Genomic DNA, 72089 nt, shown 5'->3' with positions numbered 1-72089 from the left:
CCATGATCGTAGCCACGCTGAGACCACAATTCTAACAGCAACCGCTCTCCAGCTGTAACCTTCAACCGGATTAGCGTTGCCAGGCCCTTAAAATAAAATTATTGTACCATGGAAAAAAATTATCGATTTCAGTAAACAATTATCGTAAGCCTGAAAATTTGTAGTAACTTTTAATTTCGTGGAAATACTAACTAGATCGAATTATGGTTATGATAAATGTCAAGTTTTGAAAAACCTATTGAACCAATCTTGACCAAAACAAATAAAATTAAATTAAAAAGTTGCAGTTTTAACCGGTTTTCTGCCAAATTTAAAAATTATCGTACATTATCGTACACTCACGCTAAATTATCGAAAATAGCGCACTATATAATACGCCATTGAAACTATCGTACGACCTAAAAATTACCTCATTATTATCGACATATACCGGACAGAACAACTCCCGTTTTCGTCCACTCGCTATCGACAGGGCTGCCAACCTTAACTTCAGTGCCGCACTAAGGGCCAGACATGGCTACAAAAGGTTTATTAATTTAATTTAAGTCTATAAACTGGACTAATGAAATTTATACTTAATAGTTAGCGTTATCTTCTGGAATGACCAAAAAGGCGTGTCCAAATCAAAATATTTTTTAAATTATATCCAACATGGAATAGCTATTAAAAATATGTAAGGCGAAGCAAATTCGGTTAGGAATGGAAACGTCATTGGAATATTTTTGATGTTCTCGGTGTGGGAATTCCGTATTTGGTAACAGCTAGAATTTCAATCAGAAACGGACCCGACAACAAAGTATTGTTCTTCGCTAATGATGTCCGAAGGTCCGTATTGCGCCTGAAGGATATTGTTCTCAACCGGACGATTCGCTCTTCTCTAATGGTTCTCTTTTTGGCGTCGGACCCGTTATGGATGATGAATTGCGACCACGGGCCAAAGGTCATCCTAATATCGCCGTGTCTGAAGCCCGCCACTGCCTGAAGGATCGCGCCTAAGCGGTTATCGCCTAATTATATTTAATTAAGACCGGACAAACGCCAAAAAGATAATTTTCAAACTTACTCCTTTTATTTCTGTTAATGAGCTAACATGACGGTTATATTACGTTCGAAATTACGCGCAAATTTAGCGAAAGGATTTTAAATAATATTAATAACGCGCAATTTAAACATTATCTTGACTGCAAACGTTGTTAAAAGTTTAATTGTTCATCTCTTTATTTTAAGTCAATTGGTTAAACCTAGGAGCAACAAACACAGCACCCCACACAAGAAGAACGCAACCCGTCAAAAGTCGTGCATTTTCTTGTGTACATTTTTCATCGGAAGGGGAAAATTCGGAAATTGTCTTCCCTCTTTCCGTAAAACATTCAGCGCAAAGGTTCAAAACACTGCGTTATCGTGTTTAAAGGCTAGCTGCGTTCTCCTTGTATTTGTTGCTCCTAGGTTAAACAAACCTAATCGCTTTAAGTTTTATATCGTATGCATCTATTAACATTGACCTACAGATGACTTAATTGTTAGGTAACTATAGCAAACACCACAATTTTGAACCAGTGAACTGATTCATGGTTGTTCCTTAGTAGGTAGAATATTTACTTTTCACCTATTTAATGCAAGGAAAATAAAAAAATAATTACTTTGGTTTGGTGTTTTCCAAATTTCCAGACAGTTGATAATTTTTGTTATGTGCATATAGTTAAGGTAGGCTAAGTATATTTCAAAAATAGTATTAATATTAATGGAATCAAGAACTGATATAAGCAACTAAGAACAATCACAGATATACCGCGTTCCCATGGCGCACTTTTATTCGAATTTTGTGGGCAGAGCTAAATTGAACACTATATAGTAGACGCTATCAATAATACTTCTGTATTTACAAATAGTCAAAATAATTATATATTTATAAAATTAAATTACTGCCAATTAATAAAGTATTTTATTTTTAATAATATTTAGTTTTACTATATAATTTAAATTTATAAGATTAATATAATTCAAACTTATCATTTTTAAATAGATAGTATGTGAATAATAAATAAACTTTCAGAGCGGCCATCCAACCAGCCTTTCTTGTTCGTACTAAAAAGTAAATTCTTCAAACAAATGGATTGCACAGAAATGAAATATTTACGTTTGTTTTATCTGATGAAGTAAAACAGCTCGTTCAGATAAAATATGGACATAAATAAAATAAAACAAATATAAATTTTAATTTTCCATAAAATATTAAAGGTCTACAATGCGTTTTATTACGAATGGGAATAGTTTCGGCGATAACATAAACAAGCTTCAGATCAAATGCAGTTTAGATTAATGCTAATTTAAAATTAAATTGAATTTATTTACAACAAGTTTCAGTAAATTATTATTATTATTATTATTATTATTATTATTATTATTATTATTATTATTATTATTATTATTAAGATTTGTTTACATTAAAATTGTCATCTCGAACTTCAGAATGTTTAGTTATAATAAAAAAAAGGTAATCTAAGCATTACGATTTCGACATTCAAAATGAACATCTTTTAAATTGGAAATTTGAGCACCCCTGACAAATACCACTTTTGTGGGTCAATATATTTGGCTACAGTGTGGAAATGAAAGGTTGGCCAACTTTTATGGCCGCGACACAAATATTCGTTTTCATAGTATGCACTTGCAAGTAGACTACCCCAGGGGAATTTTTCCGATTTGGTTCAAATTCGGGGGGAGGGTTAGGTTATCAGACCTCGGTGTAACTTCAAACTGGCTAAAGAGAAAAGCTACAATGGGTTTTTGCTTTGCCACAGCAACCGAAAATGTTTCCCAATGTTGATTAAAAAATAAATATTAAACGTGAATAAACACAAAGTATATGAGTTTACCCAATTTTCACAATCTTGGATGTATTTTACTCACCTTTCCTTAATTTTACCCAAAATGCTTGAAATATTTCCAATTTATTGGAATTTATAAACCCAAAATTCAAATGATTATCCAATTTCATCCATTTTTCATGTACTTAAGAAAATATATACTTTTTTTAATTACATTGACGACTCACACGAGCTATAGACAATCTGGGATAAGACATTTATAGGACAAGATAACATTTTTAATAACCATAATTAATATAATTGGCATAATAAAATAAATATTGGGCAAATTCATCATCATCCATTTAACGTTCAATTTCTAACGGAGTAAAAAACAGAAAAATGGGACATAATCAATCATTTAGCAAGACGCGTTGAAATAGGCCAAAAATATTTTCTTCTTATTTCGAGGGTTTAAAACAAAACCGTTCAGAATGAAGTTACTTTTCAAACGGCACTAACTTCACTCTATCCACGCCTTCGGCAAAATTGCCAGCTAATGCGCATTTCAAAATAAAAGCATACCATTAATTTCCCGTCTGAAAGCGGGATTCTAATAAAAGCCTATCAAGGTATCATCACTCATCAGGTTAATTTCTTTATCATTTTTGGGAAAACAAACTTTTACTAAAAGTGCTCAAAAGGGAATTTATATACAACCATAAGACTATATTTATAATTCTGTTCTATTAATTCTAAGTGTCGTAATTTGGGTTATATTAGTTCTTAATGTGTTAATTTGCGTTCTATTAGTTCTTAATCTGATAATTTGCGTTCTATTATTTCTTAATGTGTTAATTTGTGTTATGTTAATTCTAAGTGTCGTAATTTGGGTTATATTAGTTCTTTATGTGTTAATTGGCGTTCTATTAGTTCTTAATGTGATAATTTGCGTTCTATTATTTCTTAATGTGTTAGTTTGTGTTCTATTATTTCTAAGTGTGTTAATTTGTGTTATATTAATTTCAAGTGTGTTAATTTGTGTTCTATTAATTCTTAGTGTGTAATTTTGTGTTCCATTAATTCTAAGTGTATTAATTTATGTTCCATTTATTCTAAGTGTGTTAAATTGTGTTTCTTTTAATTCTAAGTGTGTTAATTTGTGATCTATTAATTTTTAATGTGTTAATTTGTGTTAGAGCTATTATTTCTTAATGTGTTAAATTGTGTTATATTATTTCTTAATGTGTTAAATTGTGTTATATTAATTCTAAATTTGTTAATTTGTGTTCTATTATTTCTAAGTGTGTTAATTATTTGTGTTATATTTATTTTAAGTGTTAATTTGTGATTCTATTAATTTTAAGTGTGTTAATTTGTGTTCTATTAATTTTAAGTGTGTTAATTTGTGTTCTATTAATTCTAAGTGTGTTAATTCTTTATCTCACGCGTGTTAAATTTTTCTGAGCCATTTCTTAAATGACCACATAATTTTGGTGAGCTTCAGACGAAGTCATTAGGGCAAATTCGTTCGCTTTGCCTAGTCGTGGTAACAAAAGCATGCAGTGATCCGTGCCTAGAAGTTGGGAAGCGCCGTCTGATAATATGTTTTCAAGTTGCGAATTTTTCTCACTAGAGGCGCATATGACATCAGTTCTACGTCACTTCACACCCTGCAAATAAGAATTTGATTTTAAGTAGCGTATTTTTCTCACTAGAGGCGCTTATGACATCAGTTCTACGTCCCTTCACACCCTGCAAGTAAGATTTTGATTTTAACTAGCTTATTTTTTCTCAAGAGGCGCTTATGACATCAGTTCTACGTCCCTTCACACCCTGCAAGTAAGATTTTGATTTTAACTAGCTTATTTTTTCTCAAGAGGCGTTTATGATGTTAATTATACGTCAGTAAGTAACTAGCTGGTACACTTATAGATTTTGGATATAGACTTATGATCTAACGCATCGAGCTTTATGAGCGTGCGTTTCCTTCCCCCAGTTTTATCCCTAAATGACTGCCATAGCGAAGAGGGAAATCGAAATTTATAACTTCAAAAAAAGAGTGAATATATTTTTCAAATGTTAATAATAACAATATAAGTGCATCCTCAATGACGAAAACTTCAGATAAAAAATATGAAATTTGCCGGGCATAAATTTACTCTCGTAATTTTAGCGAACATTATAAAGAGCTCAAAAGTTACGGCGTTCGGAATCCAGAGGGAGCTAGCTAGCCAGCATCTCAAATTGCGGCGATATCTTCCTTCGCATTGGGTTGAGTTATGGAGTTCTGGTAGCGAGAGATCATTTGGCTCCCCCATTGGCTTTAATTGAGTCCCCGAGGATCCCAGAAACCCCATACTTCTTAATCATTCCTTTTTACTTCTTCCCGGGAGATTTGGGCCCCTGTTTTTTATGGTTGGTCGGGGGGAGAGCAAAAAGCCTCGTTATACGACAATGAAGTTAGCTCTTATTTTTGGAGAAATTTTAAACATATTTCCAATAATGAAAGTAAAAGGCCAAAGGAGAAAATACGTCATTGGAATGGCAGGAATTACGAAATTTTGCGTTTTCATATCGTAGAGAGAGGATCTAGAGATATGGGGTTCAGAGTAAAGGACGAAAGACAATACAACGAAAATGAGAAATCATTTCCAGGGAGAAAACTAATCCGGCGTGTCCTCTAATTGACCATTAAGGTATTAGGTATCTCCGTAATGCAAAGACGGTAATCATCTAGTTCTAATGATTTTGCTCCTCAAAGAGCGAGATATCGGATAGAAGCTCTCGAGTTTTGCGTCGATTAGTGGATACCCAGAACTAAGAGCCACTTCGCGTTATTAGACCTATTTATAAATTAGGTATCGAGTACTTTCGACGTAACAAAATAGCTGTCACTTATTAAAGTATTATGTGCAGTAATCAGAGTCGTTCTTTATACGCTGTACATCGAAAATCAAGAATTTTACAGAAAATTAGCTTTGATTAGAACGCGGTATATTTAGAGTAAGAGCTTGTGGCACTGGGTGAAAACTTAGAACAAATCCATCAGCGTAGGGTTTTAAATTCCCCACTAAATCTTCTGTTTCCCCTTTCCATAAAATCTTGGGGAGGTTAACAGTAATAGTTTATGTAGGAAGCTGTTGGCTCGCGTGGTATCTAGGAGAAACAAACACAAGGAGAACGCAGCTAGCCTGTAAACACGCTAACGCAGTGTTGTGTACAAATTTCAATGGACGAGCCTTTACGCTGACCGTTTTACGGAAAGGGGGAAGACAATTTCCGAATTTTGCCCTTCCGACGGCAGCAGACGCTAAAGCGTCTAACCAATGAAAAATGTACACAAGAAAATGCACGACTTTTGGCGGGTTGCGTTTTCCTTGTGTGTGGTGCTGTGTTTGTTGCTCCTAGGTGGCTTGAAAGGCTTGCCACCACCCTCCTACGCATTGTAACGCGGCCACTTGAAGTCAAAGACGTTAAAGGTCACTAGATGACTTTTGCTTAGGGGGTGCCTAGCTGATTATTATTATTAACGTCGAAACGCAGATTTTAATTAAACATTAGTTAATCAGAACATTTAGTAACTTATTTTATTTCCAGTAATATTTTCACTTATTTATCAATCATAATTTCGGAAGGTTTAGATTTAGAGAATCATTTTATGATGTGTTTATCCTCACACAATTTTTTCTTTGGAAACGTACTTCAAAACAAGCGGTGACTTAAGTACCTGGATGGTACGATAGATGTCGTTTTAAGCAGCTCGTTCAATCTAGTATATTAAATCCGATTTGTTGAGATTTCCAAAGCTTACGAACTGGGACTTAAATAACTGCCGTATATTTGCAACGAAGCGCGTGGAGTCGCTATTCGTGAACTAGTCTCTCGAATTTGACACGTTCACCATCTTATGGCCGAGGCTAATCGTCAACGTTTGATCGTAAATTATAATAACCATCTTTTCGATTGAACAAAAATAAGTTAAAATATTAAAAGGTACCAGAGTTGTTAATTTTCCGGAAAAATTAAATGATAAAGTTTTGCGAAAATCGGAAAAATTAAAAATTTGTTACATATTACTTTTAAAGAGTTTTTATTCTAGACTAGACCTTTTTGCTACATATTTAAATTTGCCAACAATATTAGTCTAATCCTTTTTTCGGTAAAATACGGAAAATTATCCGACTTACAACTTTAAAAGGTACACACCTACATCATGTTTATCAACAGAGATTGTAGATAATTTTTAAAGAGTTACAAACAATTTTCTTAGTTAAATTGAGAAATCGCTGGATTTTCTAGTGATAAATTAAAAAAAAATCAGCGATGGGTCTCGAATAGGGGCGTTACTTTACAGGATAGTTTCGGTGTTATACGTCCAAGGGTTTTTTTTGTATGCCGACCATTATCTGACTTAAAATAGACCTTACATTTAATTATTGGATTCAACATTAACTTTATGAAACAGACCATATTTATTTAGGAGAAGGGTATATTTTAATTATTTTCTGACTATTTGATGATATTCTGAGATAATTTTTTATTCACTTTTATTTTTTCTTCAAACTTATCTGTATTCGAAAAACGCGGCATCTAATAATTAGATCAGTTTTATGTCAGAAATAAGCATTAATATAAAGTCGGCCCGACGTCGTTTCGGAGTCGGTTCTTAGGTCTATTAAAAGGCGGTAAAGAGTCGACGTATTGTAGTCGACCGACCTTTTTACCCCTAGGACATTTCGACCCTCAATCCAAAGGTCGGCCGACCGTCGGCCAACTTTAGTGTTTAGTACCTTTTGCCGAAGTCGGCCCGACTCTAATTTGCTACAGGGGTAGGCTAATGTGGGGTGGCTGAGTGGTTAGCGCTTTCACCTTACAGCAAGAGGAGTCGGGTTCGATCACAACTTGTGGCACTGGGTGAACACTCGGAACTTCTCCTTCTGCGTTGAGTTTGCAAGTTCTTTCCCCACTAATTAAAGGGGTTTTTCCTTTAGTTCTTCGGTTTCCCCTTTCCATAAAAACTTGTAAAGGTTAACTGAAATAGTTAGTGTAGGGAGCTGTTGGCTAGCGTGGCTTGAAAGGCTTGCCACCGCCCTACTACTCATTGTAACCCGGCCACCTGTTTAATGGAATTATAAGTCACTAGATGACTTGGGCCTAAGGGGTTGCCTTGGGTATTAGGCCAACTTGTTAATTTCACGCCTAGAAAACAAGATGTTGCTTATAGGAAAAGTGTTAACAAGTTTCGCTGATAGCCTTCCACTCAATGTGAGTGGGTTACTCACCTTACTTAAAAATTAGGTATGTCTTTGGTGGCTCATAGAGCTAGGCATATGTGACACCACAAGTAACATAATACCCATAAGTATGACACTTCCTATTGTTGTAATGCTAATTTCCTGACATAACCTTTTTTCGACACTGACAATCTCAACAAGCTTCGACTTAAACTTACACTCAAACTGAAGAGCGTGTTATCGTCCTTGGTATATTTCGCCTTAGGTATATTTAGACACTAGGGGGCTCTGTGATTAAAACTAAATCTAGATTGCGTAATAGCTCTGAAAACCATTGGTTAATAAAAAATCGAATTGACACACTAGCCACGTTCACACGTACCATCGGAAACGTTTTGCCTCGTTTCGATCTCGCTGCGGTTCTTAGCGTTTGGAAATCTATTTGTTCGCACGTTAGATTTCCAGTGAGTTTTGAAGAAAATTGGGCATGCGTAGTATAGAAATATAATTAGAAGTTCGTCTGCTCACGCATTTGAGTGAAGTTTCAAAACATTCTAATTAAAGATGAATGCACCCAGAAGAAATTTGTTGTATTTTTTAAACAAATAAACGAAAAGTTGCGAGACATTTTCTTCTAAAAAAGGCATAAATATTTTATTAGGTGCCAAAAAATTCACGATTTTTGTTAAAAAAAAATAGGCTCGATGACGTCACGAATCGCTGCCAAAATGGTCAACGAATCGGTTAAGCCGAAGCGATCTGAAACGCTGGGACGCGCAACGGTAACTGTTCACACGACGGGATACAAACGTTGCGGCAATACTCGCAACGTTGCAGAGGGTATGTGTTAACGCGCCTACTTATATTTATTATGTTACTTATGGTGACACGTGTATCATTTTTTTTAAAGATTGATACGAGGGTCTTTTGAATACAGAAAAGGAAAATATTACGTATACATAGTTTGCACCTAAAGGAGGGGCCTTTGGTCTCCATGGAAACCGGGAGGGGGAGTAAAAAATTCGAACCATTTTGCGTGCAGCTTCTAAATAGGTAGCCATTTTGTTGGTCATCTCATCGAAACGACAAAACGTACGAAAATTAGATTTTGCTTTCAAATTTTTAAATTAATATCATGAAAGGCCCTAATCAAAATAAGATAAGATTTTAAACCCGGGTTATTTAAATAAAATAGCAAATTACGACAGGAATATCTACGAAAAGAAGTTGGCAAAGTTTATCAATAGGCCTTTGACAATTACCTTCTGTACCGAATAAAATGACAATTTTCGGTCTCCCTTTTTAATTGAACTACTCAAACAATTTTTAACATTGCAGTTAACCAATTTTAACGTGTAACTAAATTTTTAATCATTTTAGAAATATAAAAATCCGCAAAACGACGATTGAATCTGTTAAACCACTAGTTTTACTAAGAAATCTACACCAGCAAAATGGCGGCATTGTACGGTTCATTCCTGCTTAAATTACATATTTATTCTTAGTGCATATATCTATACATGGAGCTGCGTCATCTATCGCGTAGGGATGCAAAATATGTATTGGTAAAGAAATTTGCGCCACGAAACGAATTTTGGGAAAATTTTCTAATTAAAGGGTCCCCTAATTAACGTCAAAAACCTGAGTCAATCTCTCCTGCGATAACAAAAAGGGGACGCATTAAAATGCGAAAGAGTGAGACACCGAGAAAAGAATAAACGTCAAACGTGCGTAAAAGACAATTTAGTCCCCGATGTGATCCAGGGCCTGTATTCAGGGTCCCTGTTAGGGAAACCCAACGAGTGAAAGTCCCCAAATCCCTCGACGCGTTTTTGCATCACGCGCGTTCAACTCTCTCCCTTCGACCGATATGGCTTATGATTTCCTGCCGTATGTCCGAGGCCTTTAGCGCCTATGAATTTTCTGGTGTTGAATGCGAGGGCTAACCAACTAACGGGGTTCACACGACCCAGGCGTAAGGCGCCGTTTTCTAACGTACAAATTCCACGATTTCAACGTACCGGCAACAGTCTCTCCATTAAGGTCGAAGGAAAGTGGTTTGGAGTTGCGATTGCACGTAGCAAAACTGAGCGCTGAAGATATGTTTACCGATGATATAGCGCGTAACGCAAAGCTGTTGAAAATGATTTCCCACGAGAAATTCTTTAATTACATTAAGTCAGCTTGGAAGTGTTCGAACTTGTCACTGTAATCATTACCAACAGGCCGAAAATTATCCCAGGACATTTTAATTGAGAGTAATACATATTTAATAACGTGTTTCGCGTATGTAAATTTTAATAACTTTTTTACCAACAGTTTTCCCCCGAGATAACGATATTCGTGAGATTCGGATAGTCGTTTTATTTGAAAACGTTAATGTCAGTTATATAATTCCAATAACAAGCCATAAATATTAGACACCATTATCGTGACGTTGACACCATAAATATACTAGGTTATGGGTTATGTAGAGAACTAAGGGCATGGTTTTTACCAGAGATGACTTTCACAGAAGTCTAGTGGCAAATCTGGTCTGTGAAAACTCGGAGTTCTCCGGTTTCCGCTTGCCATAGAAGCTTGTAGAGGTTAACGTTTATAGTTAGTGTAGGTAGCGGTTGGCTCGCGTGGCATGAAGGGCTTGCCATCCCCTACCTACGCAGTGTATTCTGGCCACCTGTTTCAAAGGCATTAAACGTCGCTAGATGACTTGGATATTAGCGTAGCTGATTAGTAAGTTAGTTAGTAGTTTTTTTTAAATAAACTCTTTATTGAGACTCATTGTAAAATACATGGAAAAAGGTACTAAAATACATTGGTAATTCGGTAGAACAGACAACAATTTGTTTCGAGAGATTGATGCGGTATGAGAAAGGCGTATAAAAATGTACAATGAAAAGGAAAATGAAAGTGAAAATACAAATGGCGAATGAGGTAATGAAAATAATTAGTAGTACTTGGTCGGGCACACTCACTATCAATAATACTGATCACATATCTAGATTTTTAGTGGATATACAATGAAATACCTACAACTTCGTAGCTAACGGAATCAGCCATTTGAAATGACTAGTAACCAACTAGCCAGAGTAGGTATAGACCGAGTACTGACCTACGAGATTGTAACGCCGCTGTCTTCAAAAATAAAAAGTGTATTTTTAATTTTGGTATATTTACGCGATGAGGAAATGAACTTAATTTATTGTACGCCTTTCAATTAGATTAATGTTATCAGTTATTACAGAAATAGACCGTTATGTTACGGTATTGCTATTGAGCCGTTATTTAAAATCAACTTTACGCTACTTTCATTCTTTTTGTTTAAATTCCCAAGTTAAATTGAGGAGAAGACCCTGGTTAGTGCATATTCGTCTTCGTTTTAAATCTTGAAAATGAAAACAACATTAAGTGGTGAATGTCACGAAGAGAGAAATTTTTAAGATTAATACAGGGTGTTAACTAAAAAACGATACAGAGCCAATTACTCAAAATGTGTTTAATATAAGAATTTGAAATTTGCTTACTTATTATTTAGTTTATTTTGTGTTTAAAACATTTAAACTAAAAAAAAGGTTAGTAAAATACTTGGTACATCTTAACTCAATTAATTAACGTTTATTTTGGATAAATCTCCAAAATAAACGTTAATTCGACTTAAAAAAACTTGGCGGGCATTTTTCTAATTGTAACCATTCTCCTAATCCTAATGGTTTTCGAGATAAATTTTGAATGACCATGAACTAATGTTTCAAGGTCATCCTAAGTTACAAATTTCGAACTCTCCCACTCAGTTTAGAGTGTCACGACAATTTTGATCCATTAGATCTGGTAGTTTTAGATTTATAAGCCCTTAAATGTCATGTTTTGATTATAATACCACACACGACTTTATGGTTTTTGGTCTAACATTTCTCGGCTTCCCATTGGTCAAATTAGATCGGGTCCAAGCTGTTTAGACTTAAAATTAAACGTCGAACACATTTCTAATTGAAACCTTTCTTCTAATCCTAATGAATCTCGAGATAAAATTTGAATGACCTTGAAGGCTTGAAATTTTGATTGTCTTTTGTCCCCCTGCACCCTCTATGTAACCTGAAAATTTCAAATTCTTACATAAAATAAATTTTGAGTAATTGGCTCTGTATCGTTTTTAGTTAACACCCTGTATTATAAAGATTTATGCGCTCTTTCAAAATATTTTGGCAACCAAAAGATATTATGTTTGCCAAAAGAGATGTAGTTCAACATATTCAAAGGTAATCCCAATTAAGTGAAATAATTTACATTGAAAAAAGAGTGCCATAAAATATTTAAATAACAGGGTCTTTTCTCAAGTGGTATTAGTGTTTCAAAGGCAAACTTTGATCCTGTTAGGTCTCAAGGGTTAGGGTCTAAAAGATTAGGTCTTATAGAGTATAGGACAAAAAGGATACTCTTAGATGTTGTTTATGCGATGAAAAATACAATATGGTCCCTAATCTTATGCTAAATATTTTGGGTTTTCAAAACATTTGGTTCCATAAAAAGTTTCATAACAAAACTGCACAGAAATATTTAAATAGTCAGACTAAATTATCTGCCAGTTACATCGCTACTCACCATTTAACACGTACCCATGAATGCCGTTGATGGCTTGGTTTGTACTGCGCATTTCAAATGACGTGGTGTTGCTTAGAAACCCAACGGCCTCAACTCACACGCAAAAACCCGTAAAATTCGACAAGCCCAGAGCAAACCAGTTCGTCAACGACCAAAACACCGAAATATGGCGAGAAAAGACCCCCCAAAAAATGAATCCCAGACGAAAAAGGATCCAAGAGTGGAGGGGTAAAAAGAAGCGTGTTAGGGAACGGGATTACATAGTTTTCCCAATGGCCACATAGAAATATGTTTCTTCCTCGTAAATAAAGCGTGTTCGAGGGATTCCGAAAGCCACTGTCCGGGTGCCACAGCCACTGCGAAACAGTCTGAATAGGTCGAAGAACGTATTTGAAAGAGAGGACATGGGCATTTTTTTCCATTCTCCGAGAGCTTTCAGCTTGTTTCTTATTTTTTACCACGAAAAATGTTTATAGGTCCCGCGGCACTTTTTATTGCCCATCCGGGGGTGCCGTACCAAAGTACCAACAGTGCCAACAAAGCCAAAAAAAGGAACTAGACACTTATTGGAATGGGTTTAAAAAAATTGGGCTTGAAAAAGAATGTTGCAGCGGATGCGGACGAATAATGGCTTATTGCTGTAAGGAAACGATAAAGTCCCTAAAAGTCGTAATTTTCTAAGAACTACAAATATCAATTTTACGAGAATGGTTGGCCGGGCTTTTGATCTCGCCACTAGTTCTCTCGACGACTTCGGTTCCGTTGCCCCTCCGAAATTCTATTTGCTACTAGAGCCTAATTAAGTTTCCGATGATCCCATTCCTCGCTTCCGCTATTCCTCATTTGGCCTGTGATTTGAACACGTTTTATGTACCTTACAATGAAAATGATCGAATTTATAACGACATTTAATTGTTTAAACTCAATTGTTTGACAGTAAAATAGGTATAAACATTTAAAGCAATCAAGCGTGCGAGTGTTAAAACCAAGCAAGGCTTCCACATTTGATGTCTAAAATTTCCCTCTGGCGATAATTTCATTTAACAAAAAATCCCTTTTGTCCCATTTTTGGATTGGAAATACCCATTTTTATCCCTCGCTATATGTTGGAGCTTTTAGTACTAATTTATATAAATATTCAGTTTCATTCTGAAACGAATTCCAAATATAAGGTTTTATTTTGTACAAAATTACTTACATTTGAATAATTTTACAAAATATATCCTCAAAAGTCGCTAATGGGTACGTAGATCATGACTTTCATTATTATCTAACCTATTGGAAATATTTTTTACACCTGTGACTCATAACATATCCATGGACTAAATATACATTTAGAGTACGACTACAACAGGCTATGTTATCAGAAAAGCTAAAAAATCCCTTTCTTCCCGTGCTAAGAACATTTCTCCCACGCAAAAGCCGTTTTCCCTAACTTTTCCCGTATTCCCTCTTAAATTGCATTATTCCCTTTTAGCATTTTGGAAGGTTGAAAAATCCAGGAAAAGGGAAAAAATCCCCGCATGTGGAAGCACTGAAACCAAGGTCTCTAATCTCTTGTCTCTACCAAAAGAAAAGATTTAGGAAATATTGAAATCAATTCGAAAATGAAAATAAACCGGAGGAAAACCAGTTTTACAATTTCAAAATCAGCACCAGTCATAATTTTAAATCTGAAAATCATTTTCCGACTATCAATATCAAATTGAAATTCAAAACCTCTTTATAAAGATCCTATTTGACCCTGAGAATTATTTATATTCGGCGTACTGAAATATAACTATAGTTTATTGAACACGGAATCAGGTGTTTATAGCAGAAATCGAATAGGTGTTTCTATAAAATACGGGAGGTCATGTGACAATGTTTTGGTTACGTCAGCTAGCTGTAGCTCTTGAAGGTAGAGAGCACGCTCTGCAGTCGCGAAACCCTTCGGAATCTGAAACCCGAGTGCAAAACTCGCGTGCAAGTAAAGCACTTATATGCCTTGCACTCGTGACGCGGATAAAACATTTTATACTTCTAATTTATATTGTTTTATTTTATAGAAACACCAATAGGAGATTCTATAAAATACGGGAGGTCACGTGTTTATGTTAGTTTTATTGTACTGTTAATGATAAGAGCGCGTGATATTTTTTTAATTTAAGAGGCCCACTTGTTAAATGGCGCGAGGCAATTTACATTAAAGAATCAGACAGCGCGTGCCAACAAAAATTACACTTTTATAATGTATGTTTTGACTAGAATATATTATAGAAAGAGCTATTGCGATCAACTCTCCTAACAAATATTCGTTGTTACCATGATTGTATTCATTTGAACCATGAATTTCGCGCGCTTAGCCTTGGCAATGAAAATGGCGAAGTTTCAAAATGTTACCCATCAAAACAATTTTTGGCCGTCGCACGTGACCGAAACCCCTCCCATTCTAGCAACTGAGGGAAAACTTCCTAATGCATTTTGATATTCATGACTGAAATGAATAGATTAATTCTGGTATGAATTTTTGCTTCATACGAACTTCTAGTGTATTCTTCTTCGATGATAATAATAATAATAATCAGCTAGGCTTATACCCAAGGTACCACATTACGCTTAAGTCATCAAGCGACTTTTAAAGCCCTTAATTTAAGTCGCTGGGTTACAATGCGTAGGAGGGTGGTGGCAAGCCATTCATGCCACACGATCCAACAGCTCCCTACACTAACTATTACCGTTAACAAGTTTTTAGGGATAACATTATTCTTAATGCATCAGTGTAAATCGCAAAGGTACACACAAACAAAATAGACCAAAATCTATGAAAATATTAAATGGTGGCAAAATGAAATTATACATCTCAATCATTATTAAATAGTCGTGGACAATGGAGTCTTGAAATAATAATTAATTATTAATATTTATTATTATGATTGACTTTTTTAAGTAAAATATAATACTTAGGTCGTTAAATTTAAATGGAATTTAAATCTTCAATAAGAGTGGAACAAATAAACCCCAGATGGCGCTACATAAATACTTTTCGGGCGTTTCTGAAAAGTATTAGATCATGGTAGCTCCTATCGATTTAATCGTACATTATCACTATTTACATCAACACGTTCTTGGTCGAACCAACACAGGTATTGGATCAAGCCTGACCAAAATGTTGAACCGCCCATTAAATTTTTTTTAAGGTTTCATCTAAAGTTGTATATCAAATAGCGCATTTGATTTAATGAATACGCAAAAAGTAGAGAAACGCAATCTAATAGAATGCAGCCGCATCTTCCAAACACAGTCGGAGGCAAGCCCACCTAAATCCTGGCCGCTTTTCAAAACGAACAATTCTCGCTGATTTATGACTATTAATTTATTTTCAGGAAAAGAATATCATTTCTATCCTCTCTGACGAAAGAAAGAAATAAAGTAAATGGCGGTTGAGGCTACATCGGCCCGAAAAAGTATTCCAAGAAAACGCGGGGCACCGTCTCAAGGGACTTAAAAAAGCCATTTTTTATTGGAAATTTTTTCTTCGTCAGAAACGTTGCGTCACCTTTCGTTGCCTTAATTATTCTAATATTCTTTCGGTGAATTTATCTCCTTTTTATAAAAACATTTCTCGGCGTAGTTTTAGGACCATTCAGACTAAGTGATTTTCCCATACTCTTCCCATTTACAATTTACAGCGCCCTCTGCTTTTTTTTTAATGAAACCGTGTTTTATTTTTGAAGCAAGCCAGGGTCTTCGTTGATGGTGCTTTGTGGTCTAATAACTCAACTAATCTTTGTTTCCGATGTTGTAACAGTAAGCCGAGGAGCCGAGAAGCCGAGGCTAAGTTTAGGCGAACGCGAACCGCTTACCGAGGTCTAACCGAAGAGGACGGTGTACGTTTAACGGAAGCGGACTACACCCGTCGCCGGTGAGTGAAATTAAACGTCACCTAAGATTCGCGCCTCGTAGAAAAGGGTGCTTTCGAGCAAATTGGCTTGATCCCTTTTTTGGGCCTGATGGGAACGGACGGTAATTTGTAAAATTCAAAACTGGGGGCTTTTCCTCGCCTGATATTAACTCGTTTAGATTAGCGCGCGATTAGCCGTACTCGCCTTCACCTCAAATAATTTAGGTTAAGCCTCGGCTCGCTGCTTGGAAGGCGTGTGCCGTTGCCTGCCCTCTTTTTATGCCGAGGTGGAAAATTATCCACCCTTGTTTCCTGAATGCATCGTTGCCTCGAGGCAGAACGCTTTTTTCCCGCTCTAATTGAAAATTAAAGAGATAATTCAAAGGTAAAATAACCTACTTTCTATGAATTCGTAGATGAAAAATAACTACGCAATTTGTAATCGATTTAACTACATTTTAAATTAACTTAAAATTTAAGGCGAAAGTAGGCTTAAGCGTTAACCGTTATTCGCGGTTTGGGCGTGAGCCATGAGATACCCTAATGGCCTAATTGGCTATTTTTAGAATAGCACCTTTTTTTTTGGTTTTTGTTTATTTTTTTAGGTGTATTATTTGTCAAGGATTACTGTAACAGTAATGCCAAAAGTTTTAACCGCAATTTATTATTTAGTAAGATATGATAAAAATAAAATTGTTACTACCCACCAATATTTACCTCGGAAAATACATAATATTTCGAGATCTTCTCGGGAAATACGACATATTTCGAGATCTTCTCGGGAAATACGACATATTTCGAGCATTTTGTACGTGTTGAATGAGGTAGGACTGATGACGAATTAGATTTAACGGCAAGATATTACTAAATTCGACCACAAGAGTCTATACTAGGTACTGTCCTTTAGGTCGCGTTATAGATAGCACAGCTTGATTAGCAAGAATGGGGCTGGGATGGCGCCGCGCGCCCCCAGCGCTCGAGTGCCCTATCCGCTGTACGAGAATACAAGAGATATTTTTATAAACTAAATTAAATACAGTCATCTAGGATAATATTATAAAATGTTATTCTTAATATCACCTAGGAGCAACAAACAGCGTGTGATCAAAGTTGGCCGTGCTATAAGCAACAAACACACATTGTGTGGGGTGGTGTTTGTTGCTAATAGCACGGCCAACTTTGATCACACGCTGTTCACGCTACGGCGGCGAACCCATTCGTTGAATTTTCTATGTTAACCTATGAGGAAAAGATATCTGTATGGTTTTAGCGCCCCTAGCGGAATATTATTTTTAGAATAGTTTTTGCATTGAAGCCAATATTAAAACGAGCGTGGCGCTGAACTCCTACAGTTTATCGGGGGCAAAAACCTTGGCTCACGGAATTTCGACGAATGGGTTGGCCGTGCTCCTAGATATCACGAAACAGAGAGCTCTTTTTAATTAATAGGTGGTTTACTTTCGCCTGTTCCAAGATTTCGGCGTAGGGTAAGACGTAATTTTATTCCGATTAGTATAGCTTGAGTCGGAGTAAAAAAATGGCTGCCTGTCGCCTTTTCAGTAGATTTACCTCTTTACACCCCTTTTTCAGAAAGAGTAAAAAGAGTGTGCCCTAATACTCTGGAACAAGCGAATAGTTTATGGGGCGGAGTAATTATCATCAACGGAACAGGCGAATAAAACGTTTTAGGTGAAAAAGAGTACACTTTTAGTCCAAGAGCAAGGGCACGTCAAAATTCTAAGAATTCTTCCCTTGATAGTGAGAATTATCACTTCTCAAAATTTTGACGGTCCTTCTCACCGGAGATGACGTAGTCTCTTCTCACGAGTTCTCTTGAGAAGAGTGAGAATGCCTCCGAGCATTCTCACTCGGTCAAATTACAAATAAAAATGGCAGCTAATATTCTAATATGTTTACTTGATGCTGAAGAAAATAAACATTATGATATTTTTGTGGACGAAAATTAATTTCAGAGAATATAGAATGGTTAGTTAATTTCCTATGAAACCTTTCCTTTTAAATTATTAATAAAATCTTTCCTTCCTTCATATATTGTCGTGAAATCATGTAAAAATAATATTTATTGTCAAAGGCTTAGTATACTAAGTTCGTGGGATTATCGTAACTTCGTAAGCCGCCATCTTTAGAAGAGTCTTTTTACATTTGACGCATTTTAGCGAGTTCTTACAGGGAGAAAAATTCTCACGAAGAACTCTTCTCAAGAGAAGAATTCATTCTCAGAATTTTGACGCGGCCCCGGCGAATAGAAACTACCTAATATTTTCTTTACGCGCAATTTGCACGTGCCCGAGGAACTCTGACGTTGCTCGTGACATTAGCTCGGGCTCATAAACTTGTTGAAGGGAAGCTATGACGTATAGGGCAACATTTTATCGCTAAGCTCCTCTCCATTTTTAAAATCAACTATTGAGATAACTGATATTAAACTCATTTAAACACGTTCTAATCATAGACGAATGATATGGACAACCAACTCTGAATATTTCTTGAAAAGCTTTTGTTAACAATACTAACACTATTTTATTCACAATATAACGAGATGGCGCTGTATATTTTTCGTCTGTTCATTCAATTTTATAAATTTTTACTAATAGCAGTCATCACTATAAATTCTAAAATATATTAAGTTTATATGCAAGATTGCACTTACTTTGCTTTTCAAAACTCTCTTTGATTTGTCTTGATATGTTCGGGATTCTTCTCGCTACTGCAGTAGGTCCTGTCATGGATGGATTTATTGACTTTAACTTTATCATATTACTCTCTTCCTCTATTGTATAATTCATTCAATGCATTTTAATAGGTATATCAATATATTTTGAAATAGCCTCGACTCGCCACTTGCAGCCATTTCCTCATTCACTTTATCTCTTAATCAGATTTTTTATTGTACTGGTTTACGTTCATTTGCAATTTTCTTTCTAAAAGTAATATAGTAATTGGTTTTTACTTTGTAATATTTCGACGTCTATAAAGTAAATGTTTGAAACAAAAGTTTTACAGAAATATGATTATAACGTGGTTAAGAGTAGTGGAATTTAATTTTTTTATATCAAATTTAATGAATAAAAAACCTACTTTTGTGTAAAGTTCTAAATTAATTAAAAATAACGTTTAATAGATTAACAACAATGAACATTTTGTTTATTTTATTTTTCATCCACAGCTTAAAAGCCGACTACATAAATCTTCGGTTTACTCTGTCTTTCACTGGAAGTAGGCTGACTGCATGGCACACGTGTATTGCAGTGAGCCTACTTCTACTGAAAGACAGAGTAAACCGAAGATTTATGTAGTCGGCCTTTAATAGTTTATTTTATCCCTGAATTATTCCTTTAAATTGCTGTTAATAATTTTTCGTGGGTTTTCCTTACAATCTCAACTCTTTCGAGACTGTCCTTAGCAATATACATAAATTCTTTTATAAAATACTTGTTTATACCATTATGATAGTTTATCGGTATTTCAATAACTTGTTATTGAAGCAATGTTCCACCCAAAGCGAGAGTTGTTTTGGGCTGGAGAGAACACGTTCTCTGAATACTGATTATGGACCACGAATAATTATAACGATCGAGAATGGTCCTCTCTTCTTTAATGACACGACTACGACCAGAGATACTGACAATATAGAGATATGAAACTCCGCCTGAAAAGCGACCCCCGGAATTTTAAAAAAATCCTGAGCGGAGCGACGCCTAACGGCCGGGAGAAAGCGTATTTTACGAAATCCCAAACAGCGGATTTCAGACGCAAAAATTTATATACGCGTTTTGTCTTAGAAATTATCATCTTGAGGGTTTGTATCAATTAAGATTCCACGATAGTGGAATCTTAATGGAATCTTAATAAGGGGCCAACATGCTTCTCCATAGACTTTGAAAGCACTATTAATGCTATCAAAAACGTAAGCTTTTTTGTTCACTTTTAAATTTTAAGCGATTTTCATGCCCTAGATTCAGTATTAGGGAGGCTAGCGATAGCTTAACGAGTTTGTTATTACTGTCCACTTAAAATATAAAACACTTCATAATCGCAATACATTGCATGGTTTACTCGACAGTAGGTAAAATCCTACCGAAGGCTTTGCTTTATTGAAACATTTTTGACATGACGGCTTTACTTATCGGTTGGGAAGTTCATGAGCAACCCTGTTCCAAAGTTTGAGAATAAAATTTTTGGTCGGTACCGCCTTAAAAGTTTTAAATCTTCTCAGTGTTAATAAACGTATTATTTGTAAATAAATTTGGTTGTGGTGCATTAAATTATACATAAAGAATTATTTAAAAAAATAAAATAACCATAATCTTGTGTAAATTAATTGTAATCAACATTTAAAAACTTAAGACTTTGCACCCCTGTACGTATACGGTAAGAGCTAAATTACACAACTTCCTTATATAATAATTAACCATTCTGGATCGATTAGTTTTTACATATTTAATGTTAGCTATCACATAGTACTAACTATTATTACTAAACATATTTATTTTTATTTGGTTGAGCTGCGTTGAAAGGAACGGATGATTCGCTGTTTTCAAAGTACATTTTGGCCAATAACTTTTTATTATTTAGCTTTTAGGTTGTATTATTGTTCAATCTCATTCAAGGGTTCACTTAAAGATCTAATTTATAAAGCAGTAGTTTATTTAGTGAAATTGTAACTCCAAAAGTAAGTTTTGCGGTGGTCTCCTTGAAAAGTAGCGGAACATTCACTGTTTTCAAAGTAAATTTGGGCAATAACTTTTTATTATTTTGCTTTTAGGTTATATTATTGTTCAATCTCATTCATGGGTTTACATTAAGTCCTAATTCATAAAGCAGTAGTTTATTTAGTCAAATTGTAACTCCAAAAGTAAGTTTTGGGGTGGTTCACTTTGGCCCATTACATTTTATTATTTTTCACTCTCAGTCAAGGGTTCACTTAAAGCTCAAATTTATAAAGCTCAAATTTATTGAAATGCATTAATGAATATATAGCTTTCAAAGTTAAAATAGCAGAAAATATGTATGGTTTGCAATATTTTTTTGTAATTCACAATTGTATGTATTTCCTATTTTAAATTATTAAATAAAGTTTCACTGAAAATTTTAAATTTACTGTGAATAAAATATTTTTAACATTAAATAGTAATTAACGTCCCTAAGACGTCGTTGCTGGCGCAAAATAAATCCAAAATAAAACCCCAGATGAACTATTAAAAATCCAGCTGACATCCCTAGGATCGTCCATAGGCTCTAGACAAACCGAACATTTGGCGTCTGTACCAGAGATACTGAGTCTGTACGGTCTGTTAACGTCCGACCGACAGTGATGTCAAGTCGCCAAATCGAAATTTCCCTCACAGGGACTTAAAACTTCCCTTTTTGACAAACATTTTCCCTAGTTTCTTTGTTAGCCTTCAGAAAGTGATATTTAATACATAGCGCCTTCTAGGTAACCAATATTAAACTTTAATTTATATATTTATAATTTTCTATTTATCTTAATACATTTCATGGCTTTATATGTAATAGAATAATTAGCTGAAAAACAGTACGTTATTACACGAAATAACGATTTTTTTACTTTTTTCCATTAGTTTAATCAACAGAGTTAGATGACTAGAAACTAGAAATTATTAGATTAATTATAATTGGTTATATAATTTCTCACACTGCACGCGACCACAGTCACCATTCCGAGGAGCAGACGAGTCCTCGATAATAAAACGAAAAAGTGGAAAGCAAAATTGCAGGGGTGCCAGGTTAATAGAAAACATTAAGCTTTCTTGCTAAATTATTACTCTTTTAATATTTTCATAAAAGGACATCGCACTTCTTCTATGGGATTTGGCTTTCGACCGAATTTTTTCAAACTGTAACATGTTAAGCTTGCTCAAAGGAGCAAAATTGTCCATTGTCATTTTTCCCTAGCTTCTATAGTTTGTCCAGTATCAGCGGTCAAAAGTGGACGAAACGTAGTGTAGTCTATTTGTTAGAAGAATTCACGGCCCATCGGTTAGCGTTCTACGTTCGCGCGTCGCTAGTCCGGTCTCACTATGAAATGAGTTTTCTTGCCAAGATTCGGGATGCTTCCCAAAACAGAGCGTCGGATTTGGTTTCGTTCTGATCGCACGATGAACGAACTCAGTAAAAAAATAGTTAAATATTGAGTTTTAACAGTTGTGTGACCGTGACTTTAACCGACTGTGTGTTGGTGTCTAAGGCTCTAGCCGACACCGTACCGTGTAACTCTAAAAAAATCCGACTGTGTGACTATAATCGATAAATAAGTGTTTGATTTGTTATGGTGTGACTGTTTCTTTCCTATCAGCGAGTGTTGAATGGAGGATTTAACGAAACGGTTAATCACATGGGCGCCCACAGGGGGGGGGCAAAGGGGGCAACTGCCCCCCTAATATGGTCTGGCCCCCTTTGCCCCCCCTAAGATCGGAGTTTGCCCCCTCCCAATTTTTAGTTTGCTGTTTAGTTAAGTTCAAAAATTATTTCAGATTTTTCAGACTCATGATCCTTACTGTAGACAAAGACGTAAACAGGTGGGGGCCTCGGCCATTAAGAAAGCTTTGCAATGGAGAAACAATATTTCAAGTGCAGATGAGTACGCAAAATGCTTTATATTTTCGACTAGACTAACATAACTATATACCAAATTATATCTAAAATTAACAATTTAATAAAAACAATCGTGAGTCCTACTCTACAACAGAAGCGATTAACTGACCATAAAGAAAAAAAAAACACATTTAATAATATTTCTTTTAATAATATAGAGTCACAATATTTTAAAAATAATTTTGGAAAATGCCCCCCCCCCTAAGCAAATGGGGGATTTTTTAACAATAGGTACTTTTGTTTTTTTGTGTTTTTATTTTGTTTTTTTGGTTTGTTATTTGTCAAGGATTAGAGTAATGTAAAAAGTTTTAACCGCAAGTTATTATTTAAAAAGATATGATCAATGTAAAATTGCTACTTGCAAGCAATTTTTACAACGGAAAATACGACATATTTCGATATTTCTGTATGTGTTGGATGAGGTAGGACTGATGACGAGGACGATTCTTTAAATTACTAGATTGTAATACTTTTTGGATAAAGTAGGACTGATGACGAAAAAGAAAAAGGCTGAAATGCAAAACCGTACTAACTTTTAAGGGTTGGGAATTTTTCCCGTATTTCAACGCATTTTAGCCTTTTTTTAACCATACTATGTCATATTGTATGTCATCTGTGTGATGTTGACTTAAACAACGTCGAATGTATTCTAAGTATTGGCGCCTAACGGCGCCGCGCACTCACTTCGCTCGAGCGCTGGGGGCGCGCGGCGCCTCCCCAACCCCATACTAAAAAAAGCTATGGGCCATCTATAACGCAACCTAGAGGACAGCACCAAGCCTGACGCATCAAGTATCGTCAACCCGATATTAATCCAACCTAATAATATAAATAACCTAACCTATTATCCCCGCCAAAACCCCTAAAATGCATTGAAATACGGCGAAAATACCTGAAATATAAAAGTAAGTTATTATGTTTTGCATTTCCACATTTTATTTTTCGTCATCAGCGCCACGTTATCCACAACGCATTAAAATCTAATAATTTAAAGAATCGTCCTAGGGAAAATTCACTGCAAAAGGCCAATGTTTAAAAATGCATATCTTTGTTAATATTCATTTTCGCCAAAAAAAAATGAAAATTAAAGTAATCCCCATCTTGCCCTCTATCCAAAAAAATATATAAAAAAATCGGGTGGGGGGCAGCTATTCTACACTTAACCCAAAATTGCTGGCAAATAACAATTTTATATTTATCATATCTTTCTAAATAATAAATTGCGGTTAAAACTTTTCGCATTACTGTATTCCTTGACAAATAATAAACAAAAAACAATAACAAAACCAAAAAGGCCGTAAACACATTTTCGGTTTGCACACGTTTTAAAAATTTAGTAATATCTTGTCGTTAAATCTAATTCGTCATCAGTCCTACCTCATCCAACACGTACAAAAATCTCGAAATATGTCGTATTTTCCTAGCCTCCTAGGTAAAAATTGCTGGCAAGTAACAATTTTAAATTTATCATAACTTTCTAAATAATAAATTGCGGTTAAAACTTTTTGCATTATTGTAATCCTTGAGAAATAATACATCTAAAAAAATAAACAAAACCCAAAAAAAACAAAAGTACCTATTGTTAAAAATAGCCGAAAAGGGTCTGTGGGCGCCCATGGTTAATCATATATATTCTGATTTCTTAAGTATATCTTTTATGGTATGTTTAATTTTATTATTGCTCATAAAATATTGTGTAATCAATAATTCCACGTACGAAAATTCATCGAATAATTATTTGCGAGAAAAGAAATAATGAAGTAGAGATGTAAAAATCTTGGCCAGAAAACTTCATTGATAGTGAGCCCGGCCTAGCGACGCGCGAACGTAGAACGCTAACCGATGGGCCGTGAATCCTTTTAACAAATAGACAACACTAAGTTTTGTCCACTTTTGACCAGTGATACTGGACAAGCTATAAGAGCTAAAGAAAAATGGCAATGGACAATTTCGCTCCTTTGATCAAGCTTAACCACATGTTTCAATTTGAAAAACATCTGTCGAAAGCCAAATCCCATAGAAGAAGTGCGATGTCCTTAAATCAATTATTTTAAATATTGTGATTATTTATATTAGTAACTTCACATTAAAATAAACCTACGTGGAATTTCCCTAGATTTCGCAAATTTTTAGCCTGATTTCCCTTTTCCCTTTTTGGATTTTTAGGGGTAAAAATTTCCCTAGATCTGGGAAATTTCCCTCGACTAACCATCAACCGCGGTTTTGGGGCGTCCTACGGACGAAGTAAAGATCCGAGTGTGATGTCAATCGGATGTCCAAAGGACGATTTTGTGTTTGTTGGGTAGACAATGTGGGTTTGAGAAACAGCGTTGCCAGATCTGAAATTATCGTATCTAGGCCAAAAATTCTCGATTTTCCTGGAAAATTGTCGTACATTTCTTTTTAGAAGTCAATTTGACATAAAACAATTATACATTGTTTAGTATAACATATTTAAAACTATTTTAAGTACCGTTAATTACATCCAATAATATAGTAAAATATCCTACAGCAAAGTATTGATCTGTTCTATTTAAAATATTTTTATAAATAAAAATATTTATTTTCCAACTTATGGCTTTCTTTTACAATCATTAATTTTAAGCAAAATATGCCCTGTGAGGCAGAGCAAAGGGACAGCTATTAAATAAAAAATGCTTTTATCAAAGCAGTTGAAAGGTTGAATTAAGGGGGAGTAGTTGAGATCTATGAAGGCGCAGATATTGAAAATGTTTTAGGTTTAAAGAGTTTTGTTTTTGGAATTTTCAAAAGCGAAATATATTTCTAAAATAATTTCCATCGATTTTCCTCACCTTTTATATATTTTAAAACCCTTCCCTTAAATTTGAGCCTTGAAACTGTAACAGTAAACTGAGAAAATTTTTAATTGTGAAGGATTACGTGTAAAATGACAGCATTTAACTTCTTTATACACATATAGAGTAGTTTCACTCAAAAATCATGGGTGACGTCGTATCACGTGACACTGAAATCACTGTATAAATACATATATAACAGAAACTGAACTAGAAAAAGTCAAAAATAAATGAGATTTTCAATAATTTTAATCAAGACGGTGTTCAAGTTAACAGAGAATATTGGGATGTAACTATAGCTTCTATTTTCACAATCAACAGTTGACATTCTCTTCCTATAGAGCCTGCAAGTGCAAAGAGAGCCGTGTGTCTTGCCCTGTGGCTTAGAAAAGATAAGTCATTGTTTTTCTTCCAATAACAATAAATTCTAATAGGCCTTTCTTGAAAGAAACATGGCAAGTCTCTTTTTTTACTACCAGCGCTTACTCGACTTGTGTGGAGCTTCAGATTTTCATTAGGCATGCCAAAACTGTATAAAACTCCGTGTTATTATGTGTAATTCTACAATGGATTATTGAGGTTAATTAATAGAGTAGTATCGCTCTGTAGCTTTGGGCTATGGCCGCCATTTTGAGGGCAGTTTTTATCTATAGGAAAAAGCATGGGGGACGTCGACATACGTCACGCCGATTTTACTCTATTCATGATTCTACTTTAATCGAAAATCAACGCCAGAAGCCCAGAAATAAGCTTTTCATTTGAAAAATATGGTGCCGTATCAACTATCAAGCAATGTAGCCTACCTCGTATTTTTGTCTTTTTCTTTCTAGATTTTGGTCATACAGCCCTATTAATTTATCCATGGCTAAATGCGTATGATTTAAAAAATTGGTTTAAATATTTCGATTAGAATAGAAAAAATTCAGAACTAAACACGCGTACTCATTTACAATTTAAAATTTTCTCAGTTTACTGTTACAGTTTCAAGGCTCAAATTTAAGGGAAGGGTTTTAAAATATATAAAAGGTGAGGAAAATCGATGGAAATTATTTTAGAAATATATTTCGCTTTTGAAAATTCCAAAAACAAAACTCTTTAAACCTAAAACATTTTCAATATCTGCGCCTTCATTGATCTCAACTACTCCCTCTTAATTCAACCTTTCAACTGCTTTGATAAAAGAATTTTTTATTTAATAAAGAAATATTCCTGGAAGTAATTGTTCTGTAAAATTTTGTAACAGTTCCAAAGAAAAGCAAAGGATATCCTTGTTTAAGTTTCCAAAAGAGAAAGAACGGTGGGAAAAATTAATTAATAGCTTTTGTTAGGCCTATCTTTAATATGTGGTTTTTCAATAAACTTTGCTCTTAGAAATGGCTGATAATGTCAGAAGAAGTTATCTTTATTTGAAAGATGCGAAACATTTGCATCATAATAAAATATGCGCCCTACATTTTGAGGATTCTTGTTTTATGAATAGTAAAACCAAAAACCGACTGACATCAAACGCTATTCCAACAATATTCAAATGAATTTAAGCCAACAAGTAAAAATTGAGTTTTAAGTATTGTTTATTTATAAGTTAATTTAAATGAAACATATTTCCCAAGGGAATGATAATTTAGCTAGTTGCTCAAACGTAAAGGTTCCGGAGAACTTAGTAGAAAATGATATCAAGGACTATCATAAAAAAATTGGTACAATGAAATTTATACATTGGTAACGGGGTCATAAGTTAAAACTCAATTTTCAAATAGAATCTAGTAAACGGTCTGTAGAAATGGTGGAAGAGCGTAGGAGCCAGGGGGGCAATGCCCCTCCCTAGAATTTTACTGGGAGAGGCAACTAATGTTATTGCCCCCTCCAACATTTTTGTCAGTTGAAATCTTCGCAAGGCTCAAATTATCATTTTAAAAGCATATAAAGCTTATAGAACCTCAACTGTGTTTAAATTTCAATCTTTTCCCGCCAATGTATATAGTAGAAAAATGTACAAATGCATTTGGAAAAGCTACACTCCATTAAAAATTCAAAACCATTCTCCAGACCCCTTTTGGTTTCACTTTGCCCCCTCCAACTTCTAGAACGTTCCTACGCCCCTGAAGAGCGCAATAATAGACCTACAAAAAGGACCCGTGTTTCAGTTGCAGCAAGTTCCAGCGAATCTATATCTACAGAACAGGATTGTAAACAGTTTCATTCAAAACAACTCTATTAAATTTTAACATGATTTTCTTTATCTGTGGAAATTCCTACAATTGAAATTCAGCAGGCTACTAAACCTAATATCAAGACCAATTCCTTCTTAACATTGACTTATATAAGACCCATATAATAATTCCAGATGATTATGATGAAAGTCTTCCATCAGCAAATAATTATTATCCCAGCGCATGTTCGGAGGAAGACTTTCAAATTTGTAAAAGTTCCCTTGAAAGCCAAGGGCCTGGAAAACAAAACACACTATCTTACATTTCACGATATGTCTTATCTCGTTGTAATAAAAACCACAATTGTGAATCATGCAAAACCAAACTTGTAGATGAAAAACAAACACTCAACCAGTCAAATATATTAGCATCATTTAAGTCTCGTGATACATCAACATTCAGTGGCTTGACAATACCAACTGAAAGATTCCAGAGCTACATATCTGAGATCAAGGACAAGTTTGATAAACTTTTCCCAATGGTAATACAAATGAATAAAGTCAAAGAGAGGATTACCAGAATTATTTCAAGAACAATCGATCAATCTTGGTGTATTTCAAAAGATGAGATGCATCAGCTTGTTCCATGTTTTGATTACTCGAAAGAAATAATCAATTTTTTTGTACAACTTTCCATTCGTAGTACATTGGAAAAACATAATTTTAACCACAAGTATGACAAAACCCCGAAACTTCTAGATCGCAAATTACTTAAGGTTCAACATTAACAAATACTTACCAAACATTTTAGTCGTTAACCATTTTGATGACATATACTTGGATTAATAATATTCCGATTATTTATCCCAGAAATACCCTTGGATTAATGATCATTAATTTAACCTCTGGCCCTGATTCAATTAACAAAGGTCTAAAATAACATAAAAAATAGTTAATATATGAACTTTCTTAAAATAATTAAATATAATTAATTAAAAACTTACTTTTTATCTTATCTTAATAAATTATATTGAAAATCCTCTAAGCAATCGTATTTCTTTATTAAAGCTGCACATATGATTCATTGAATTTCATTCAAAACAAAACGTAAACCTACTACAAATAAACACGGGAAGAAAAAGCTTTCTCCCGGCTGATAGATGGCGCCGACGTTAACGAAATAAAAAGGGGTCGCAGCGATGTATAGGGAGTTCCATATCTCTATATTGTCAGTATCTCTGCTACGACCTTCGAGCAGCGATCTATACCCGCGAAGGCCGTGCGCGCGTGCGGTGTTACCTGGGCTGCGTTCAACAACTCCAAAATAGCTCAGCGCTGAGCTCAACGGTCAGCGGTTTTTTGTTGAACGGGTTTTTTGACTTCCGGTTTTGACGTCACGTTGATCCTCGGAGACTCAGCGGAAACATCGGCTGGGCGAGATGGTTTTTCCGTTGCTCATCGGAGTCGTGACGTCATTCGACAAAGTTAAAGGAAGGGTAGCAGACGATATTTTGTTCGTTAAGTCAGCGAACTGTATAAATCGTACAACAACTTTAGATTTTTGTGACGTAGCGTTGATTAAAAGAACTCAAGGACAACTCAACGTTTTTCTCCGTTGATAGTTGTTGAACGCAGCCTTGGTAGATCAAGTGGAACAGTATATCTTGAATAAGACACCAGATTCCATGGCATTGCCTAGTTTGCTCGATAGACAACAATCTCAAGGGCTTCTTAGAAGATACCATTAAGTTGCCAAAATTCTAGAATTACAGTCAGAATAGGGCTTAAGACTAAATTTTCAGGAAAGTTATCTTGGTTTCTATGTTAAACAAGTTGGCCCAGCCGTAATATTAGTTCCACCTCCGTCAAATGTATGGGCCCCCGAGGGCCCCAATGGGTATCGCGATCGATATAAAATTTAAACGGGTATCACGCCACTGAGAGTTTTTCATGCACCCATTACTGGACGTATCGTTCATATTTGTCCCCTCAGTGGTAACTGAGAAATCAAGGGCCCAAAGTTACGGGCCCAAATAGGTATTACTCCTCTGAGAGTTCTTCCTATCCCCATTACTGGACGTATCGTTCATATTTGTTCATTCTGTGGTAACTGAGAAATCAAGGGCCCAAAGTTACGGGCCCAAATAGGTATCACTCCTCTGAGAGATCTTCGTATCGCCATTAATGGACGTATCGTTCATATTTGTCCCCTTAGTGGTCGCCAAAAATCAAATGCCCAAAGTTACGGGCCCCTGAGGGGCCCAATGAGTACCGTGATAGAACCGTTTTTAAATTTAAGGGATCGTTACCCAAACCGCAACGAACTAGCGAGCCATCGCCAGTGTCTCCGAACCGGCAGATAAAATCATTTATATTTAAAGGTAAAAAAAGGTGAATTTATTTTGGTAAACACTGTTTAGTGTTATATGTACCCAAAACCATCATCGAAAATATTTTAATTTAAATTAACAATTTTTCCGGCCAATTTCGCATAGTCATTTACGTAGACTGCGTTATAAGAGTTAGTAACGGGACTCACGCAGTGTGCGTACATCGATGGGTTAGAACAATATCCTCCATTATTAGTTTGAGTTGACGTGAAAAAGGAACGAGCTTGATAGGTTGCCGCGCTAAATAGTTAGGCGAGTGCGTAAATTTTCGCCCGAAATTTCGAAAAGGGGGTGCCAAATCCCCCCTAATTCGTTTATAATGATGGAACTGCGTTTGAACGGTATAGACGATCGAGATAAATTTCATTAAAAATGAACGATATTGATTGGTAGTTCTGGGAAATAGTTATTAGAGTGCTACAAAAATCACTGAGACTTCAGGAGGGGTTGGACTATAAGGACCGTGAAATCCCTCTCCGCCCAATTACTTAAAGTTGACGGGAATTAGTTTGGCAGGTAACGGGAAGCCTTATTTCTAATAAGAAATATTAACGGCATTGATAGGCCCACTACTACTACTACTACTACCACCACCCCTACTACTACTACTACTACCACCACTACTACTACTACTACTACCTTTTATTCTTAGTAATAGTCCCACTTCTATATCTATACGTGGATCTAAAAAACTGGTATACGAAATTCCACCGGGTTTTAAGACTTTAGTGTAACAGCACGTGGTGCAATTGGCCAAATCTAAAATGTTCTTTTCGATCTGACGTATTAAGGACCCACGACCAAACTAATATCCGAAACTGTTAGATCTTTAACGTTTGTTTCACATGTACACAAACGTAAGCTAACACAGACGCACACAAACACACCCCAACTTAAACAAGCACAGACGCACCAAAATATACAAACGTAAACAAACACATACACACACAAACTTAAACAAGCACATACGCATACAAACGTTAACAAGCACAGACGCACACAAAATAAACAAGCACCTACGTACACAAACACACACAAACGTAAACAAGCACATACGCACACAAACCCACAGACACGCAACACTCGTTCAAGTGATATTTCAAGTATTTCGCTCGGCTAACTATATACCTTTAAGTAATAATTAAAATATTTTCTTCTTATATGCTGCAAACTTATACGGAATTATTTTACTTCAATCTTTTACTTCTATGGGTTGAAGGATTGAAAGAGCCTAAGGTATAAACACGCATGTATTTGACTTGTATTGGAGTTCGAATGATTTCCTTTAGAAGCTCACGAAATGCCGAATTTTCAGAAGGTAAACAAATTTGAGCTTCGACTCGGAGCAAGAATATCGGAACAGAAAAGGAAGTAATCTAATTTACGAAAATTCACACAGTCGATTAAGGAACGTGAATTTCCGAATCAAAGCTAATTTAATCGTAGATCATTTTTTGGGAAAAGGGGAACGTGAAAAGAAAAAGAAGTTACGGGTTCTTGACGACCATGATTGGAAATTTATTTGCGTAACCAGATTTACACGTAGTTAAATCTCCGAAAACAAAATAATTTAGTAGTGAACGGTATGAATTCGTTCCAAACTGCTCTAAAAGGTTATAGGGTTGTTAATTTTCCGGAAAAATTTCCGGAAAATTTTCCGCAAATCGGAAAAATAAAAAATTTAAACATAAATTACTTTTCAAGAGTTTTTAATGTTTTAAACTTTTTATCGATTTAAAATGACTAATATCAGTAAGCATACTACAAAACATTAATAGTGTTACATTTCAACCAGTTTAAACTAGTCTATAGGTTTAGTTTTACTTTTAGATTAGAAAAAATGAGGTGAAAATGCCGCTTTATTTAAATTTGCAAACAATATATTAGACAAATCATGGAATGAAAACGTTTTTAATATTTTTCGGAAAAATACGGAAAATTTTCCGGAAAAAAGGCTTCGGTAATTTTCCGGAAAATTGATGTATGCGAGCTTGTTTAAAAATAAATAAATATTAAAGGTCAGAAGTTAATTAGTAGATAGATTACAAATTGAAGCGCCAATTTCCCAACGTGGAAGGGGATGGTCCTATTCTAGCGCAACAACGTTGTCATCCCCCAAACGCCCTCTGGTGGGGCGGTTTCCAACGCGTATGATTTTCTTCGCCCGGAATAAGCTGCTGAGCACCTTTGTGAGATTTCGCTTGTAGAACACCCTCAAAAGATTCATTCTAATCAAATCAGATTTTTATTATTAAGTCATGATGAATAATACAAAGTTATGATTAAATTTATTAAATAATGATTCATATTATTAAATGGTGATTAACATTATTAAATCATCATTAATAATATTAAATCGCGATTAATAATATAAACTCGTGATTAATATTATTAAATCGTTATTTATATTATTAAATCATGATTAATTTTATTAAATCGTGTTTAATAATATTAAATAGTGATTAATATGATTAAATCGTGATTAATATTAAATCGTGTTTAATATTATTAAATCGTGATCTATTTTATTAAATGATTCAATCGAGATTGAAATGATTCAATCGAGATTGAAATGATTCAATCGAGATTGAAATGATTCAATCGAGATTGAAATGATTCAATCGAGATTGAAATGATTCAATCGAGATTGAAATGATTCAATCGAGATTGAAATGATTCAATCGAGATTGAAATGATTCAATCGAGATTGAAATGATTCAATCGAGATTGAAATGATTCAATCGAGATTGAAATGATTCAATCGAGATTGAAATGATTCAATCGAGATTGAAATGATTCAATCGAGATTGAAATGATTCAATCGAGATTGAAATGATTCAATCGAGATTGAAATGATTCAATCGAGATTGAAATGATTCAATCGAGATTGAAATGATTCAATCGAGATTGAAATGATTCAATCGAGATTGAAATGATTCAATCGAGATTGAAATGATTCAATCGAGATTGAAATGATTCAATCGAGATTGAAATGATTCAATCGAGATTGAAATGATTCAATCGAGATTGAAATGATTCAATCGAGATTGAAATGATTCAATCGAGATTGAAATGATTCAATCGAGATTGAAATGATTCAATCGAGATTGAAATGATTCAATCGAGATTGAAATGATTCAATCGAGATTGAAATGATTCAATCGAGATTGAAATGATTCAATCGAGATTGAAATGATTCAATCGAGATTGAAATGATTCAATCGAGATTGAAATGATTCAATCGAGATTGAAATGATTCAATCGAGATTGAAATGATTCAATCGAGATTGAAATGATTCAATCGAGATTGAAATGATTCAATCGAGATTGAAATGATTCAATCGAGATTGAAATGATTCAATCGAGATTGAAATGATTCAATCGAGATTGAAATGATTCAATCGAGATTGAAATGATTCAATCGAGATTGAAATGATTCAATCGAGATTGAAATGATTCAATCGAGATTGAAATGATTCAATCGAGATTGAAATGATTCAATCGAGATTGAAATGATTCAATCGAGATTGAAATGATTCAATCGAGATTGAAATGATTCAATCGAGATTGAAATGATTCAATCGAGATTGAAATGATTCAATCGAGATTGAAATGATTCAATCGAGATTGAAATGATTCAATCGAGATTGAAATGATTCAATCGAGATTGAAATGATTCAATCGAGATTGAAATGATTCAATCGAGATTGAAATGATTCAATCGAGATTGAAATGATTCAATCGAGATTGAAATGATTCAATCGAGATTGAAATGATTCAATCGAGATTGAAATGATTCAATCGAGATTGAAATGATTCAATCGAGATTGAAATGATTCAATCGAGATTGAAATGATTCAATCGAGATTGAAATGATTCAATCGAGATTGAAATGATTCAATCGAGATTGAAATGATTCAATCGAGATTGAAATGATTCAATCGAGATTGAAATGATTCAATCGAGATTGAAATGATTCAATCGAGATTGAAATGATTCAATCGAGATTGAAATGATTCAATCGAGATTGAAATGATTCAATCGAGATTGAAATGATTCAATCGAGATTGAAATGATTCAATCGAGATTGAAATGATTCAATCGAGATTGAAATGATTCAATCGAGATTGAAATGATTCAATCGAGATTGAAATGATTCAATCGAGATTGAAATGATTCAATCGAGATTGAAATGATTCAATCGAGATTGAAATGATTCAATCGAGATTGAAATGATTCAATCGAGATTGAAATGATTCAATCGAGATTGAAATGATTCAATCGAGATTGAAATGATTCAATCGAGATTGAAATGATTCAATCGAGATTGAAATGATTCAATCGAGATTGAAATGATTCAATCGAGATTGAAATGATTCAATCGAGATTGAAATGATTCAATCGAGATTGAAATGATTCAATCGAGATTGAAATGATTCAATCGAGATTGAAATGATTCAATCGAGATTGAAATGATTCAATCGAGATTGAAATGATTCAATCGAGATTGAAATGATTCAATCGAGATTGAAATGATTCAATCGAGATTGAAATGATTCAATCGAGATTGAAATGATTCAATCGAGATTGAAATGATTCAATCGAGATTGAAATGATTCAATCGAGATTGAAATGATTCAATCGAGATTGAAATGATTCAATCGAGATTGAAATGATTCAATCGAGATTGAAATGATTCAATCGAGATTGAAATGATTCAATCGAGATTGAAATGATTCAATCGAGATTGAAATGATTCAATCGAGATTGAAATGATTCAATCGAGATTGAAATGATTCAATCGAGATTGAAATGATTCAATCGAGATTGAAATGATTCAATCGAGATTGAAATGATTCAATCGAGATTGAAATGATTCAATCGAGATTGAAATGATTCAATCGAGATTGAAATGATTCAATCGAGATTGAAATGATTCAATCGAGATTGAAATGATTCAATCGAGATTGAAATGATTCAATCGAGATTGAAATGATTCAATCGAGATTGAATTGATTCAATCGAGATTGAAATGATTCAATCGAGATTGAAATGATTCAAACGAGATTGAAATGATTCAATCATGATTATCATTTACCAATGGCTTTCTATCCCATGGCGTTTTACAATCCAAAGGTGGTTCCTTTTAACTTAACATTGCGTATATACTATTCTCCACCACTCTCCCCCTATTCGGCTTTCCGTTGCTATGCAACTCGTTTTGAAATTTTTAATATTTAGGCTTAGTTTCTGTATTCGGTGCCAGATTTCCCGCACGGTACTGATGAGTCCCAAATAGGACAAAACCGGTCTACCGTTGGAATTTTGGCTATTTTATTTCATTTAATTTAGTTTTTCACTCGAAGATCTATTTGGTCCGAGTTTCGCGTCTTTTTGTTTGCTCGAAGACCTATCGGTACGAGCTATTAGTAAATTTTTAAATTTCTTCAAATTTGTTTAGGGTTTAGCTTTATTATCCCTTTTTCATAATGGACTAATCTATTTATTCGCTAATTTTATCATCCTTTACAATGCAATCCATAGGTGGTTCCTTTTAACTTAACATTACAAAGGCTTAGTCGAGCTTATTTTTAAAAATAAATAATTTGACTTATAATCAGAGCACTAACTCACTAAACCATAACATATATCCTTAATAATTAAAATTATTAAAATTTATACGTGACTTTTTATCCATTTCAAAATATATAACTTTAACAAATACGTTTATTTAATTTTTCGCAATAATTCCTTAGCTTTTGTTAGAGAAATTTCAAACTCATTGTCATCACGTAAGCTATTTATGTCTACATGTTAATATCCCTTGAGCCTGCACTAAGAGCTACTCAGGAAACTCGGTGTGCTTTCTTTTAGTATTAATACTTAGGTAGCGCCTTATAAGTTACTAGAATTTGAATTGCCGCAAAATTCTCAGATGTCTTACAAGCGTAACCCTGTCAGGTAATTATATTTCTTTATAAATGCAAACTCAATTTAAAGCCTCTTTAAACTTGTTAAAACAAAGCTTGTCTAGTAGGTCGTAAACCTTTGAACTTTTGTTTATTTATCGTACAAAAAAGAAAGGGGCTTCTATTGTTGCGAGTAAATTGTTTTTTTTTATCCCGAATGCGAAAGAAAATATTTCTTATTTCTTTGACTTTCCTGTTTTTTTTTTAAATTAACTTTTAGCCAGACGATACCGTTAGAAAACGAGCTACGAAGAAAAGGGTTTTGTAAGAATATTGCTCAGCGGACTTTTTGCCACGAGAACAATAACAGAGGGGGAAAAAACACTCTTTCGTCCAACGTTTTCTGGCGTGAAACATACAGATAAGAATACGGAAAGAAGTTTATAAGTTGCTGAAAATCCCAGAGCGTTTTATCTCGAAACGGAAACCGTTGATGGCAGCTTACCGGGAATAAGAAAACGCAATGCTAAAACCATGTCGCAATGGACAGTCTTCTCTCTAAGCGAAACTCGAGCTACCAAAGGGTTAAATTTATCCTATTTCGTAGAATTAAACCACCTGGAACAGTAGTTGCTTGGGTATTTAAAGTATCTGAAACTTAAAATCTAAATATTGTAACCCCATGAAGGCATATCTTGCCGATTTATGTAATAATCCGTGTATTTACTAATGCTAAGAAGTACATTTATTTCAAGAAAATTTATGTTTTAATTTTTACTATGGAAACAATTAAATAATACTCGGTAATTATAAAGAATTTTTGTTCCAAAGGCATAATATTTCTTTTTAAATTATTAGAAACACAAAGCATTATCAAACCAAAAATAATTTACCAATACTTCTTTCTACTGTGCTTTGGTAGAATTATTTTACGCGTGATTTGCACGAGCGTTAGAAAATAGGAAGCTCCTAGTGATTCGAGCGTGCGCTCGTAATGTTGGAAAAGGTAAATATATTGTCGTAAGAGCTACATTAAAACAATAATGCCATGTTACTTTATAGAAAGAACTATTTTTCTGTAAATAACGCGGCAATTATCAAAAGTACCTTATTTTCAAGTTCTCCAGGCAATCGATAGAGCTGATAATTCCATTCAGAAATGCGAGTCAAAAATCAATACCGAACCGAGTTTTAGGTCAACAGAAACAAAATCTTACAGCAATCTTAATCGCATTTGGGAAAAGAAAAAGGGAATATAAATAAGATAATAGTTTCAAAATACGAACGAAACAAACATGATTACCCGAGACAAGGCGTACGTAGGTTCTCCTTTCCATAATCTGAAGGTATCCGACCTATATAAAAAGAGAATCTTTCAAAGCAGAAAAAAGGAGAGTTTTATTCTCTATAATATTCCGTATATTTTATTTCTCTCAATACATAGCATTAAAGGAACGTCCAAAGTCACCCTTCCAAACAGCCACGCTACAACTAAGAACGCGGACTAAACGCGTAGTTCGTTCGCAGGAATTGGAAGTATAAATACACCTTCGATCGAAGTGTCTGATGAGAAGGTTTAAGAGCGAGAATACGAAGGACTGGACGGACAGCGCGCGAACGCAAGCTTCGAGGATTGCGATGGAGTCGAGAGTTGCGAGGATAAGAGATCAAGAAAGGTGAATGCCAATCAAGCGAACGTTTTCAATTCTCGAGGCTACAATCGAGTCTTTTTTCGCTCGCTCTCGGTCTCATTGCTTCTTCGCTTTTTCGTAGAAATTGAAAATGGATTCAGCCGATTGTGATGGGCAGCGATAAAGAGCAACATTGAACTGTATATGTACCCGTTTCGAGGCTCCGAGTCGACGAAATAGACACGGCGAAAAGAGAATAAGGAAGAAGGGAATATTATTCACGAATTTCTATCACCGAGGGAGGAATAAGTTTCGGAAAAGCCTAGAGCGACATAAAATCTCGCCAACTGAAAACTTTTTACCGACAGACAGTCACCGAGTATCGCTGATAAAGATAAATTGCGAAAACGGCCTTTTTTCATCGTGTTAGATGCTCGAAAACAATGCTTTATGGCCGCCTGCGAGTGAAGGACTCTCGCGCTATTTTGGAAAATAGACGTATTTATCTTCGGTGTTTTTCTAAATACCGATTTCTCGTTCCGCGATAAAGAAAACATACCCTGAAAATGTTGTTTAAAACTGAAAATCAACGATTTGTTTCCTACTAAAGAATTGGCGCGAGCCTCAAATGTTACTTACCTTTAAAAGTTAATAAATTTAATAAATGCATCAAATAATATTTTTTCTTAACTTTAGTAGTTGCGGAAGATTTTAAAATGATAATTTTATTACGAAACAAATTTTAATGAAAATTTCCATAATGATAGGTTTTTGGTGTTTTACATTAAATACGCTTCCGGTAATAAAATTTCATTTTAAAATTTCACTAGTGGTAATTTCATTATTTCTAAAGTTTTGAAAAATAATTAATCCTTAAATAAGCCAAATATGATTTAATGCTGTTGTGAAATAAATAATTTCAAACAATTGTCCAAGTCGTGAGTCAATAAGGAAGATTTATATCCCGACTATCTGGAAGATGGCAGCACACAACACTAGAAAGCTTTCCCCGCTTATATTTAACAAAGGCGAGTTCCAATTAGCACGTTTCACGAGGTGCTCTTAAACTGAAGAGGGAAAAATCCTTAGTGTTGCGCAGCGACATCTTCAGTATAGTCGGGATATAAATCTTCCTCATTAAACTAAAACAATAATTAACTTTGGTGATTAAATTAATTGGCAGTGGCTTGTCATGTAGTACATCATGCTACTAGACCTCAGCGTTAGCGTTCTTCGTATGGAAGTTACTCATTTAAATGAGAATAATTTGAAAAGATAAAAGTATAGAAATCCTTAACGGAATCATGTCAATTTCCAGAAATTCGTTTAAAATGAAGACGGACAGTCGGACGCGTGTGGCCACAAAAAAAAAAGGAATTGGGTAAACCCGTACGTACGAGGGTTTTCTTAGAAAACAAGATTTGTCGTTTAGCAAGTACCGAGAGGCAAAAAAAGAAAATTTATCTAAATTATATTCTCATAGTTCAGGAAGTGAGGGCATAGTACTTGGGCGGAGTGAGGTGGCGTGGGCAGAAAATATTTGTAGCCGATGATTTATAGAGGAAAGAGGTTTGCTGGCGTATCTGACTCTGAGCGGTTTTCCAACGGGCTTTGCTTGATGGAAGTTGCGCTCGAAAAAGGGAAACTAAGTTTACGGAAAAGGAAGGAACGCCTCTGGTCAGAGCGCGAAAAATGGTTTTTGGCCAACATTGACCGGTAAATGTCAACCTGAGAGGTTGATTTTGAAGAATGACCGCCGAAGAGATTTATCGAAGGCATTACAAACGCGCCTGTGGCCAACAACTATACTACCCTCGCCGCGTTACATCGTGTTGGAATACTTCGTACACCTTTCTTATCTTCAATGGCTCCTTTTCAATGTTACAAAAAAAAGAAGCAAGTTCTTGGCGTACCTCAGTGCCTATAACTTGATCGTAATATTTGCCTCTAGCTATTTCGCGCTAGATAAATACTACAATCGAAAAGACCTAATCTATAATCCCCCGAATTTAATCAGCGAAATAAACAAATATTATTTGAATATTAAAATTAATTTCTCGGGGCGAGGTTGCGTTGGTCTCGGGTAAATTTTTGTCAAATATTTATACGAAGAGTAGGCTAATTCCCATGGCTATGCCGTTGGGAACTATCTTTTAAGAAGACTGAATAAATAGCTATTTTGAAGACTAATTAAATTTAGTTTTCATTATTGTTATTAACTATTCGTTTTGGTCAAATTGAGGTCTTATGACTGAGTACGCTTTATAACGATAAACATGAACAATAATGTATTCAGGTAAACAGGGGTTATAGTGGTAGCACCCAGTTAGCCTCGTAATTTACGGAAGACAAACCACCCCTTTTGGTTAGACAGTCTTACCACCTTAAAGCAACTGTCGGCTCTATCATTGCCACCTGTATTATTAAAAGGAACTGTTATTAGAGATGGCCATGAATCTATCCGAATCATCGACAAAAAATAACATTCGTGGAGAGCGGGGAGCCATCTATTAATGGGAACGGAAGCTAAAATTCAAAATAGCGAAACAATAACGTCATCAGAGAGCCATTATAGAGTATTATATTTAGACCACTTTTACTCTATTTAGTGAACTTTAACCTAAATTATATATCCCATATAAAATATATTGTAAACAATTACTATAATTGAAGTTATTGACAAATTTACAAATGAGCCAATCAACGCGAAGCATACTTTTATGTCCCGCCTTTTGGGTCAAAATGTAGCTTCAGCATCTTGTTTTGATTTTGACGCTAGCGACATCTGTTGTAAAAAGAGTTACTTCACCTAGAGCCGACACTTGCTTTAAGATAGAAGCTTAGAAGTAACTTAGAGCTTTGTACGATACATTGTCACCTGCTGCCATGATCTTATACTTTTCAGAATGGAAACGCCTTATACTCTGTGTGTAGCGCCATCTGAAAATGTAAAAGTGGGATCTTGCTTTCCCGCTCTGATTGAAGATTCTTAATAATAAATCTTAAATTTATTATTATTAATAAATATAATAAATAATCACAAGAATAAACAATAATTAATTATGATTTAAAGAGTTAAGTGTCTACGACTAAATGAAAAAATTGGCACTTGGAGGCTCCAGTTAATTTTCTCAGTTTGAAAAGTATAACATCATGGTGCCAGCTAGGAGCAACAACGCATGTTTTACGGGCGGTGGGAAGACAATTTCTGAATTTTCCCATTCCGACGGCAGCAGGCGCTAAGGCGTCTAACCAATGAAAACTGTACGCAAGAAAATTCACGACTTTTGACGGGCTGCGTTCTCCTTGTGTGGGGGCTGTGTTTGTTGCTCCTAGGTTCCAGCATTTAATATTTTCATAGTTCTTAATTACTTCTATCACTTTGCTTGGTATCTAGAAATCCACGACTATATTGCTTCTGCTTCATATTGTTTGTTAACCCGCGTACATTCTTGGTATTGTTAACGAATAAATTAATGCAATCAACATTACAACATTCCAGGCCTATTTACACGCTCAAACATTTTTGCAAAACGTTGTTGGTTAACCAAACTAGTTCGTCAAAATTCTATTGTTGGCAAGTTTTGAAATCTAATTATTTTGGCACAAATCCTTTGATTTCATGAAATTATAATAAAATAATATTGATAATGTTTTTTGGAGCGTGTGAACGAAAAGGCAACGTGTTTTGTGAACAAGAGTCGAAATTTCTGCTTACTAACGAAGTTGATCATAAATGTTGGCTCGTGTGAATAGGCAATTATATTTTAAAATCATGTACGTACTATACAGTTATTAGCACTTTTGCTTCATAGCAAGAGGAGCCGAGTTGACAAGAGCTTGGAGTTTTGGGTGTAAAGTCGGAACCACTCCTTCCACGTTGAGCTTGGATATTCACTCATCACTGGTTTAAGGGGACATAATAGAAATCTTCGGTTTCCCTTTCCGTTATAATAGTTGACATTAATGGTAATAGTAAGTATACGGAGCTGTTGAATGGTATGGCATGTAGGGCTTGACCCCATCCTCCTAGGCCCAAGTCATCTAGCGACTTTTAATGCCTTCAAACAGGTGGCCGGGTTACAATGCGTAGGTGGGTGGTGACAAGTCTTTTATGCCACAGCTCCCTACACTAACTATTACCGTTAACCTCGACAAGTTTTTGTGGGAAGGGGAAATCGAAGAACTCGGAGAAACCCTTTTAACCAATGGGGAGAGAACTTGCAAACTCAACGCAGAACGAGTATACCCACGCCACCTAAATAATTGGCATTCACAGTCAGTCGATGATTTGGGCCTGGTATTCCTTGGTAATTTTTGATATCTAGGTTATTACAAAAAAGTCAGAGACAATAATTATTTAGAAGAATCGCGTCTATAGAACTATAAAAAATGCATTCAAACCACACCCGTTTTCACCAAATTCTCACGGGCACCAAAAACTACCTTTTAATATTAAATTATCGCTTGGAGCTTCCTTTCCAATCGTCTTCTCAACATCCGTGAAAACAGTTCGCGGCGTTTTCCCCAGATGGCGCGATAGTAGAAAAAACCTCCGACAGGCGAGAATTTTTATCCCGCAAAAGTAAGGTATAAATCTTGTAGAAACTAGGCATTAAATTCTAAGCAAAACTATTGGAGTCTCGCTTTTATAGCGGATACACCGCTCAGACATCTCCAATATTCTCGGCGTTGCTGGCAACCTACGAGTTAAACATTTATCACTCTAAGGGAAGGGACCAAGAAGCTGAGAGAATTCATAGCTTGATTGTTTTTACACATCGTAACCTACGAAAAGAATAGAAACGGTGGCATCCGGATTTTAGCACAGTGAGCGAAGCCGCGGTAATATATCTGGCAAATAATAAAAAATACAGAGCCGTAGCCCGAGTTTCAGTTTTTCTCCAGTAAGAACGGTGTCTGCCCGTCGAATCTATCTCGCAATGCCCCATCTACCATTCTATTTCTTCCAGAGTTACGAAGTGAACCGATCGCTTTCCTTCGCCTTTTCAAGAGGCGAATATTTATCAAAGCCTGGAAACTGCTCGATTTATCATCATAGCTTTAATTCTACCGCCTTCATTTGTCATGGCCATTTTTTCCTTTTCCTTCGTAATTACCTTGAGTGCTTTCGCTGCAGTGTATGGGTGCTAAAGTCTCCGTTCTGTCTCCCTGCCCTCTCGACTCTTCCGGAAAGTAGGTAACGCATTTGGGATCGAAAAGACTTAAGGTGATTTGTAGAAAGTTTTACTTTTCTCTCGAAGCTGCTGCTTTTTAAGGCGTTGCGCGTTTAAAGGGCTATTTTCAATGCTAAATTGGCAGCTTGCAATTGGAGATTATCGTTCAAACGTCACTAAATGTAACGAATAGGGGTAAATTAATCGCGATATAACGGAACGCTAGGAGAATGTTTGCGAAACACTGCGAAATTTGAATCTATGATAATATAATGATGTATCGCTTTATGGGGTGATAATTTCGATCCAAACTCAATTCTCCAACAAAGGATTGTTAGAGCCTTAATGTACTTAGATTAGCAGAAAATATGTGAAGGCAAAATAGAGCCTATGTTGTAATGTTCGTCATACAAGTAGACAAGGGCGTATCCAGGATTTTATTTCAGGGGGAGTTTTGAGGGAAAATTTCAAGGGGGGGTGCTGACGGAAGTTTCACTGATTTTTATTAGGCACCCCTCTCCCCAGTCATCAGAATTTCGGGCGGAGGGTTTGAACCCCCAACCCCCCCCCCCCCTTAAATACGCCGTTGCAAGTAGAGAAAGCAGTAGATATTTCATCAAAACAAAATTGATCAAACTTGGATCCTATCTTTGGATCAAACTGTTATCAAAGTTAATTTTATCAAAATTTGTATCCAAATTGAATCCAATCTTATTTCATCAAAATTTGTATCCAAATTGAATCCAATCTTATTTCATCAAAATTTGTATCCAAATTGAATCCAATCTTATTTCATCAAAACAATTTGGATCAAACTTGAATACTTACTCATCATAAATATTTCTTTGGTTCCGAATTGTATCGAATTTTATTTAAGCAAATTAATTTGGATCCAAATTGTATATAATATTATTTTATCAAAACAATTTGGATCACACTGGGATCCAAATCTTTGCTAAAAGACTTTTTTGGATCCAAATTTGATAAAAAAAATTTTCGTAAGGGTGTTTTCATTTTACCAGAATAGAGGGTAAAAATTAGACAAGAAAAGGTGGATGGGCGTAGTATTTTTTTTCGGCAATCATAAGGGGAATACGCATATTTGTTAATCTGAATATATTCTTTGTCAGATAAATAAAAGATAAACCTTACTTAATGGTTAAATTTTTATTAACTATTCAACGCTTCAGCCAAATAAATATTTTTAAGCACTCTACTCTAATGATAATTATTACCTAAAATCAAAAGCTACGCTGTATGTCCCACTTAAGATTTCAATCGTTTTAAAACAGGCACTTAGTTATTTACAAAATATCTCGAAACTATTATAAATAACCTACGAGCAAAAAATTTATAAATGGACTTCAAATGATCAAGAAATTATTTTTAAGCTTTGGTTTATTTTGGTTAATTATAGTTTCGTGGTAGTCATGGAAATGAAATTCAAATGAAAGTGTTTCGGTCAATTGTAAATTTCATTTCCAGATATTAAAAAAATTATTTTATTTTGAAGAATACGGAAATTTTGGAAATGTCTGAACTCATTTTGTCAGTGTCAACCAGGAGCAACTAACAAGGAGAACGCAGCTAGCCTTTAAACACGCTAACGCAGTGTTGTGTACAAATTTAATTGGACGAGCCTTGACGCTGAACGTTTTATAGGCGGGGAGGAAGACAATTTCCAAATTAACCCTTCCATCGGCAGCATGCGCTAAAGCGTCTAACCAATGAAAACTGTACGCAAGAAAATGCACGACTTTTGACGGGTTGCGTTCTCCTTGTGTGGGTTGCACTGTGTTTGTTGCTCCTAGAGTGCCAAGAAACGTGAGCATTTCGCTGGAAATTTGATCAAAGACAGTGACCATGTCTTGATCGAAAGAGGCGAACGACATCGACGTAACTATACCGCCAACTGTCTATTGTCATTACCTCGTAAACAAACGCAAATATAATTGATTGTTATTGCGAGCACGTAAAAGCGCTTACGTTTAACGCGCGGTCAGATTACGAAATAAATAAATAAGACTGACAAAATTTGACAAATATAAGGGCTTTGTTTAATAGTAAATAAGCGCAAAAACGAGCCTAACTATATAGTTCTTCAGATAAGAGGTCCCTCTTGATTTTGGAAATGGCGAAGACGTGTCGCGAATAGCCAATCATACGGTGTCCGCCAGCCTAGAATCGGTGCTCAAAGAGTTGAGAGAGACCTGCCAAAATTGTCGTTGGTAGTCACGGAAGCGGAATAAAGCACGCCAACCAAGATAAGGCGAAAATCCCCGCTCTCGCATTTCCAATATTTATGAGAATGATTAGCGAAGGAGACCCGATTCCTTTCGCGAGCTGCAGGTACGGACTGTCCGGGTTTATTCACTTCGTATGGCCACGAAAACGAATAGCTCCCTTCTTTGGGCCACGCGCGTACGAGGACTAGTCCCATCTCCGCTAATTTGCATGAAAAGACGTATGAATATTGCAAAGCTAATATTTTATACCAAAAACTCTCATGCTGAGGCTTTTGTAGTTATATTTTTAATTTTTTTTTCCTTTGGAAAATGTAGAAGCGCACTACGCTCAAGATAAATTACAATAAAAATACAAGGATTTATTTTTTATCTTAGAGATTGATTAAATTTTTTAACTGGTTGAAAACGATACTACACTTTGATTTTATACCAACAAAAAAGACTCGTATTATTGAATTTGAAAAAGTGTTTTTATGAATCATTCTATTTAGTTGATGCAGAAAGATACTATTCTTAGTTTTAATCGAACGATGAAGAACCTTATTATTTTATTTATTTTTATTTATTTATTGGTTTATTTATTAATTTTATATTATATTATTATAGTTATTACTTATTTATTAATATTATATTATATTATTATAGTTATTACTTATTTATTAATATTATATTATATTATTATAGTTATTACTTATTTATTAATATTATATTATATTATTATAGTTATTACTTATTTATTAATATTATATTATATTATTATAGTTATTACTTATTTATTAATATTATATTATATTATTATAGTTATTACTTATTTATTAATATTATATTATATTATTATAGTTATTACTTATTTATTAATATTATATTATATTATTATAGTTATTACTTATTTATTAATATTATATTATTATAGTTATTACTTATTTATTAATATTATATTATTATAGTTATTACTTATTTATTAATATTATATTATATTATTATAGTTATTACTTATTTATTAATATTATATTATAGTATTATAGTTATTACTTATTTATTAATATTATATTATATTATTATAGTTATTACTTATTTATTAACATTATATTATATTATATTATTATAGTTATTACTTATTTATTAATATTATATTATATTATTATAGTTATTACTTATTTATTAATATTATATTATATTATATTATATTATTATAGTTATTACTTATTTATTAATATTATATTATATTATATTATATTATTATAGTTATTACTTATTTATTAATATTATATTATATTATATTATATTATATTATTATAGTTATTACTTATTTATTAATATTATATTATATTATATTATTATAGTTATTACTTATTTATTAATATTATATTATATTATATTATATTATTATAGTTATTACTTATTTATTAATATTATATTATATTATATTATATTATTATAGTTATTACTTATTTATTAATATTATATTATATTATATTATATTATATTATTATAGTGATTTTTTTTTCTTTTTTAAACCTTCCACCAGATGGCGTAGGCATTTATTCGAAAAACAAAATTACAAACGTGCAAAAGGAAACATAATTTTATAGGCACATATTCATAGAAATACCTTTTTCATCTCGTTTACAAATTCCAGAGCCTTCAAACTCGTTGAAAACGGATTGATCCCCTTTTTTAAAATATTCAAATTCCGTTAAAACACACAATTACAGTTTCTTATTAAAATATTTTATTAACATTTCTAAGGGTTCTAAATCTTTAGTATTCATTCTTATTTGGTATGTAAAATATATAGCTAACTTCCTTACATTGATTAAAATTAAAATGATTTTGAAATAGGGCACATCGCTTTTGGAATAGAACCAATATATTTTTTCATTTAGTATAAAGTTGGGGTTAAAATTTTGAATAAAAATTTGTATTTCAGTTAAAAATGTTTTGGTTGTATTACAATTAAAAAAAAAGGTGTTTTAGAAAACCTTTGTGGATTTCACATACGGGACACACCGAACTGACGTTAAAGACGTTTTGCGCTGTAAACGGGGTCATAATACTTCCAGTTAATATTATCCATAAAATATTATTTTCTTTAGGAAAAAAGGTACAGTTCCATAAAGTATTTAGTTTTGGATTAAGGATTCCATCTCCCCCAAAATTTTTAAAAATCCTATTTTTTAATTCTATAGAGGTTGACATTAGATAATTACCTCTCCGAGGGGACAAAGTCCCCTAGGAGGGGTTATACAACGACCGTGTCTGTCTGTGGGTGGGTCTGTGGGTGGGTCTGTGGGTGTGTCTGTCTGTCAGGACTGCGAACGCGTTCGCATTTTCGGTGCAAAGTGTAATCACTGCGTACGCAGTTTCTCAAAGGGTTGGCAAAACCACCGTGTGACGGTGAGCGTTAACGGATGCATTTGCGGTTTGGTTTGGATGGTGTTTTTTCGCTCACCGTCGTGACGGTTTGGTGTATTACGTTTTTGTAATATTTATGCGTAGGTTGTGAGTGTTGAATTTGTTGTGTTTGTGTTCTGATGGTTGTGCATGTTGAGTCTGTTGTGTTTATATGGGCGTTTTCTCTCCAACTTCTTCTTAATGACTTTGGGACGGACCGAGTGCTGAGTGTAATGCTACCTCTCAACGTCCAATGGCAGGGTTTCCACCAGTTGTACACGGTATTCGTCTTAATATCAATTTGCGATCGCATCGGGCGGGATTTGAACCCGAGCCCTCCTGATTGACAGGCGGACGTTCTACCACAGAACCACCGACACTTGTTACGCCTTATTGAAAATTAAACCTTCAGCTTTATCGGAAGCGTATTTAATAGAGTACGAAATTTTGGTTTAATTGAAATAGAATTGAAATTGAAATTATTGCATCGAAGAAATTCTAATTTAGCGTTTCTCTATTGATTAAAAACAAATGCGCCACCCAGGTTTCGAACCCAGACCATTCGGCTTGGCAGTCGAGCGCTCTACCACAGAACCACCGATAGCTGCTTAGATTCACTGAAATTAAGACCGGCATCGTAAGCATAATAGGTAATAAAGTCTTTTTTTATTAATGAATTTATGAAGGCCTAATCTGGTATTTTTTAAAGGTTAAATCTTGTTTTAGCGCAGTCAGCCGAGATTAGAGGGTTAAAGGGTAGACCCTGTGGGTGGTCCACTTTCTTAACGACCTATATATAGTTCTGTTAATTCATAGGAGATATATTAACGAAATTGCTTTAAGAGGTGGCGGTTAGTCAAGTGGCTCTCTGTGCTTTGTTGATGGTAAGGTTTTTGCTTCTTGTAAATACATTTGGTGTGGATATTTGGATATCTACGATTTCTAACGCAGTCAATGATTTCTTGGGTGTGCGAGTCATTATATGATATTGGAAATTGGACGGCATTGGTCTTTTTCATGTGGTATGCGTCACAACGTCAACAGGAAGTGAACGAGTCGTCCACTACCAGATATCTACGGTATCTTCATCAAGGGCGAGTGTTGAAATAAAATGAGCGTTAAAGATGCGGCAAGTATTTCGTAAGCGAGTAATTCCAAAAAGCCTCTGTAGATATTTCTTTCATTAAAATTTGCTTCGTATTATATTTAACTGATAAACTTGTTCTGTAAAAGGGTTTAATTCAATTGTGCATTGTTATAGTACGTCTAACTTACTGTTGTAACTACTTAACTTATGATATTCTGAATAAATTAAAATTGGTCGTTCGTCTCAATTATTTTAATTATAATTAAAATTTTATACCGGGCGGGATAGAAATGGGTTAATATTTTTAACAAATAACTCTAAATTGCGGAGATATATCTTTAAGGGTTATCTCGAGAAATTAATACCACTAGGGACAATTCTACCGAGGAGAGGTATATTTTGGCTTGCCAACTTGTTTTACCTCTCCGAGGGGACTTTGTACCCTAGGAGGGGTTATACAACCACCGTGTCTGTCTGTGGGTCTGTCTGTCAGGCCTGCGAACGCATTTTCGGGGCAAAGGGTAAACACTGCGTACGCAGTTTCTTAGAATCAGGGAAAAGGTTTTTCCAAAATCGCCCTCTTTTTGTCATTGGGTGTAGTATAATGTTTTAATCGGCCGGGATTCGAACCCGAGCCCCCTTGAATGACAAGTGAGCGTTCTACCGCAGAACCACGTATACAGTTACGCTTCACTGAAAATTAAGAACTCTTCCGAGGAGAGGTATATTTTGGCTTGCCAACTTGCTGAATTGTATTTTTGTAATTTTTTATAATGGCAGGCTTTTTTCGTTTAAATTAAATTCCAACATATAAATATTTTCTACAGGATCGTTTTCTATCATTTGTGATGGCCGGAGATTTACTAAATATTTTTCATATAGAGACACGATTTTTTAAATTGTTGAGTTAGAACTCGCTCTGTTTGTGGTCTTAAATTTGTATTTAAAAACGGATTTTTAAAACAATTTTCTTCAATGTTAAAAATGTCACTTGCAAAACGGTAGCCAGGGGTTTTCCATTTGGGATGGTAAAAATCTAGACGTATGTAGGGATTGTAGAGGATTGGCATTATTAACAGGGATTTGGTGATTATAGTGATTAATTATTTATGAATAATGTATTATATTTTTATATTTATTATTTATTTATGAATAATATATTATATTTTTATATTTATTATTTATTTATGAATAATATATTATATTTTTATATTTATTATTTATTTATGAATAATATATTATATTTTTATATTTATTATTTATTTATGAATAATATATTATATTTTCATATTTATTATTTATTTATGAATAATATATTATATTTTTATATTTATTATTTATTTATGAATAATATATTATATTTTTATATTTATTATTTATGTATGAATAATATATTATATTTTTATATTTATTATTTATTTATGAATAACATATTATATTTTTATATTTATTATTTATGTATGAATAATATATTATATTTTTATATTATTTATTTATTTATGAATAATATATTATATTTTTATATTTATTATTTATTTATGAATAATATATTATATTTTTATATTTATTATTTATTTATGAATAATATATTATATTTTTATATTTATTATTTATTTATGAATAATATACTATATTTTTATATTTATTATTTATCTATGAATAATATATTATATTTTTATATTTATTATTTATTTATGAATAATATATTATATTTTTATATTTATTATTTATTTATGAATAATATATTATATTTTTATATTTATTATTTATTTATGAATAATAATATTATATTTTTATATTTTTTATTTATTTATGAATAATATATTATATTTTTATATTTTTTATTTATTTATGAATAATATATTATCTTTTTATATTTATTATTTATTTACGAATAATATATTATCTTTTTATATTTATTATTTATTTACGAATAATATGTTATCTTTTTATATTTATTATTTATTTACGAATAATATATTATCTTTTTATATTTATTATTTATTTACGAATAATATATTATCTTTTTATATTTATTATTTATTTACGAATAATATATTATCTTTTTATATTTATTATTTATTTATGAATAATATATTATATTTTTATATTTATTATTTATCTATGAATAATATATTATATTTTTATATTTATTATTTATGAATAATATATTATATTTTTATATTTATTATTTATTTATGAATAATATATTATATTTTTATATTTATTATTTATTTACGAATAATATATTATATTTTTATATTTTTTATTTATTTATGAATAATATATTATCTTTTTATATTTATTATTTATTTACGAATAATATATTATCTTTTTATATTTATTATTTATTTACGAATAATATATTATCTTTTTATATTTATTATTTATTTACGAATAATATATTATATTTTTATATTTATTATTTATTTACGAATAATATATTATATTTTTATATTTATTATTTATTTACGAATAATATATTATCTTTTTATATTTATTATTTATTTACGAATAATATATTATCTTTTTATATTTATTATTTATTTATGAATAATATATTATATTTTTATATTTATTATTTATTTATGAATAATATATTATATTTTTATATTTATTTTTTATTTATGAATAATATATTATATTTTTATATTTATAATTTATTTATGAATAATATATTATATTTTCATTTCATTCATTTCTTTTCATTATTTATTTATGAATAATATATTATCTTTTTATATTTATTATTTATTTATGAATAATACATTATATTAAACTATTTTTATTATTATATTTATTATTAACATGACATTAAAATAGTGCAAAAAAATTACAAAATAACTTGTATAATGGGCATTGATAAATATAACATAGCTTAATTTTAAGCTATGTTATATTTATCAATGCCCATTATGTATGAAAAAAAATATAACTAACTCTGTAAAATTTTAAAAAGTGTTTTTACTGACGTGTTATTTTACCTTTTTATTAAAGTACTTCATTATTTCAATTCCATCAAAATATTTAATTTCTAAATTTAATTATTGAAATAGTTCAATTTAGTAGCGCGAATTTTCGCCAACTTTCTGTAAGTTTTGGAAACGTCCACGTCCCACGCGAGTTAATCTAAACTGATTCCATTTTCGATTTTAATTTAGATGGATTGAAATCTTAAAGATTTTCGTTAAAACGTTGAATTACCAATTCCTAATTGAGGTCTTTTGAAAAGTTCGCTTACTCTTTTGGAGGTGATATTCTTAATTTTTTCTACCACCAAAATAAACCTTTTCCTTTACGAGAAGTAACGGAAAACATAAATAAAGAAAAACGTCCATTTATGTATAAAGTTGGCGATACGAGCGCCTAAATCATTTCCAGATTTCAGGGTGCCGAGTCGAGGACGAGATGAGTTCCGTATCATTAGACGCCATTCGGAAGTTGCCAATAGAGGGCGTTTCGTCTATCTAGATGGCCTCCCATTCCTCTAATAAGTAACCTTGCCTTAACCATCACGGCGAGACGTGGTAAAGAGCTTCACCAAGAGTCTTTTTCTATTATCTAAAGATTATTCGGAGGCTTTTTTTTCCTTTTCTGCCGATTTTTTTTTCTACCACGTAATGCGATGGACTTTTTTTTTTATATATTTTTTATCCAGAATTGGCGCGCGCGGCTTGGACGCGTGGTATAAGTTCTCCTTTGGCCGTTTACTTGTCGTCCCAATGAGTTGGACGCAGATGGCCAAAACATTTCGAAATACTGGGGACAGCTGCTTCTTCGAGGCGAGCCCAGCTCGACGCCCTTTGCGGAAGAGAGGCGCTGCTGGGAAGAGGAAAAAAGGCGACGGAGGCTAACGGAGGGAGGATAGTCGGCCACACTTGTGTAATGAACTGTCCTAAAGCCCGCCATCTTCCACAGCCAGCGGAAAAGGACACGCGTGAGGTCGATAGCGGAAATTTCCACTTTCGCCCAAAAAGATTATTTTTCTTCAATGGAAAAAATAACTAAACACTTCACTTTCTTCTGACTTTTTTAGTCGGCTAGATTCTTTTATATATTTTGTATCGCGAGCCACTAAGAAAAGGAATTTTAACGATAATGGAACACACTGCCGACAGAAGCGAAAGTTGATAAGACTGCAACCGGGGTCAAGAGTTTGGAAGCGAACGGAGGAACCCTTAGAATGTTTCGACAGAAATGTTTCTGGGATGTGAGCAATTATTGAATATTTTCCTGATATTTAATAGGGGGTTATTGGGTTCCAAGTATTTACTGATGTATCGCATTTGTAAAAATTTATTAATATATTATCCGATAGCTCGGATATTTCTACTCAAATGCAATATCTTTGATTTCAGAACGAATATTACTATTCAAGCTATTTCTTTTGTGGAATTTTTTATTCGATTTGTTTTAATTTTACTACGCCATCTATACATTTCGTCTTTGAATTGGTAATAAAATGCTGGGCTTTAAAATATAACCTAGTTACAATTAATTTGAACTATAATTTTATTATTTCTGCGTTTTTTAGGTCCTAAGTCATATCGTATGAGCTGCATTATTTATGAAAATTAAATTTATTTGTTCTATTTTACCAAAGAAATAAGTTTATTCAAGAGTGTAATTGTAATTTGTAAGATTCTAGTTAAATATAGATGAAAACATCGTGACGAATATCGACTTTTCTTAAAAGCAAATTAAACTTTAAGTACTTACCACCAATTTTCATTTTGAAGCCATTGTCAAAGTTCTTTAAACTGAATATTGTTCACTAGAATCAACGGTAATCCTTCTTCATTGAATTGACTATGCTTCAAGAGGCTAAACTCAACTTCCGAAAGATATTGATCTATTTTTAGAACCCTTTTTGGAAGTGTAAAAGGTTATAATATTTAGCTCTCGTTTAATGTTATCCATTTAGGTGACCACTACCGAAGGGCTGGAATTAATTCTCTTAAAGGGGAACGGTCAAGCTTTAACCAGTTAGATAGCCCTTTAGCCCATTAAAAACAAAAATTTAAGGGGAAAACCGCATCAAAAATTATTGAGTGGTTAATCTTTAATAAAATAAGGAAATTTCGGGAAATTGAAAAGCGTGCGTCCGCTGCGACACCTGGTGAGAAATCAGTGCGACAGAAAAACAACGCAAAAGCGCGCGCTGCTGAAGACGCGAAAAATTTGTTTTGTACGCGCGGCGCGTTCCAGTTATAAGAGACCTAAGCCTAAATTGCGTGATTTTAAAAGTTAGGATAGTTCGCAAATCACTCATACGGGGTTAGGGGCGCTGGCGGCAGCCCCTAAGATGGCGGCGAAAATTCAAACCCAAACACCTGGCGTTATTTTTCGTTTCCACTTTTTGGGCCAAAAGCTATTTTTTCAAGACAAAAAAAGGTACGTGTTAGTATATTGAACGTCTTGTTAATCTTTTGATACGGAAATAAGGCCACATTTGGAAAAGCTTGGCCGTTCCCCTTTAATTTAATTTCTATTTCAATTTGAAGAAACAACATTTGGAGCCAAATTATAAATTTTAATTTGTTATTGAATAAGAAATTTTAATAGATCAATTAATGAAACGACGCCATTTGTTGGGTACAAACGGAGTTGAATTATAAATTAAATTTTTATCATTATTTTTTTTGCAAATAACTGCATGATCTTAAAACAATTGTAAATATTTTTATCGTTATTATACTGAAAATGAATACCTCACGTACTTTGCACTCAACAAATATAAATCAAGTGAATTATGTTCAATCCCTAGTTCCCTACGTAAGTACGTATTATTTCAAAACATATTTTCAAGGTAGTTTTTATTCATGTGTTTCGAATGGTGATAGTCGAGATAGGTTCGTTAATGTTTTTACAAGAACAAACTTATTTATACTTATGTAAGATGTTAGGACGATTTTTTTCATTACTTCTTGACGTTTTATCTTCACAAAATAATCATTTTTCCTAATTATAAAAATTTTTTATATTAAAAAATAACTTTCAATACCTTAAATTTGCATCTACGAGTAAATAATATACCAATGTTATAGTATTGTTAAAAAAAGAAATTTAAATTGGAAATTTTAAATAAAATTATCCTTGTTAGCCTATCATTGTCACGAAAACAGTAAAAAAAAATCGAAACTTAACTAATTTTTCTCAAACAATTGAAAAACAATAACAATAACATGAAAATCCACAGTTATTTGAAAATATTATATAACTGAAATTAACACCTTTCTGGATACCCTTCGTTTTGAGGTTGACTAAAAAACTCTAATAACCTTGCGGGTAATCTAATTAATGGTATATTGTTACAAATTCGAAGTTAGACATCATCTGCTGATGAGTATTCGGTTTTTCTTGAAAGAAGATAAAACATCTAGTCTAGCCTGAGCAGCGAAATTAAAGGTGAATTTCGGGAGGATTAAAAAGAGTATGATTAGTTAAGGCACGCGTAGACTCATCTCTGTAATTAATTAATTAAAGCGAGAGAGTTAGGCGCGGGTTATTAAAGGAACTAATTGGTAAAATTCATTAATGACTTGACCCTAATTTGGATCTGGCTGTTCTCGAGCGATCGCGGTGGATATAATTTCTATCCACAACTTCCAAGTGCCTACTGATTAATGGCTCAATTCCCAACCAGTAATAGAATTATACTCCAATATTAGATTAAGTTTTATTGAATTATCAATTTTCACTATTTTTTTATATGAAACACTTTCTATTGAAAACTCCCAGGTGTCTATCGAACTTTTCTCAACGCGTATTACTATAGATCGATTTACAATTTTTAAGGGGCAAAGACGACTTTAAAGGGGTAATATTCATCCGAGGTAACGTGGTGATGGCGTTATTTGTTAGTAGATGGCGCTCTAATAGCAGCATGAAGGTCATAATTTCGATTTTCAACAATTGGTTGAAAGTTTTCAGTTTTTATTGGAGAACGGTTTTGTCGAGATTTAAAATACAAAATTACGTGGGGACAGGGGTGGGGACACCCGTGGCGGAAGTATTCAAATGGGTTTCTTCTTACCTTCAATAAGTGTAAAGGGAATAAGCAACTACAGGAATTCATACCTCTACTTGGAGTGCTTATCGCGGCAGATTTTCATCTCGATGGGGCTGACGGTTTTTTTTGACGTCACTATGTTAACTTAACGAACAACAACGTGAGAGGGGAGCGGGCGCAAAGGGGATATTTTTATCTCGTAGGCGGGCCAAAGCCGTCAGAGTGATCTTACCATACGCGATAAGCATTCCAAGTAGAGGTATGGATTCCTGGCAAGTATTACAGTAGGTTAGGTAGTCTATTAGGTTAACTAGGCTGAAGCCTAAGGGTCCACCAGGAGCAAAGGAAGGGGGATGTTGAGAGGTTGAGGCCCCAAATAAGCTCGAAGCCTAGGGACCATGCCATGGGTTAATATCGAACTCATTGCCAGTCGTGGTTTGTACAAAATGGCGGCGATTCAGTGGTTTTATTTTCATTAGAAACAGTCCAATAGATTGGAATTCCCAAAGCCAATAAGCGCAAGGTTTTTTCACTTCATTTTATTTAGCAAAGAAGTTACTTTTTTCCTCTTTCTTATTATACTGAACGCGTAGTAGCAATTCCGACTAATTGATTTTTCTCGATGAAAAGAAAATAATCGGATTGCAGATTATCAGCCTGAGTGTTCATTATTAAAAATCTTCGGCAACATTCTTTGAAGCTCTTTAATGAGATTGAATGACGACGAAGAGAAGGATGTGGGGGGAGGCCCCCAAAATGGGGGAAGGGGAAGTAAAGACAGGCTTCCTTTTCGTTTTAAAAAGAAGGGTGAAATTTATGTCTTCATTCCATCAAGTTTGAAATGAGGGCAGCCACCAAAAAAAATTGACTATTAAAGCCCCTAAAAGGGTAATCTCGTTAAAAATAAAAAGAAGTGGAATGGAAATATTTGAAAAACTGTTTTGATAGTTTTCGGCGAAAATAATGTCACTTTTTATCGGGGAAAATCATTTCCAAGAACGACAAAGGGTTTTTTGTTCTTTAGTACTTATCTTTACTGGCATATAACTAAATTGAGAGGCTCATGGAAAAAATATTGCCATTAAGATTTTTATCATTTAATATGCATCGAAAATATTGGCCCTCGATTAATTATTTAAATTTCAGTAGGAAATAGGAAAACTACAATATGTATATTTTTTCCCGAATTGATGTATTTCACAAGATTGATCTTCGTTCAAAAATAAGAAAGATGATTGACAAAACAAAAAATTTTTCGTACAATAAATTTAACGAAATAAGTTTCTCTAATGTTAAATATTTTCGTATTAAATCAATTTCAATTCGAAATATTTTCCGGATCAATGACTGTTAAAGTTCCAAAATCAAAATTCCTATAATACACCTGTTGCACTGTTTTTAGGGTCATCAGTGCTGCGCATGAAATAACCTTGATTTCTTACAGAGTACAGTCAACACTAGTACAGCTTAATTTAGCCTGTATAGGCTTTTTATGCAACATTCAGTAAAGTTACTTCAAGACTACTACACTGGTAACTCATATATGGAAAGTTAACCTCTGCTGAAATCTCATTGAAGGTAAATTAATTTGTACGTTAGTTTACATACCGCTCTAACTTTAGGATTTTGAAATAAAAATCTTTAAAATAAAAAGTATCAAATCGAAAATAATTAGGAAATAGTGATGTTTTAAATGTAGTGTACGCTAACAAGGAGACGACCCGAGGTGTTACACACCGATTTCGTTCAAACTCGAGGGATTGGTAGACCTTCATTTAACTTGAAAAGTTATAAAGGGAATTTATTCAATGGGCAACGGTTTTGCCATGGCAACGAAAAATGTTTTTGACAGCTTAAAATGGCAATTTTTCCTATTTAAGCCATATCGGTTCATTTTCACCCATTTGGTTCAAATTGATCAAAATGTGATAAATTTTGATTTTCATTGTCAATTTTTAACAATTTTTTTATAATTTTGGTATTTTAAAATGTTTTCAGTTTTTTAAATTTTTTCACAGGGGGGACCATTGGAATCGGTCTAAATCCCATGTTATTTTCAATGGGAAAATTTCCATTTTATGTTGTCAAAAACATTTTTCGTTGCCATGGCGAAACCGTTGCCCATTGAATAAAATCCCTTTAGGATTTTTCAAGTTACATGAAGTTCTACCAATCCCCCGAGTTTGAACAAAATCGGTGTGTAACACCTCGGGTCGTCTCCTTGTAAGTAGAAGCGAAGGTCAAGGGTCAGATCACTGTCTTAACTACAAGTACACCCTCGTATGACTTAATCATAAATAAATCTGAGTTAAAACAAAACTGTAGCTTTGGAAGTATAAAAAATAAAAACAATTTAAAAAGGATTAAATTTTTAATCTTAATTAAAAGGACACCCCGTAAATTAATGATCTAGCCCTCTTTCTAAAGAGATTCGATGCGTAGTGAATGACGTTTTATCAACCCTTTTGAAAAGTTGGACAATAACCAAAACCAGAGAGATGGTTTCCCCCCCGAAATGATAAATCCAGGCGCGCCTACCGTCGGCAGAGAGACCCTTAGACAATATAAAACAGGACGCCCGAAGCCTTTTTGTTTGCATACCCACAAGGATCCAAATATATAGTTCGCAAATAGGGGAATTGAACAGTGCTGGCGGAAACTGGGCGCGCCAGAAACTCCATTGGAATATAAAAAAGTACAGCACGCATCTGCTCAAAAGACCATTCGTCTTTGGTGAAACAAGCTGATCCGCAGCGCCGTGGAGCCACCAACCGAAGAGACTTGTAGGAAACGAGAAAACGCGGAGCCCGAGACCCTAAACCTTAACTTTATATACGACCTAGGGACTTAGGAGTTTGCTTTCTAGCTTTTACCGTACCAACTTCTAAAGGGATTCCGTGGCCCTAGTTGACCGAAGCTAACGGACAACTCGCGTCGCTTTATGGCCAACGCGGACTTTACCTCGTTGACGTATATACGCTAGACGGTCTAGTAGTACTGTCCGAGCTAAGGGCTTAGAAACTTTTTCGTAGCATCCAGACCACGAAAGAAAAGATATTCGAGTATTTTTTTCTACAGACTCTATATGTTTATCCCTACAGGGAAACGTATTGGAAAGTGATACCGGGGTGATACGGACAAGAGATTTAACTCTGGGACTGGGAAACTCATTCTATTCGGTCGTGACACCGTACACACGAGCTCCTCTTCCTCGAAAAAACGATACGAAAGGTATAACACGAAGGAATACAACGGCTAGCTTTCAATCCGTTTTGGTCTTCCCATATTTGATCAGGAACGTTGTTTGTCCTAAGGGTCATTCTGGAAACATTTAGGTTGCGAGGTAATCAGGACTGACAATCCCTTACGGTGTTTCCAACACGTCACCGACTAAGGTACGAAAATTTGGTTTTCCTTATATGATTTCCCAATTGTACGTCGACGGAAACGATATACGACGATGACCACCGAGCTAGTTCTATTGTTTCAAAGTGGAGTGAATAACGAAAAGTAAAGCGAGTTATTGCCGGTTCGAAAAATCAGGACGTGATTTCAGGAAGGGAAAATTTATTTGGGTTGAGTGATATTTTCAAGACGATAAATTACCGGCGAATAAGGTGGAGTGGCTCAGTGATTAGCTCTTTCGACTCGCAGCAAGAGGTGCTGGGTTCGATCCCAGCTTGTGGCATTAATAATTTTGCTCCTCGAAGAGCCAGATATCGGATAGAAGCAATCGAGTTTGGCGTCGATTAGATACCTAGAACCTAGAGCCACTTCGCGTTATTAGGCGTATTTATAAATTAGGTATCGAGTACTTTCGACGTAACAAAATAGCAGTCGCTTATTAAAGTGCAGTACATCGACAATCAAGAATTTTACAGAAAATTAGCTTTGTTTAGAACGCAGTATATTTAGAGTAAGAGCTTGTGGCACTGGGTGAAAACTTAGAACAAATCCATCCGCGTGGGGTTTGAAATTTCTCTCCCCACTAGTTAAAGGGCATTTCCCCCTATATCTTCTGTGTCCTCTTTCCATAAAAACGGTAATAATATTAGCTGTTAATTCGCGTGGTATGAAGGACTTAACACCACCCTCTTACGCAATATAACCCGGCCACCTGAAATATGGCCTTAAAAGTCTCTAGATGACTTGGGTGGTGGCTTGGGTATTAGTCTAGGTGATCATTTTTATTACTTGAGACTATAGTTTATAGTAGGTAAAAGCTATGTCCTTAATATTATAACCCTTGACTTTGATTGCTGTTTCAAGTAAAATTTCCAATGCAGAAATTGTCGACTTATGAAATCTTAGAAAACTTCGAAATTTACTTTAATTCTAAGCAATTGATAATAAATTTCGTTTCGACTTTTTCGCGTGTAAATAAATAAAACATTTAGGATAACGTAGATCAACTTAGGTGGTGCCTTGGGTATTTGCTTAGCTGATTATTACTATTATTATTAGCAAAAGGTGACCTTAAGTTCTGAATTTCATACAAAGAAAAGTAAAACATTTCTTACAAAAATTTAAACAACTAAAAGACTACCGTTGAGCTACCGTAAATTGACTTTTCTTAAAATCTACAACTTTTGCTCAACTAAAGACAACAAAGAATACTGTCTAAGAAAATCGTTCGACGCGAAACAACATTTACCCGATTTACAGGTTGTTTGCAAGTTGAGAACAACAAATAGACAATTTTTTAACTTCATTGAGTTGCTATGCCACTCTACCTAAAAAACCATTTTGACATTTAAACTGTAATCTAGTTGATATACTATTGTTATCAGCTAGTTGACAATTTATAGGTTGAGAACAGCAAATAGACAATTTACTAACTTCTTTGAGTTGCTATGACACTCTACCCAAAACACCATTATGACATTTAAAGGCTTCTCTAGTTCATATATTATTGATATCAGCCAGTTGACAACTTTTAGGTTGTTTACAGGAGCTGAGAACAAGGAAACCATATAGAAGCTGTTATAATACTCACCAGTGGCGTAGCTAAGAACGCCGAGGCCCCCTCAAAGCAATATTTGGGATTTTATCCGTTATTTAGCACATAATTTGATAAGAAATTACAGAGCCCCTGAAGCTCTGGGGCCCTCCCGTTTGCGGGGGGCCTTATTTACGCTACTGACCCTAGTTAGTTAGTAGATGGCGCAATAACCGGCACCAATTACTAACTCACCATCGCTAATAATTTAAAAATTACCTTACTTTTATAAACAATATTTGAATAAAGTGTATGAATATATTTTTCGGGTGATCGTATAAATTAATTTATGAGTATAGTATTCGTTGTATACTATCGTACAGCTTATCAGCTTCTTTGTCATTTGGCTAAGATCCTTGTGTTGTATCTTTTCGAATTGCTTCTCTCCAAAAATCAATGGAGTAACAATTGTTTCCACGGAATCACATTCTCGCACGGTTTAATCAGAGCCGTTGTTAGCTTTTCTAAAGTTATTTTAAATGCATGATAAGACTTGCCGAGGTTCCACGCAGTTTAAAGGGACCATTTTGGATATCCATTCTTAGAAGAAGCCCAAATTATTATCAATAATTATCTTATAGCAGCAATTGTAGTAAAAAAATATTCTATTACATATCAATGTTTAAAAATGCAAGCGGTTTATTATGAAGCATTTTTTTCAAATTAATACCAAATGCTATTTGCTTTATTATTCCAGACGACGATTATTAAATTCATCTGAAAGAATTATTATTGACATGTGCAATTTGACAACATATAGTCTACTTTCGGTTGGTATTACTCAGTTGAGCTATCTCTTTTTGAAATTTCTTAATGAAATATAATTTTTCCTTGATCTAACCCAAACCTTATACGAACAAACAAATATTCGTTCAAAGAATATCAAAAATATCTCGCAGTAGTTTTAAAATAGCATGTTCTATTCTCATTTATAGGGTACTTCAGTTATTGTTCCGTTTCTTTAATATTCGTCCCCTTTCTCGTTGTTTTGACTGTTTGGTCTCACTATCGAGAGTCAACGCGGGCCAATTGGTGGATCTGGTAACTCTAGGCCATTTCGTCTCTATGTTGGCGATGGGTCACATGTTGGACGATTGACCTTTTTTGTCATGGGCCATAGTGCCGCTATGCTGACATTCGCGCAATGTGGCACTCTTTCGACGCTCGCCCATTTGGTAGGTCACTATAAGCTCGACCATTTTGTCGCTCATTCAAAGGTCGCCAATTTGGAAGTTCACTATAAGCTCACCCATTTGGTAGGTAACTATAAGCTCGCCCATTTTTTCGCTCATTCGAAGCTCGCCGATTTGATCACTCATTCGAAGCTCAACCATTTGGTCGCTTTTACGACGTTCACCCATTTAGTCGCTCATTTTAAGCTCGCCCATTTGATCGCTCACTCGATGCTCGCCCATTTTGTCGCTCATTTTAAGCTCGCCCATTTGATCGCTCACTCGATGCTCGCCCATTTAGTCGCTCATTTTAAGCTCGCCCATTTGATCGCTCACTCGATGCTCGCCCATTTGGTCGCTCTTACGACGTTCACCCATTTAGTCGCTCATTTTAAGCTCGCCCATTTGATCGCTCACTCGATGCTCGCCCATTTTGTCGCTCATTATAAGCTCGCCCATTTGATCGCTCACTCGATGCTCGCCCATTTTGTCGCTCTTCCGACTATTGAGTTAGGCTACTTTTAGTCTTCTGATCATCTGTTTGTCGATTATTTGTTGGTCTTTCGTCGGTCTTTTATAACTCGAATAATGAGCAACTTTTTCTAAATCCGTAAAGCAGTTATCTGGATTCCATTAGAAAACAATTGATCTCACGAAAAAAACTTTGATGACAATATTTGGGCTACCGATTTTTCGGCAAGGGATATTTACACTTTACACTTTAGCTCATGAACTAAAGTTTTTTGATGAACATGTTTTGCTGAAGAAAGATGTTTTTGCCTATTATTGTATTTGTATATTTCTTATTTAATTAACTTTAAAGTGGAAACTTAATACGTATTGCTATGGGAGGCCTAAATTATTTCGCCTTTGATAAACGTCGCGGGTAACCCAAACATGATGATATAGCAACATTTTAAGTATGGTGTTTATAAGTGATCTCTAAGCGCTATTTCATTGGGTCCAACGTAGTCAAAAAGGTTTTTTTAGTGAAATTATTATAAATAATTTCATTGTTCTTGAGGACTTTGGTTCATAGAGACACTGGTATTGGAAAGAACATGGAACGAGAATCTAGAGGGAATCACTGACGGCTAGATCCTTTTTTAAACGTATAATAAAGTGTTGATTACATGAAAATTTTAAGTTAGCTACTTCTTGGTTCATGAGAAAGAACATAATTAATAATACGAGCTCATAAAATTTCGTAAACACCGATTGAACGGTAAATTAGTCATTATAACCCAAACCCAAATTAATTTATCCAAGTTTTTACGATTTTTTTTGAATATATAAAAAAATTATTTACTGTACTAACGTTGACGTCAGGAAATTTGAAGAATATCATTGGTTCTCTCCGGATCTTGGGGTAGGAAACAAGTTGGTTCCAAACTAAAAAAATACAGTTAGGGGAAATTTATAAAAGAAAGGTTACGCGAGTATAGGTCAGAATACTAGTGCTTGCCACCACCCTCCTACGCATTGTAACCCGGCCACCCGACTTAATGGTTTTAAAAGTCGCTTGTTGACTTAGGCCTAAGGTGGTGCCTTGGTTATTAGCCTAGCTGATTATTATTATTATTATTATTACAACAATTTGTTTGTCAGAAACAAAATTTTCTGATTTATCCTATTAACATCAAGTCTATCTTGAGGTTTCATCGATTGATTAGTATTCTTGTGACGCCATCATCAAAATAGTCATATGATAGGCTAATATCATCCCGCTTTCAGCTATCACACTGTCTTAAAACTATGAAAAATATATCTTTAATATGGTGCATCGAAGTAGATAAAACAGTATCTCAAAAAATTTCATATTCCAAGAACGTCGAATTAATTGAGAAAGTAATCCATAAGATGTAGCGACCATAGGGTCAGTGTTCGGCAATCAGATAATGTCATAAAAAATCTGTAACGCTGGCAGGGCTATATCGGCGGTAAGAAGAAGCTTAGCGAAGTCCTTGGCTTTGTTGCGTTAATTACGCTCGGTAAGTTCAGCTTTAAACTAATGATCCGACTTAATTAAGGCTTCTTGAACCCCGGGATTGCTAAGAGGAATTACGGGGATACACCCCACCCCTCGTCCCAGCCCTTGATTATTTTCTCAGCCCACGCCAGCCCGCGAAAGATTATACACGTAGAGGTAGACTTATAGCGAGGAACAACACTGGCTAAAAAGTCCCAGCGACCATCATTGTTCCACGGATATGAAGGAAAACGCCTGTACGCCAAACCATTATCCATAATTAAGGTTTTTAATTGTTTAACTATTCGCGGTATGGAGATAAGAGATACGTAACTTACGAGCGAGGAGGTAAAATGTTATGCCTCGCGCGCTGTGCATCGCAGGCCCGCCTAATTGGAAGCCGAAGTTGCGTGCCATGATTTCTCAAATTAGGGGTGTACCGTTTGCCGAATGTTTAGATTACTCGTGACCGTAACTGTTATGGTCGATTAAGTTTTTTATTAGGATGAAAAACATCGAAATAAGAATTTTTAGAAGGTAATCGCCCACTTTTATTTAATTAAATATAATTATTTATTGAGTCAAAAAATTTCACAACAATTTTATTCATTGTGAACAGGTGCGTAGGCTCTTTCAGAGTTGGGAAACATTGTTGGAGTCCAACCAAAATTACCATTATGAAAATGTTTTAGTCTTAATAGATGATTACAGATGGGTACAGATTGTTGCATTTACGAGGCCATATTCTTAGTAAATACATGTTCCTTTAAGTGATTTGCTAAATTTTTAAACCTATGCGTTGTGTTCAAAAAATTATATAATTATTAAATTATACTGTGGCCAATATTTTAACAATCACACGATGCAGTTATAAATTAAAAAAGGACCACATATTAAAGATATTTTAAATATTCTTTTAAAATAATTTTAAAAATAAAGTATGTTTAAGTTGATTTCATAAATGTTTGAAAAACGTTGTAGGTCTAAGATGGATTACAATTAAATTAATAACGGTCAAGATCACTTTAATCTAAGAATACGGAATTAGGTATAATTAAAGAAATTTCAACCAAAAATACCCAAAAATGTAAAGTATGAAAAACAAGGTACACTCGTTAAAGTAGAATCGGACAATTTGTTTTGAATTTTGCGGTGAAGCCGGTAACGAACTGCGCAGGCGCGAGTTTAAAGCCTTCCATGTCAAAAATGTTACACTATGGCTACGGCCCTGGTAGTAATTACTCTTGGACATGAAAAATTCTTAGTGAAGAGTTTTAATTTTTTAGAGGTCCGGCTATCAACTTAGCCTCTACTAATTTACCCTATAAAAAGTTCGTTGATACCCAAAATAACTGTAAATCAGAGTTATTAAAAGATTTTAACTAGACCTAATCTTCCCCGTGTACTCAATTCAATAAATATTACAATAATATTGCTCAAAGTAATGAAATCTCAGTTCGACAAAACAGAAAAAGCTTTTACTTGAACTCAGTTTTTCATAGAGATGGCGCCTAATCCTATAATGGCAGCTGAGAGGAATGGTAAAAAGGCGGTAAATAAATGAGGACGTCCTTTACGTGCCAAGACGTTTACCCTTGGAATTAACCGGAGAAGCGTCTGACTCAGCTCTGATCCCAATCCAAATACGAAAAACATTAAAGTTTTGAGAACTGACCAGAAAAATCAATGAATACCCCTTAATTCTTTTAAGTTATATTAATAAGTTATAAGTAACTTCACTACAATAAGTATGACACTTATTTACATTGAATATGACACTTAATTACAAAGATTGTGACACTTAATTACAATGGTTGTTACACTTAATTACAATGGTTGTGACCCTTAATTACAATAAATATAACACTGTATTACCATAAGCATGACATTTAATTACCATAAGCATGACATTTAATAACAATTAATATGACACTTAATTACAACGAGTATGGCACTTAATTACATTGAATATGACACTTAATTACAAAGATTGTGACACTTAATTACAAAGATTGTGACACTTAATTACAATGGTTGTGACACTTAATTACAATGGTTGTGACCCTTAATTACAATAATTATAACACTGTATTACCATAAGCATGACATTTAATTACCATAAGCATGACATTTAATAACAATTAATATGACACTTAATTACAACGAGTATGTCACTTAATTACATTGAGTATGGCACTTAATTACATTGAGTATGACACTTAATTACATTGAGTATGGCACTTAATTACATTGAGTATGACACTTAATTACATTGAGTATGGCACTTTATTACATTGAGTATGACACTTAATTACATTGAGTATGTCACTTAATTACATTGAGTATGTCACTTAATTACATTGAGTATGTCACTTAATTACATTGAGTATGTCACTTAATTACATTGAGTATGACACTTAATTACATTGAGTATGACACTTAATTACATTGAGTATGACACTTAATTACATTGAGTATGTCACTTAATTACATTGAGTATGACACTTTATTACATTGAGTATGTCACTTAATTACATTGAGTATGACACTTAATTACATTGAGTATGTCACTTAATTACATTGAGTATGACACTTAATTACATTGAGTATGACACTTAATTACATTGAGTATGACACTTAATTACAACGAGTATGACACTTAATTACATTGAGTATGACACTTAATTACATTGAGTATGACACTTAATTACATTGAGTATGACACTTAATTACAACGAGTATGACACTTAATTACATTGAGTATGTCACTTAATTACATTGAGTATGCCACTTAATTACATTGAGTATGACACTTAATTACAACGAGTATGACACTTAATTAAAATGATTATGACACTTCATTACATTGAGTACGACACTTCGTTACATTGAGTATGACACTTAATTACTATAAGAATGACACTTAATTACTATAAGTATTCTGACACTTAATACCGTTTGAATGGTAACACTGACACTCTCGCCCAGCTTCGACTTGGAGGTACAACCGTTACTGAGTAGTATCATAAGAAAAATAATCCTATCTTATGGTAGTATCTATTTAGTAGTAGTAGTATGTTCTGCCTAACCTCATAGGCATAAATGTTTTTGACAAACACAAAATGGAAAATTCCTTACCGAAAATAACATGGGATTTTTAAAATTTTTAAGGGTGCCATTTTCAAAAAAAAAATTAAAAAAAATTTAAAATGCGAAAAACTAGAAAAAAATTATCAAAATTGACGAATCCCTTACCAAAAGATTCCATGGAAATTCTATAGAATTACATTCGGAATAGTTTATATAATTTCTATAGAAATTTGGGTCATTTTTCTATAGAGCTAGAATAATTACAATACTGAAAAAACCGGTGATTTTTATAGAAAGTGAGCGGAAACACGAGTTTTTTTACAGAAAGTACAGGGATGGTTTTATAGAAAACCTAGGATATTTTTAAAGAAAACCTAGGATATCTTTATAGAAAAACTAGAATATTGTTATAGAAAACCTAGGATATTTTTATAGAAAAACTAAAATATTTGTATAGAAAACCTAGGATATTTTTATAGAAAACCTAGGATATTTTTATAGAAAACCTAGGATATTTTATAGAAAACCTAGGATATTTTATAGAAAACCTAGGATATCTTTATAGAAAACCCAGGAAATTTTTAAAGAAAACCTAGGATATTTTTATAGAAAACCTAGGATATTTTTATAGAAAACCTAGGATATTTTTCAAATTTAAATATCTGTAGTACATCAAAGTTAGTCACTTAAATTAACCATACAAATGTTGAGAGTTTTCACTCCCTGGTGCCGATTTATACTTCTATTTGGCAAATCTTAGCCCTTCGGGTGAATTCAAACCCATATTGGGGTGTTTTTCACACTGAAATAACTATAGTACACCAAAGTGAACCACTTTTATCATTCCCCATTTAGAGTTTCCACTAATTCGTTGAAAGGACATCGCACTTCTTCTATGGGATTTGGCTTTCGACAGACTTTTTTCAAAATGAAATATATTGCTAAGCTCGATCAAAGGAGTAAAATTGTCTCGTGCCATTTTTCCCTAGCTCTTATAGTTTGTCCAGTATCAGCGGTCAAAAGTGGACAAAACTTAGTATAGTCTATTTGTTAAAAGGAGTCACGGCCCATCGGTTAGCGGTCTACGCTCGCGCGTCGCTAGTCCGGGCTCACTATCAATAGAGCTTTCTTGCCAATTAAGTGTATTTTCTATAGAAATATTTATAGAGCACTCTATAGGACATAGAAGTCTATAGGCCCTCTATACGTTTCTATAAGATTTCATAGAAAACCTATAGAAATATTTTGTAAGGGAAATAATAATAAAATTGATCAAAATTGACGAAATAATAATAAAATTGATCAAAATTGGCGAAAAAAAATTTATCAAAATTTAATCAATTTTTTCAAATTGATGAAAATGGGTAAAAATGCAAATGATTTGATAGAAAATTAATAAAAATGGATTTTATTGATAGAAAATTAATAAAAATGGATTTTATTGATAGAAAATTAATAAAAATGGATTTTATTGATAACAAAAATCTTAATTAGTTTTATTAAATTTTATCAAAGTTAATCAATTTTTTTAATAATTTTATTAAATTTTATCAAAATTAATCACTATTTCAAAATTTGGTTAAATTTATCTCATTCTATCAATTAGATAAACACAATTATTTTTTATCCTAGTTAAGATTTTTTTATCAATAAAATCCATTTTTATTAATTTTCTATCAAATCATTTGCATTTTTACCCATTTTCATCAAATTTAAAAATTGATTAAATTTTGTTCAATTTTATTTTTTTTCGTCAATTTTGATCAATTTTTTCTAGTTTTTTCATTTTAAATTTTTTTAATTTTTTGGAATTTTTTATAGAAATTTTCAAAATCCCATGTTATTTTCGGTAAGGAGTTTTCCATTTTCGGTTGCCATGGCAAAAATAATGCCCATTGAAACTTTTCATGATTCATTAAGGCCTACTTAACCCCCGAGTTTGAACAAAATCGGTGTGTTACACCTCGGGTAGTCTCCTTGTGAGTTTGTAGAAACGTACCTTCAATAAAGCGTTCTATAAAATCGGTGTGGTGTGATTTCCCCCTTTTGAGTTCGGAGGCGGTGAAGGTTTGGCCGGTTTTTCGTGCGAGAGAAAAATATTTATCTGGCAAATTCGTAAGAAATTGAGAGCAGTCGATTTTTAGGAGTAGCGTAGTTGTTAGCCTAGGTTTCACTAATTTCCGGCTTTCCGCGCCGTTTTCCTTATTTTAAATGATTTTTGTAATAAATGTATGATGGCAAATAAGCAAAATAATAGTCCCAAATCCACGGGTTCAAAAAGAAACTTAGATCATGAAAATATTCTTAACCCCAAACATACTTCAACACCTAGCCTACCTAGGGTCCCTCCTACAACTCCGAAAAGGTACGTCTCTAAAATATTCATTTAAAGACAGAATATAAGCTGAATTCTCGTAAACCAAAGAATAGTCTCAGTCGATAGCTACGCCGCAAAATTTTCGTTTTGAAATCGAAAACATTTGAGAGAGTTGGCCGTTTTCAGTCTATCGAAATCTGGCAGCCTTGCCTGCCTTCTGGCTTCTATCTCCATACCGAAAATGACCGACGACTACGCCGCCGATAATATTTTACTAAACTGATCGGCGGCGTTTTTGACCGTTATTTTGAATAATCGACAAAAGGCCTTTTCACACGAGCCAACTTTTCAAATCAAAATGCTGAGTCAGCAAAAATGGATCAGTGATCCATTTTTTACTCGCGTACTTTTTTGGTGGATCAACTCATCGAACTTTTATTCACACGAACCAACTAGTTGACTCAACTCAAAGTTGACTCATCTAGTTGGGTCAAAAAGTTGGCTCGTGTGAAAAGGCCTTAAGACTATAACAAAAGTTGTTAGTCCTGCTGAATTAGCTCTATAGTCTGTATGAAACATTTGGCCGGTTTTGGGCCGATTTTATAGAACGCTCTATTCGAAGAAATGCGTTTCAAACATTTCCCGCTTGTATTGGCAAAAATCTATATAACTTTAAAGTGAGAGTTCCGAGGGCATCTAAGAGGGGCAAAGAGTTATTAGTCGTTTCATAAATCGATATGGACATACGAGAGAAGTTAATGGATCTCTCGGCCAAAAGAGACGAGTCTTTAGTTTTGATTTCAGGCGATCCATCGGTAAACAGAGCGTCATCTTTGGCGTATTATGTACATTAGCGACCAGGGCTAAATGCCATCTTAGAGAGACACCGACGCAACCTAAAACCTTTCGAGACGTGAGGGGTGTCCGCGTAAGGGATGACAAGAATCGCTACTGGCCGCCAGAGATGGCTTGGCTTCTCCCTTCCATGCCAAGTCGGGGACAGCCTATCGCCATCAACAATGTATTTTGAGTAACAGGGCCATTAATCATAAGGAGAATCCTGGCTTTCAAATCCGTTCAGCGTCGACGCCACCACGTTTCGAAGGAGGCTTTTCGTGGTCAGCCTACGCGAACCGGCCAATCGACCATCCACCTTACCAGCGGCTAACCGACGAAAAACGAGGTTTAAAAGAGTCCCGCCTTGTTTGTCGAGTGTCAACTGCAGGCTTTTTCGTCTTTGACGTCGCAACCTTTAAGAGTTTAGGAGGCTAAAACTCGCCCGTCAACCTCATTAAAGCCTTTAGCCACACGCAACAAGAACGGACTGCGTCCGCGGAGGGTGGGGAACGACGTCGAAATCTTGTTACTGTCAGGAAGGAATAGAAAAAATTTCGCCTCTTGATGGAAGATTCTCTGGCACACTCTTTTTGTAACAACCGACGGAGCTTGATGATGAAAAAATGTATATATATACAGTTACGAGGATACGAAAAATGGATCGCGAGGATTTCTCGTCTTACAATGGACCTTATTTGGATGGACGTTTTACGCATTGCTTCAAAAATTCATTACCTGACAGTCTCAGTGATTGAACTGTAAGACGAAGGTAGAAAGTTGAAGGTTCCATCAGTCATATTTAGTTAGCCTTTGATGAATAAACGAGTCACTCCAAAATATGTAATTAAACTAGTCTCGTATATACGTTCGCTATATTACCAATAATGATTTTGCATTCTCGAATATTTGCTAGTACCAGCCCTTGAAACGTCTTTTGGAGTAAAATTATTTCTTCTAATTAGAAATGGTCTCTGAAACGCTGTTCTAAGACTAGGATGGCGGTGTCATAGATAAAATAACTTTATGTATAGATAGGAAACTTCAATAGGGCAAACTGTCTCTCACGAGATTGCCCTGACATCTAGTGACTGCGCCAGTTGGCTGTGTTCTCAAGAGCGTAGAACGTATTGAGAAATTTGAGGTCGGAGTTTTGGGAATAAACGTATTTTGCAAGGTAAATGTCTTCAATATATACGAAAAAATAGCGTTTAAAACAAACTTGAAATCATTATTGAATGCTATTTCTTTAGTGCTATTTTTTTAAATTTGCGTTACACCAAGGTTCTAGTACGTACTTCGAGTAATGCGAACTTCACCAAATAATATTATTCGGGTGCCGCCACCAGATGTCGGCCAAAATTCTGGCGTCACTTCTACAACATGAAGTTTCCTATCTATATACGAAGTTATTTATCTATGGGCGGTGTGGTTTGATCCGAGCTTGTGGCACTGGGTTAGAGCTTCTATATACTCCTTCCGCGTTGAGTATGCAAGTTCTCTCCTCACTTGTTAAAGGGGTTTCATCCGAGTTCTTCGGTTTTCCTTTTCTATATAAACGTGTTGAAGTTAACGGTAATTGTGAGTGTAGAGAGTTTTTAACTCGCTTGGACACGCAGTATAGCCCAGCCACTTGCTTTAGTCGCTAGATGACTCGAGCCTAAGGTGGTGACTTGAATATTAGCCGTATAAACCTAGTTTATTACAATTATTAGTTTAAAGCGACCATCCATAT

The 72089-nt window shown here is 34.1% G+C and overlaps 1 long non-coding RNA gene across 1 annotated transcript; it reads right to left on the bottom strand.

Annotated features, from left to right (window-relative positions):
* Positions 1-28192: 28192 nt before the first annotated feature.
* LOC149943403 (uncharacterized) lies at positions 28193-28627 on the bottom strand. Its single transcript, XR_016481039.1, has 2 exons — positions 28541-28627; positions 28193-28424 (listed from the first exon to the last, which is right to left on the bottom strand). It is a non-coding gene; the product is annotated as an uncharacterized LOC149943403 (long non-coding RNA).
* Positions 28628-72089: the final 43462 nt, after the last annotated feature.

Source organism: Leiobunum rupestre, chromosome 5, assembly GCF_980474605.1.
Source record: "Leiobunum rupestre chromosome 5, qqLeiRupe1.1.hap1, whole genome shotgun sequence".
NCBI lineage: Eukaryota > Metazoa > Arthropoda > Arachnida > Opiliones > Sclerosomatidae > Leiobunum > Leiobunum rupestre.
The sequence above is the reverse complement of the archived record's forward strand: the minus strand, read 5'-3'. Positions and strand labels throughout refer to the sequence as shown.